The 69,902-nt window shown below is 39.6% G+C and overlaps 2 protein-coding genes across 2 annotated transcripts; one reads left to right on the plus strand and one right to left on the minus strand.

The window, feature by feature from the left end:
- Window positions 1-23,229: 23,229 nt before the first annotated feature.
- LOC147636407 (pumilio homolog 3-like) lies at window positions 23,230-29,765 on the plus strand. Its single transcript, XM_086801849.1, has 11 exons — window positions 23,230-23,412; window positions 23,767-23,931; window positions 24,164-25,080; window positions 25,184-26,844; window positions 26,933-27,074; window positions 27,549-27,656; window positions 27,803-28,015; window positions 28,095-28,205; window positions 28,343-28,537; window positions 28,964-29,138; window positions 29,232-29,765. The coding sequence occupies exons 3-11, from the start codon at window positions 24,370-24,372 to the stop codon at window positions 29,258-29,260; spliced, it is 3,345 nt and encodes a 1,114-aa protein (XP_086657975.1). The 5' UTR covers window positions 23,230-23,412; window positions 23,767-23,931; window positions 24,164-24,369; the 3' UTR covers window positions 29,261-29,765.
- Window positions 29,766-35,960: 6,195 nt separating this feature from the next.
- Window positions 35,961-37,666, minus strand: LOC147636408 (GDP-mannose 4,6 dehydratase 1-like). The gene is made up of 2 exons (XM_086801850.1): window positions 37,176-37,666; window positions 35,961-36,948 (listed from the first exon to the last, which is right to left on the minus strand). The coding sequence occupies exons 1-2, from the start codon at window positions 37,566-37,568 to the stop codon at window positions 36,289-36,291; spliced, it is 1,053 nt and encodes a 350-aa protein (XP_086657976.1). The 5' UTR covers window positions 37,569-37,666; the 3' UTR covers window positions 35,961-36,288.
- Between the last annotated feature and the right edge of the window lie 32,236 nt (window positions 37,667-69,902).

A 69,902-nucleotide genomic window follows, 5' to 3' on the forward strand; every position in this document is an offset into this window, starting at 1 on the left:
GCATTATTAATTTTATTGGAAAATATGGGTAAAATTGATTTTTGTAAATCCCATGAATCTTTTACTCAAAAAGAAGAATATTGAATATATTTCACTTGAGAAATTTGATAAAGAATATGAAAATATCCATCGAGAAAAAGTACCTTTAACTAGGCTAAGCAATTGGTAGAAACTTAGAAAAGTCCCATCGGGTGTCGAAAGTAGAAAACGGTACTAAATGTGAATGCGATGTGAGTGCGGTGTGATAAGATGTGAATGGATGTGGATGAGATGTGATATGATGTAAATGGATGTGGATGTGAATGTGATGAGATGTGGATGAGATGTGATGTGATGTAAATGGATGTGGATGTGATGTGATGTAAATGGATGTGGATGTGGATGTGGATGTGAATGTGATAAGATGTGTATGTGATGTGATAAGATGTGAATGTGATGCGAGGAGATGTGAGTGGATGTGATGAGATGTGGATGAGATGTGATGCGATGTAAATGGATGTGGATGTGGATGTGGATGTGAATATGATGAGATGTGAATGAGTTGTGATGATATGTGAATGGTGTGATGTGATGTAAATGGATGAGAATGAGATGTGAAGTGATAGATGTGCATGTGAATGAATGGATGGATGTGGAAAGATGTGCATGTGAATGAATGGATGGATGTGGATAGATGTGAATGTGAATGAATGGATGGATGTGGATGAATGAGATGAGATGTGAATGGATGTGATGAGATATGGATAGATGTGGATGTGATGTAATGTGGATGGAATGAATGAGATATGATGTGGATAGATGTGGACGTGATGTAATGTGGATGGAATGAATGAGATGTGATGCGGATAGATGTGGACGTGATGTAATGTGGATGGAATGAATGGGTGTGATGAGATATGAATGAATGTGATGAGATGTGAGTTGATGTGATGAGATGTGAATGGGTGTGATGAGATATGAACGGATGTGATGAGATGTGATGTGAATCGGGGTGGATGTGAATGGATGAGATGTGATGTGAATGGATGAGATGTGATGTGAATGGATGTGATGTGGATCGGGGTAGATGTGAATGGATGAGATGTGATGTGATGTGGATATGGGTAGATGTGAATGGATGAGATGTGATGAGGATGGATGTGATGTGATGTGATGAGGACCTAAATAGATATAATTGGATGTGATGAGATGTGATGTGATGTGGATAGATGTGATGAGATGTAATACGATATGATTGGATGAGAATAGATGAAGGATGATGGGAATAGATATGACTGGATGTGGAATAATCAAAGTGAATTGATTTGGAAGAATGTGGAATAACGAGAAATGATGTGGAACAATGTGGAAAGATGAGAGTTCGTTTTAGAAACTGTATTTATGACCTGTTTTTAAATAATTGTTTTATGTCAAGAATGTTGGGGAAGCATTTTGACCATATTGTGAATGAGATCGTGGATACCTAAGTGATAAAGTTGCAACAGGTGACGGAGAGTCAATGGAGGATGTCTCACGTAGCAAGGTCGTCAGCCAAGGTCTTGACCAGCGTTGGTTGGATTTAAATGGTGAGCTTCTGGTACGATGGATGAGGGACCAAGGAAGCGGCCTATGAGTGAAGCGCTAGGTGATGTGCGCGAGCGCGAGGAAGGAGCCCAGAGGGTGACCATACGGTGCTCGAGCTCTGGGTCACCGAAGATACCCACACGTGCGTCAAGAAAGAAAATGGAACAAGGTGTTAGAGTTGTTTTCTGAACTCAGGCATGGATCTGGTTGATTGTCCTTGTTGCTGGTCCTCAACGAACGAGTCCATGGCTCTTTTATATGGATCTGTTGGTTGATCTTGCTGATCTTCAACGGAGCGTCCATCTGGCTTTTCTTATGTGATTACATTGCCGGCGGGTACTATGAGCTAGGAACTATTGAAAAGGCCCCTGAGTGAACAGGTGGTGAGCGTTCGGGTTGCCAATGATGCCATAGGTACACCGATAAGGAATGATTGGAAATTAGAATTCAAGCTGGATATTTTGGAGGATTATGTGATCAGTGATACTATGGTTTCATTAAAAGATTGTTTTAAAGACAGCTGAATATGTGAAATAGGCAATTTCATATTGGGTGTGTAAGTGGTGTGACTATCTTGAAGTTTGCTTGAAGCGTCGGCTAGGGGGCCTGGGAACTCTTTTCCCTGGTACCTGGGACAAAACATAACCAAATTTCTAAATGGATCCTATCACTACAGTGGTTGGGCGGTTGGCTAACCTATGGGATTGGATGGGGTTAGGCTGGACTAATGGATCCCTAAAATGAGACTCAATTCTGTTATGTTACGACGATAGATAAAGTAAATCCCGGATAGTCTTTGTTCTATGGAAAAGAATCAACGGATGTGCCTCTTGATGATGAGGAAAAAAGAATTGGTCTCTATGATCCAAGTGCAAGTCTCTTCCTTGATCTGACCATGTGACGTACGGGTTCGGTCGGATCAGTTTGGTTAGTTAAGGCTCTTGACTACGTTAGAATAAAAATATCTTGGAGGAATCGTCTATGTCTGCTAGTAGGCGAGGGAAGTTTTTCCGAGTTCAGTTTTGAAAGAGCCGAGGGATTAGTCTTTTGTCCAGATATCCGTGGTGGGCAAGGCCCCGAGTGTCAAGAGGACTTCCTACCATATTCTAGGATTGGACATCCTATGCAAAAAGAATAATTTTCATCATATTCATGAGAAATAATTTTTTTGTAATTATGCATAATTAATTGATTATGAGAAAAGAGTAAATTTTGGTGAATTTATTTTTATACAAAAAGAGGAATTCCCATGATATTTGAGATCCAAGTAATTAAATGGTAAAAGAGAATTTTTGGCATAATTCAAATTATGAGTATTTATCAAAAGTGAAATTTTGAGCATTATTAATTTTATTAGAAAATATGGATAGAATTGATTTTTGTAAATCCCATGAATCTTTTAATCAAAAAGAAGAATATTGAATATATTTCACTTGAGAAATTTGGAGAAAGAATATGAAAATATCCATCGAGAAAAAGTACCTTTAACTAGACTAAGCAATTGGCAGAAACTTAGAAAAGTCCCATCGGTATCGAAAGTAGAAAACGGTAAATGTGAATGTGATGTGATAAGATGTGAGTGGATGTGATGAGATGTGAGTGGATGTGATGAGATGTGATGTGATGTAAATGGATGTGGATGTGAATGTGATGAGATGTGATGTCATGTAAATGGATGTGGATGTAAATATGATGAGATGTGGATGAGATGTGATGTGAGATGTAAATGGATGTGGATGTGGATGTGGATGTGATAAGATGTGTATGTGATGTGATAAGATGTGAATGTGATTTGAGGAGATGTGAATGGATATAATGAGATGTGGATGAGATGTGATACGATGTAAATGGATGTGGATGTGGATGTGGATGTGATGAGATGTGATGATATGTGAATGGTGTGATGTGATGTAAATGGATGAGAATGAGATGTGAAGTGATAGATGTGCATGTGAATGAAAGGATGGATGTGGATAGATGTGAATGTGAATGAATGGATGGATAAATGTGGATAGATGTGCATGTGAATGAATGGATGGATGTGGATAGATGTGAATGAGAATGAATGGATGGATGTGGATGAATGAGATGAGATGTGAATGGATGTGATGAGATATGGATAGATGTGGATATGATGTAATGTGGATGGAATGAATGAGATGAGATGTGAATGGATGTGATGAGATATAAATAGATGTGGATGTGATGTCACGTGGATGGAATGAATGAGATGTGATGTGGATAGATGTGGACGTGATGTAATGTGATGTGATGTGGATAGATGTGGACGCGATGTAATGTGGATGGAATGAATGGGTGTGATGAGATATGAATGAATGTGATGAGATATGAGTGGATGTGATGAGATGTGAATGGATGTGATGAGATATGAATGAATGTGATGAGATGTGATGTGAATCAGGGTGGATGTGATGCGATGTGATGTGAATCGGGGTGGATGTGATGAGATGTGATGTGAATGGATGTGATGTGATGTGATGTGGATATGGATAGATGTGAGTGGGTGTGATGAGATATGAATGGATGTGATGAGATGTGATGTGAATCGGGGTGGATGTGAATGGATGAGATGTGATGTTCACGAATGGATGTGATATGATGTGATGTGGATCGGGGTAGATGTGAATGGATGAGATGTGATGTGAATGGATTGATGTGATGTGATGTGGATATGGATAGATGTGAATGGATGAGATGTGATGAGGATGGATGTGATGTGATGTGATGAGGATATCGGAATAGATATAATTGGATGTGATGAGATGTGATGTGGATGAATGTGATGTGATGTGATGTGGATCGATGTGATGAGATGTAATATGATATGATTGGATGAGAATGGATGAAGGATGATGGGAATAGATATGACTGGATATGGAATAAGCAAAGTGAATTGATTTGGAAGAATGTGGAATAATGAGAACTGTTGTGGAACTGTTGTGGAACAATGTGGAAAGATGAGAGTTCGTTAGAAACTGTATTTATGACCTGGCTTTAAATGATTTTTTTATTTCAAGAATGCTAGGGAAGATGAGAGTTCGTTAGAACTGTATTTATGACCTGGCTTTAAATGATTTTTTAATTTCAAGAATGCTAGGGAAGCATTTTGACCATCTTGTGACTGAGATCGTGGAGACCTAAGTAATAAAGTTGCAACAGCGCATGTGACGGAGAGTCAATAGAGGATGTCTCGCATAGCAAAGTATCGGCCGAGGTCTTGACCAGCCTCGATTCAATTTAAATGGTGAGCTTCCAGTACGGTGGATGAGGGACCAAGGAAGCGGCTTATGAGTGATACCCACGCGTGCATCGAGGAAGAAAATGAAACAAGGTGTTAGAGTTGTTTTCTGAACTCGGGCATGGATCTGGTTGATTGTCCTTGCTGGTCCTCAAAACGGATGAGTCTATGGCTCTTTTATATGGATCTGTTGGTTGATCTTGCTGATCTCCAATGGAGAGTCCATCTGGATATTCTTATGTGATTATATTATCAGGTACTATGAGCTAGGAACTATTGAAAAGGCCCCTGAGTGAACAGGTGGTGAGCGTTCTGGTTGCCAATGATGCCATAGGTACACCGATAAGGAATGATTGGAAATTCGAATTCAAGCTGGATATTTTGGAGGATTATGATCAATGATACTATGGTTTCATTAAAAGATTGTTTTAAAGATAGCTAAATCTGTGAAACATGCAATTTCATATTGGGTGTGTAAGTAGTGTGACTATCTTGAAGTTTACTTGAAGCGCCGACTAGGGGGCCTGGGAACTCTTTTCCTTGGTACCCGGGACAAAAACATAACCAAATTTCTAAATGGATCCTATCACTACAGTGGTTGGGCGGTTGGCTAACCCATGGGATTGGATGGGGTTAGGCTGGACTGATGGATCCCTAAAATGAGACTCAATTCTGTTATGTTACGATAGATGAAGTAAATCCCGGATAGTCTTTGTTCTATGGAAAAGAATCAACGGCTATGCCTCTTGATGAGGGAAAAAGCATTGGTCTCTATGATCTAAGTGCAAATCTCTTCCTTGATCTGACCATGTGACTTACGGGTTCGGTCGAATCAATTTGGTTAGTTATTAAGGCTCTTGACTACGTTAGAATAAAAATATCCTGGAGGAATCGCCTATGTCTGTTGGGCGAAGGAAGTTTTTTCAGGTTCGGTTTTGGAAGAACCGAGGGATTAGTCTCTTGTCCGGATAGTTGTGGGGCGAGGCCCCGAGTGAGAGGTTCTGCCCTGCGCAAGAAGTGCTACTTCCGCTGCTAGCACCCCGGAATTCGTTGCGCCGAGGGGGCAGGGATCTTCCATCCCACATTGAAAACTACTATGTACCACAATCATATGTGTACACATGCATTCTTCTAGATTTCTGCCCAATAAGGGGATTTAACTATGTATAGCAAGTAATGTGAAGAGTTGGATCTAGCCATGATCCAATTTTCTGCCAAAGAAGAAGGAGTTGGAGAAGACCAAGAACTAAAGGCCTCTCATGAGGTCAACTTTGTTTGCTGATGATTGGGTTCTGTAAAGAACCAAGGACCTTAACCCTCATTGTCGACTACCCCATAGTGTGGGCTCTCACAAATGCCTTTGTTTATACTAGGAAAAAACAAACTATCTTCAAACCCATAGTATGGTACTTGGGATAACTGACCACTAGGTAACATGATATTTATTCAGGGGGGATTTGTTGGTAGACATATTGTTCACCACCACCAAATATCTCTAGTCACTCATGTATGTAAGGGTCATGTGGTCTAAGGTTAATTTGATCATTTTAATTCATCATTGTAAAAGCAGCGTAGTTACCAGGGAATCTCTACTTCAGCACTAGTGACCACGTAGATGCCAATCAACCCACCATAAATTAAGGAATCGTAGAATCGTGGGAGAGAATCAAGGACGTAGAATCTTGGAGAGAGAATCATGGAGTGTAGAGATATTCTAGGAGAGAATGTAGGAGTGGTTTAAGGAGATGCCTTTGGCACTTTATGCTTTGTACTGGCCTATATAATGGGCACCCATGTAATGAGAAACATATACTTCATTTGTCCTCTATGATGCTATCATTATGTTAATGACTATTACTTAGTTAAATCACTTGTGCTTAAATTCTAATTACCCTTAATTATGCTTATTATCTTGATGTGTTTGAGCCTCTCCATGATTTCCAATAAATTATAGTGCCTATGATAAGGAACTTTTGGCCATAGTACATGCTCTTCACATGTGGAAACACTAACTTATGGATTCATAATTCTTGATAAAGATAGAAAAGTATTAGACACCTTCTTTGTTAGCCCCCTTTATCTATGACCATCTATTAAATGGGCCTCATTCATTTAAGCTTTCATCCTATTCATGATTTTTCAAATTCTTGGATGCACTTATGCATAACTACTTGCCTTTTAATAGTTACTCTTGTGCTCATGGTTTTCTATTCTTTAAAAAAGGTCTATGCATTACTGCACCCTATAGAGAACTTGTTTTACAAGAAATGCATGCACCACCTTATATAGGACATCATGGTATACTCTCTACTTTGACTACTTTTTGTAAAGATAACTTATATTGTCCTAACATGAAAAAGGATTTAGCAAATTTTATTTCCGCTTACATTGTTGGTCAGTGTTAATAAGTGTCATAATGGAAAATCATAAATGCCCTTGCCAATTACTAATAGTCCATGGGTAGAAATTTCAATGGATTTCATTATAGGATTGCGTACTTCTTTGTCACATAATGATATAATCTGGACCATAGTAAATAGATTTAGCAAACAAGCATATTTTGTTCCATGTAAGAAAACATTGACTGCTCCACTTACTCCTAAGTTGTTTATTAAAATTATTTTCACTCATCATGGTTTTCCTAGACTCATTGTTTCTGATAGAGAATCCCACTTTTGCAATCATTTTTGCATAACTTTATTCTCTAATTTAGGCACTAAAATGGACTTCAGTTTTGCTTTCCATCCTGACAACAATAGACCAAGGCTACTATTAGCACTATCATGGATATTCTGCGATCTCCCCCACTTGCTTGATGGCTCATGGTTTCAAGCAATTAGATATCTTTTTGCATTACTTGTAAAAATCAAAAATAGTTTTTACACTCCACTTTGGGCCTTGCTCTCAAAAATAGAGAAGTCTAAGCTTTTATGCATGAACCTTGGTATAACTTTAAATAAATTGGTTCATGAACCTTGGTATAACTTTAAATAAATTGGTCCATGAATCTACTAAGGGTAAATAAACCATTTGACCCTGCCATTTAGCTACAAAATAATGACAGCCATAAATCTAAAATAATATCGGCCATAAATCTGCTATAAAAATATAATGTCGCCACCAAAAAGTGTGCACACATGTGCAACAAGTTATCGAGTCACCCACACTAGCCCTACCACCACGAGACCACCACTAATCTGCTACCAAGCATATGCCAAATATTATATCCAATGATGACTATCTACCCAACATGGTGCAACCAATACCTTGCGATAAGTCACCAACCATGCGATAAATAATCAAAAATAAATATCCATGATAAATGAAATACATCACAAAAATACCATTTCAATCATTTCAATAATTTTCATTTTCATAACAGGATATCAATGCTCCACTCTCATATTGTATTATCTAGGCACCGGCTAGCTCATTTTTGTACGATCCCCCCACCCACCATTATGAGGATGGTTGAGCAGTAGCTCCATTCCTATATTCACACAAGAAGGTGGCCTATAAGGCCAGATGGTTTAAATATGGCTTAGATTAGATTTAACATATTGCCAAATAGGTTAATGCTACACTAGACCATTATCTTATAACGGTCCACACATGGAGTAGGTAGACTTTACTCTTGGATAGCCTATCCTAAGATTACGAGGCTTGACTAGGGCCATAGATAAGCCTAGACGTGAGAAAAAACTTCCTAGTGGCATCGATTATTACAACCGTGGACCTACACAGTTATGTTAGGGCCGCCTCGCGTGTATACATGCCTATATAGATACATGGCCACATAGTTCATCTGTCATCACTATGAGTTTACTCCCTAGCTTCTACTAGCATACAGTCTTCATCTTAGAAGTTCTAGATCAACCACATTGAAGCTCCCTTCACAAGTGGACATGAGTGTGGGGATTTGCCATCTATTGTATCACTTTAGTAATACATTATTCTTATCTATCTCAGTTATTATGCAATTTGAGTTTTAAAGTTTTGTGGTGTGAAAGATCCTACTTCTTTTACCATCTATTGTATCATTTCAGTAATACATTATTCTTCCCTATCTTTGTTATTGTGCAATTTAAGTTTTAAAATTTTGTGATGTACAAGATCCTACTTCTTGTATGTATTCTCTTATATATATTGCGTGTTGTATTCTCTTGTATGTATTCTCTTATAATATTGCGTGTTGTATTCTCTTACATTAGAGCTCCAACTTGATATAAAACTTCTTTTCTATTTGTTGTCTAGTAGTCCCTTAGAGAAATAGCATCTTCCCCATAAGATCTCGCCCACCACCATTTTGTGTGCTGATGGAGTGCTTAACAGCGCCAATTATCCTCTTTAAGGCTATTCTTTCCTCTTATAAGCTTCAAGACATTGTTATTGTGTTGACGTGTACCCACCCCCAATAAGGGATGCACACGGCAACCTTGTATCACTTGCTCTGCCTTACTGACCTTATCCAAGCCTGTACCACTTGCTTTGCTACCATCCTTGTCCAAGCTTGGAGACGAAGGGATTCGGATGCTCTCTATACCATCATCACAAGCATGAAAGATAGTGTGCTAACCATGGTTAACCATGTCTCCACAGCTATAGAAGTATGGATCTTCTTACAGAGTCAATACGAGACCCCAAATCCCTTAAGGAATCAGAATAAAAAAAATTAGCTTCAACAAGAGAAGCTGAATGAATGTGAAATAGTGTGGAGTTGTTTCTTACTAGAATCAAAGATCTCCATGACTAGATGGCTGCAATCAACATGATGTGCTCTCCCTAGATCTCGCTCGTCACCTAAGTATGTCACTTCTTTTGTAGCCATATTTGGTAGTGATGTGTGTGAACACACTAGGACCAACTAGGGCACTTTTTCCCTCTTTAGGAGATTTTTTCCCCCATGCTAGTATACACCCATCTTGAGGTATACTTATCTTTTTTGTACAGCACACATTCATTATCTATCTATTATCTCATCATTCTCCCTTGATCTTCTCCACGGTGTGTGTGTGTGTGTGTGTGTACATTCCTACAACCCTATTTACAACATTTGGTATCTGAGCATACACTCCTCACCCTTGTGCTGTTGTCTACCCCTCACGTGAGACATGTCTTATTGAATTAGATCAAGGAGCCCTTTTGGGATAAGAAAGAGGACCACTTATTGTGCAGTACTTTATACTAAGTACTTTGTCAGATTTTTGTTCCGGGTGCATTTTGGGGACCATTCACATAGTTTTCAGTTTTCTGTAGACATCTAGGGACTAGATTTGCACTAATCTTCATTGGATTATGGAGTAGTTTCATCAAATCTACTGCAAACAGGTGTGTAGATACATGAAAAAGCATTTACGGGATTCACTTCAACGACATCGATCTTTGAATCTTACGAGTAAAAATTCTACTCACTATAATCTGCATTTCTTTCATACACCTTGTAGGTCTCCATTGTCATTCAACAACCTTATTAGCAGCCACCTGGGTTGCATCAAAGAGCACTCAGCACTTGTAGGTTGTGTGATTACTTGCTTGGGTATTATTAAAAGTGGCAGACAGTGATGTATTTGGATGTTACTCACTGAGGATAAGCTTGACAGGACCAACTACCCATTATGGTCATATATGATGCGACTTGTATTGGTAGCCAAAGGGCTATTAAATGTTGTGGTTGTTGAAATAGATTGCGATCACAACTCCAAGCTTGGGTATTATTAAAAGTGGCAGACAGTGATGTATTTGGATGTTACTCACTGAGGATAAGCTTGACAGGACCAACTACCCATTATGGTCATATATGATGCGACTTGTATTGGTAGCCAAAGGGCTATTAAATGTTGTGGTTGTTGAAATAGATTGCGATCACAACTCCAAGCTATACCTGCCAGCTTAGCAGGGTTAGGCGGTTTCACCAGTGTGATGAATAAGTGGGACGCGTATCCTAGTTGGTACCCACACATTTTAGATGTACATGCGTGTGTGAATTTCGTGCCATAGTACATAAGATACACTTAGGGTTTTTTGTCAAAGTCACTATTGAAGAGATAAGAAAATATATGAGGAGAGAGAATTGCTCAACATCTTGTGTGTTGTGGGTGTGTGAGAGTGTGTGAGAGGCTAGTACCCATATCTCTTCACTATGGTATCAGAGCCCACTACGGGCCAGCGGTGTGTGAATTCTTCAATAGGTCAATGCTCAAAGCAAGTGAGCAGAAGCAAGAGTACAAGTATGCAGCCCAATGACACACTTGAAGAAGAAAATAGGTTGCAGGAGGATAAGTCATTCAGGCTTTCGTGGAGAAAAAACAGCTACATAGCCCTGCACTTTTTTGCAATAATTTTTTATAGAAATATTGTAACGAGGAACGGATTGAAGATTTGAAAAGATGACACCAAGCTCTATGACTTTGGTGGTGAAGAAGTCATTCTCTAAACCTATGTGCAGAATAGCAAAAAATGCAGATTATAGAGATTGAGTTTTTTGACCTAGCTATAGGCATAAACCTTACATGTACAAGGTATTTGGAATGTCTGGAAGCAATGGTGAAGGGATGCTCATTTTTGACATGCTGATGATCCTTCAAATGCTTGGAAATTAATGAATCTTGGAAAAAAATGCAGATTTGAATGCTTCTTGCAGGTTGCTCCTTATGTCAAAGTACATCAAGCTTATGCAGGATATGCTTGTATGGTAGTTTGAGTAGGCATTACTCCCTAGATACCTGCATGTGAGTCCTTCTTGGAAATTCTAATTGGATTTTGTCTGTGTTCGACATTAGATAGGCCGGATTCTTAAAAAAAAACCCAGATCTACATGCTTTATGCCTAAAAAAGGCAGTGTTGGTACATGATGTTGGAAGAGTGGATGCACAGGAAACTTGTGTAGTGATTTCTGAGATCAATTGGCACTTGTAATACACTGATTTGATTAGCCTTTTTGTATCATCATTTTGAGGTTAAACTCTGTCCATTTGTTGTCTTTAGTTGTTAAGCATAGAGCCATGGCGAATGAGTCATCATAGTCAGTGTCAAATATCACGAGTGAAAACCTTGAAGTATAACTATCCTACCTGGAAATTCCATATAAAAAATTACCTCATTGGTAAGGATTTATGGGACATAACCACAGGTGTAGAAGCACATCCATTAGCCAGGCAATGCCAACAATCTTGCAGTACGCAAATGGAATAAGAAGATGCAATAGGCACTTCATTACATATCTATCATCATTGAGGATAGCATCCTTGAGCATATACAATACAAGGAAACAACAAAGGATACATGGGATGAGATTGGGAAGCTCTTTAAGACGAGCACTAAGGCTCGTAAGCTATAGTTGAAGCAAGAGTTGCATGATGTGTCATGCAAGAGTTGAAGCTTACGATCACTAAGGATTGTAATTGCAGTTGAAGCAAGAGTTGCATGATGTGTCGTGCAAGGGTTCAAGCATACAGGATTATGTCTTGAAGATAAGAGCTGTCGTGGATCAACTAGGTAGCATTCGTGTTGCAGTGGATGATGATGATTTGGTTGTCGTATGCTTACATGGTCTTGAAAAGGAGTATCGGTCTCTTGTCACAAGCATCTCTGTTAGGGAGAACATACCAACATTCAATGATCTTATTCCGCTATTGATTAGTGAAGAGATACGATTGGTCGAAGAAGGTGTGATTGCGACTACCAGTGGAGCTTTAACTTCAAACAAAGAGCATGCCTTAGCGATTGGTGGCGGTCATGGTAGAGGTAGAGGTAACATGCGAGGTCTTGGTTGAGGCCAAGGCCAAGGTAGACAGCATAACCATGACCAATAAAGTCAACAATTTTAGCAGCAAAATTAGCCCCAAAATCAACCATATCATGGTGCATATGCTAGAGGTAGGGGGAGCAATTGAGGTTGTGGTGGCCAACAACACCAAGCACAAAAGCCAGGTGCATATGCTAGAGGTAGGGGGAGCAATCGAGGCTGTGGTGGCCAACAACACCAAGCACAAAAGCCAGGTTCATGTAACTACAGTGGTATCGAAGGGCACTATGCATATGAATGTCAAAAGAAGCAAGCTGATATATGGTCAGGCAAGCTATTGCAACGTAATTATGCATCTAGTGATCAAGCAGGGGATCTTCTAGTTATGGATCATGAATGCGGTGCATGCATGTGAGGATGATCGGTATGTAGACTATGGAGCTTCTAATCACATGACACTATCTCTCATAATACAACATACTCTCTCACTGTGCAATTGAGTCTTGCTCTTACTAATCCTCTTACTAATCTCTCTCCCTAATGCATGCTAGTGAGTGTGTGTGAGTGAAGTGAGGTGAGAGGAGGGACGAGTACCCATAGTGCAACGCGACAGTGTGACAACGCTTAAACAGGAGGCGCGGTGAAATTGCTTCTCAAGGAGTTGTAGAGCTTGGAGACCTCAAGGGTTATGAGTTCGGCCATTAGAAAGATCCTCACGATAGTTGCGGTTCACCAAGTAATCTCTTTTTGGATGTGTTTCAAGGAGGGTTAGGGTGAGCCATAACATTTTTGGTGGTGCTACCGGGGAGCCATCCCTTAGCTTTTACCATCGTTGTTTCTCTAATCTATGCATTATCCATTGCCCATTATCTTGATTAATGGTTCCCATGAAAAAGATGTGGATTTGATGGTGATTTTTGTGTGATTTGGTGTAGAATAGCTCTCTTTTTTGTTTTTTGAAAAAATGCCTTTTGCTTAATTTTTAGCTTAATTTGTTGTTTTTGTTGTTGTTATTGTGGTTTTTCATATTCTTAGGGCTTGCATATAGTTTGTATTAGGCTTAGTTTGTATCCATTGGATCAAACAATGCAATAGAATGCAATTTTTAGTGAATGTTAGCTCTCTTTTAGTGTGAAATATAGAACTAAAATCATTAATTTTAGCTTTGTTTGTTGTTGAAATTGTTTGCATTAGAGTGTTAGAAAGCATTAGGAGTAGCTTAATCTTTCAAAAAAAAATCTTAAAATCATCAAAAAATCCTTGAATTTGACTAATTTCTCTTAATGGACTGGTTTTTGTCATTAAGGGTGATTAATCTTGTTCAAGAGGCAAAAATTTTAGAAAATGTGGTAATTGGAGTCTAAATTGATCATATGAGTAGTCAAAATTGGTGTTTTTGAGTGTTTTGAGAGCATCTAGATGCATCAAAACACCTAATTATATCAAAATTTTCATTAATTAAAGAAATTTGACTCTCCTTGCTTAATTTTACCTTAAAAGAGGAGACCAATTAAGAGTCTAATTAATCTCCTATTTTAGATTAATTTACACATTTGTTGATGCACAAAGATTAGTATTCCCTTTCTCTATCCAATGATGTGCTCAATTGTGTGAATTAATTAGAGATTAGTTGTTAATTAGAGTCCTTGATTAGTGTAAAAGAGGAAAAGATTAGTGAAAGGATTACTCTTGGATTAATTCTTAATCACTTTTTTTACATAACTCACTAAGGCTAATGAGTAGAGTAGATGCTCATGAGTTATCAAATTGTCCATTTTGGGGGTCATTTATGAAGGGTGTAAGTGGTGTCATAAAAAGGTTGACTTTTTTGATTCCCAATTATCTTTTTGGGAAAATGCCCATATCTCCTTAATTTTAAATTCAAAAAATATCTCCCCCAAAAAGAAAAATTGTATTCCCCACTAAACTCCCAAATTTCTTTTTTTTGAAAAATGGTTCACGTCGTGAACCATTTCTACAACTTCACGGCCTAAGGGTTCACGCCCTAGGAGCCCGCACAAAAAAAAAACCAATTTAACTTTTTCATAAAGTCTAGTTCACGACGTGAACTGTTAAGGATTCATGGCGTGAGACCCTTCGTTCACGCGACCAAAAAATAATAAATTTAACTTTTTCATAAAGTCTGGAGTTCACGGCGTGAGACCCTTTTGTTCACATGCAGCAAAAAATAATATTCGAATTTAACTTTTTTGTGAAGTCCAGTTCACAGTATGAACTGTTAAGGGTTCATGGCGTGAGACCCTTCGTTCACATCGCAAAAAGAAAGAAAAATGAATTTAACTTTTTTCGTAAAGTCCACTTCACGATGTGAACCGTTAATTGTTCACGGCATGAGACCCTTCGTTCACGTGACTAAAAAAAGAATCAATCAAAATTTATAAAATTCGTCGATTCCGCTTCACGGTGTGAACTGCACCGTGCCCCACCAGGCTTTGGTCCCTTACCTAATATCTCCACAACTCCTATAGGTACCAACCCTTTCCTAAATGCCCACACCTTGGACATACTAACTAGTCTAGGAAGGGGGGTAGCCCAAGGACTTAGTGAATCTCTCCCAACAAGAGCACTCACATATGACCTCAGTGGACTCATACAGAAATACAGTCGTACATATTTCTAAAACCATGGGCAAATATGATGGAACAACAGATCCTATTCGATTCATTCAAATATTTGAACAGAGATGTGAAGCCTTTGAAAATCCCAACTGTCCCACCAAGGTACATGCTTTGAACTTCAGAACCTTGAAAACGGCCTTTATCCACGGTTTTTCAAGACAAGGTGATTGGTGAAGTGCAGCAAAAGAGCTCTATTCAATTGAGCGTCAACCAAATGAATCCATTAGAGATTTTATCCTTCAAATAAAACTCTTGGATTCACGATGTGAGTCATGGGAAAAATTAAATGACATTCGATCAATCTTGTAAAGAAACAGTACGTTTAGATGACAACATGCTGGAAGATGATCATGCTACGAGGTGTTCCTTATCTAAACCAAGTGAAGCAATGGCAAAAGAAAGATCGATCTCGGAATTGACATTCCCCAAATTCTATGCAGCCTTGCTTAAAACCTTTCAATCAACATCTCTAAGACAGGATGAGATCCTTCAAAACCAAACATCCTTAATGCCTCTACAAGTGAGGAACGAAATGCCTTATATTGAGTGCAATCACTACGACCATCCCAATCCCCATTGTGCATACAAGGCACCTGTTTTTCTATACTGCATATATTGTAAAACCTTTGTCCATGATACTAAAAAGTGCCCCACTTCATCCACAATTGACTCAAAACCTCCATCTCCCATGCACCAACAAACAGAAATAGTCCAAAGGGTAGAAACTGCTCAAGAAGCAGTTAATCAAACACTTCAATGTCTCTATTATCGTGGACCTCACAAGGCGACAGACTGCACATTTTGGAATACTTCTATGCCCATAATCACTGACACCTTGCAACCCATGTGTGAACGATGTGGCATTGATCACATGTTCCAAGATTGCCCAAGACGAGTTGCTTCAATGCAACTTGTCTCACAAAATACTACCATCTTAAGTATGCAAAACGAGCAATTGTCCACGGTACCCTTGAATGTGCTTACATTATTACAAGCCAAGGCACAAGAAATAGTAAAAAAGAACGCAAAAGACAATACCTCAACAGAAAATAAAACCTTCTAAATCCAAGAAAAACAAGGGACTACAAACTATCAAAACCAAGGTTGAATTAAAAGACAGGGAAAAGAAGCCTGTAGAGGACATAAACCCAAAAGAGCCAAAAGCTATACATGATGTAGAAGCATCCACCTCAAAGACAACCACACAAACCTCAAAACCCATATGTGTAACACATGGTACAAAAGCCCAAAAGAAAATTCAATCTCGTCACATGGGCAAACATAATGAAAAATTGACAATCCAAAGAAAGCCAGAAAATGAAACAAGTTCTAGTACGTCACTAAGTGAGGATGAAACAAGTTGTGCCTCTTCACTCAGTGCACCACATAGACCAATCAAGAAACGAGAACCCACCCAACCACCCCAAATTGATAATAATGATCACATGCTATATGCGGAACGCAAAAAGCAAGCTCAGGAGAGCATGCGTAGCTTGGTTAAGTGTCTTACAAGATCACCGGTTGTGATTGAGCCTCATAATGCCAATCCTAAAAAAGCAACCAAAATACAAAGCCTAGAGGAGTACCGCTTCCCCTTTCAAGAGGAAGACATACTCTCTACAGAAGAGCCATTTGAGACAGATTGCACAAATTATACGCTTGAGAAAGCACGTGAGGAATTCGATAATTCCCTTACAAAATTAAAGCAGTCTCTCAAAACCTCATTTGGAGCAAGGCTCTTCTCTCATGGTGAAGCCAGCATCACATCAGCACTTGCACCTTTAAGGGCTCAAGATAAGTTATACCAAGACATAAAGAACTCCATAGAACAGGACTGTGAGGATTCGCAAGTTTCCAAACAGACCTCATTAAGAATTGTCAAAGGGTCAAGTGTGCCAACATACACATTCGGTACTCTTGAAAAAACTAAGAGCCAAAATGAGGATGAAATTAAATGGAAATATGAAACAGAAATGGGATCTGAAGTTGAAACAAAAACTGAAACATCCATGGTTCCTTTGGAAGATTCTATCATGGTATGGTTGGATTTCCCTATAGACAATGATGTTAAGTGCAAAAACGCATTGATTAGCCCTCGAGCTAGTCATAACATTATGACAATAGACACTTGGGTGTCATTGTTGGGATAACCTAAACTCATCCCTACAGACAATAGTCTTGCAAGAGGAGCCAATGGACAAAACATTGAAGTTCCAAGTTACTTTAGCTACATTACTCAAACAATTGGTGGAGATATGATTTACATTCCATGTTACCCTAGATTCCCTTGAGTATGATGTCATCCTTGGTGGAACTTGGATCGGTAAATCGTTGTATTCAATAGATGAATCCATGCAAACAGTCACCTTGAACGCTCCTGCATGTACAATTGCTTTTATGGGAGAGAGAGACCTTGGAGGAGCTTGAGCTTCCAACATATCTTACTGAAAAGACCCCTACGATTCTGGTTGGATTGGAAATTTCAAATAAAATCACCACGGCTCAAGCAGAGCTTTATCCAACACAAGAACATAATCTCATGACCCTCGAGTTATGGGATTTGTTAGGTCAACCAACACTCACAACACATCCTAAAAGCATTATTCCCTTTAGACCAGACTTGAACATGCCATGTTTGGGGTACTTCGAACATACAATGTATATTGAAACTAACCCCTTACTTGCAAGTTTTTTGTGTTTATGTGTTAGAAGAAATTTGATCTTGGGTCATAAATGGACTATTGCTGCCCAAGCACCATTGTGCTTTGCTCTAGCGATAGAGTCATCTCATGATGATCAACGACAAAAAGTTGACAATACCATACTGCAAGGAAGAGGATCCAACTTTAATGGATTTCTATGATGCTGAAGGTAAAAAGTTACAAGCCTGGTCCACAAAAGCCCCTCTACACAATGACCTACCATCTGCCGTCAACAACCGACTCCGTTATAGCATCTACTCCTTCAACCCCATCCTCACCTACAAAGCTCAATGCCAAAACCTCGCAATCAACAGCCATTCCTAAAGAAGTTCCCCCCATGCAACCATCTCTAACAAGGAACTCAAAGGAAAAGGCCCGGAGCTTATGTCTCTTCATCGACAACCTTACCCAAGGAGACAACCTCATGCTCGAAGGCCTCATCATTGACAACCACTCCACACGAGACTCTACCCTCGTCATCATCAACAATGCCCATGAGTCTCAAACCTGTAGCCTCCGTGCCAACCAAAGTCAAGGAGGGCCACAAACCTTCCACATCAACCCAAAAGAAAACTCCACCAAGACAACCACAATCAAGGTATCTTAATAGTATCAAGAGGTGGGTGGAAAAGCAGCTACTTATAGCTCAAGGCAATTATTAAGGTGCCAATAAAATTTGGGTGCCTCGACAGTCTATACCTCTTCCTCAACACAGTACTCAAAGGCCAAGAAATAAGAAAAGTACTCTACAACACCGTCCACAAAAACCTATATGAGCTCCTCAAAGAACTCCACCAAGTCAACAAGTGTGGGTACCAAAAACATTATTGCAAGCACAAGGGTACTACCAGAGTAATACCAAAGCTTAGATTCCCAAGCGCATCACAAATTCCCCTAAGCTTACACAAAGAAGGAAGCCTCAACACTAAGCACATCAGCCACCAGTTTATAATGTTCATCAAAGATGGGTGCCTGTGCATGTGATTCAACAACAAGGATACTATGATGGTAATCCCATCATATGGTTGCCAAAATTGAACGACGTGAAGAAAGCCTCCCCACACCGACTTCAACCCCAATAGCTTCATCTAAAGTTCAATAAGAATGGAGGCCCAAGCAACAATAAGAAAATCGCTCAACCACTCTCGTGCATTCAGCACCTACACAAGAGCTTGTGTGTTCAAGCAAACAACCAGAACCAACGGTCTTACCTGCTGCCTCGACAAAATTTGAGCCAAAAATTCAAAAATCAATTCCCACGACTGCAACAATCAATGGAGACTTATGAGCACATCAAAGACAAACTCACAATGCTCTTTTCACCCCTCTGGATGTGAAAAATAAGTGCACAAGAACCGGTTGCTCGCAAGTCCCCTAAAATCAATTAAAATAAAAAACCATCAAGGTCAAAACCTACGACTTCATGGAATTCCATCTCATGGAATTACCCTTCACGGAATTTCATCTCACGAATTATATATTTAGTAAGCTTTGCACCAAAGCCTCACTATCAACAACTTCCAGGTATATCTTTGGATGGGGGGGCCATGGTGGGTGAAAGCCTGGTCAATGGTACAACCCATCGCCTAGAATTTTCCTTCAAATTACACACCTCTCCAAACGACGAACCCATCTTCACAAATCAATGATTTTCAATCCGTAGTGAAGATATCTATATTAGCCTAGCAAGTCGACGTAATTCTTTCAATTCTCACCAACAAGTGACTACTTTAACACAAAGCAATTCAATAAGAGTCTATATGACTCAATTCTTGTACTTAATATATATCTGCTTCATAAGAGCACTTAAATATACATAAAAATAGAAAAATCACATGGGTAGAAGAAAGCAGGAAGAACAGGTCCTAACTCAATTCTTGTACTTAATATATATCTGCTTCATAAGAGCACTTAAATATACAAAAAAATAGAAAAATCACATGGGTAGAAGAAAGCAGGAAGAACAGGTCCTACTCAACAACATTTGACAAGAATCCTACCACACAAAGGGACAACATCAAAGGCCAATTTCTTCAAATGATGAATGTCGCTTAAATAAATCAAATGAGGAACTGAGAATCACCATCTTGTTCTGATGATTAAGTCTACGTTCCTCCGGATCCTTCCTTCTCTTCTCTCCCATAATTAACATCTCTTAGTATCCCCACTAATACAAATCACATGTAACCTTGCTTATGATTGCCTAAACAAAGTGAGCAAAAAGCAAAAAAAAAAAAACATGCTCACACAAATATGCAATCATTCGTAAAAAATCCCACCCCCCACTCCATTAGGAATTCCCAATAAGCCACTAACATTTTCATTCACTAACTAGCTTTTCTTAATCCTTCCGGAAGGACAAAGACCATTGAGCGTCAATCAACATCAAAGCCATCGACAAAGCTTGTCCATTCTCCCCACACAAAGGTCTTCAACACGATCACGAGGACCATCAGGAAGGGGGGGATGTTAACCCAATTCTAGGGTTAACAAGATCTACCACCATCAGGGAGTCACAATAGATACACCAATAGATACACCAAAAGGTCATACATTCAAGATATGAAGCAATAGTGTCCAAAGCTACAATTTGGACGGGCGCCCATAATGGTGTGACGGAGTAATTATGGCAAGCCTCAATTTATGGGCACTCTATTTTGAGCATAAGAGAGTGTCATGCAAGAAAAAGCACCTTTTTGTAATTTTGGAGACTATGGCCTAATTTGGACTAAAGTATCTCGTAAATATTCATGTGTGGGGAGAGGCGACACACATGAGGGGAGATGATTGCACCCAATCTTGGAGTGGTGCTTTGTGAGCTAAGTATTTTTATTTGTTTCACTCAATTATTGAATATGTTTAGCATATGGTATTTGATGAGTTATTTGATTTAATCAATTCTTTCAAAGTTTCTTTAAAACTCTATTTTTCTAGAAAATTAAATCCGTGCCACTCTTGATGTTAAAGGACTAAAGATTCATTACTCGCAAATGAGATCGTGTGATTTGCTAAAGAGCCAGCTAAACTAAAAACATATGAATGTAGTCTACAAAAGAACATTTTTTTATGAAGATCACAAATGATCTCTCCCAAGAAAGGTTACTCTACACAAAACGTAGCTTGCCAGGATAGGGTCATAAGGACACGCACTACATGAAAGATCAATAGAACAAAGTAACCTTTTTTTTTCTATAGAATAGGACAGGGAAGGGACGAGAAGGATAAATAGGAGGTAAGGAAGAGAATATAGATGCTATTTTTATATTGCCACCAAGATGACTCAAATGTTGCAAGTAAATGACTTGAGAAGATCTCGAATGCATTTGGACTCACATTCTCTCTTTACAACTACATTGAGATGTGAATTGAAGAAACTCTTAAGCTTCACAAAATGAAGGCCCAATTTGTCTCTCATTGCGTATCTCAGCGCGGCGGTTAGACCTCTCGAGTCCTATTAGGAGGTTGTACGTTTGATGTTGAGAATGACATCAAAAAAGAATCAAGGAGGGATTTTATGGCCATTGTGTAGATGTGACAAAATAATAATAATAATAAAAGAATGAAAACCAAATCAACAACTTGATCACACACTTGCTGGCTTTTCATGAGCTATAAAGTATTCTTTTGTGAAAGCATAAGAGCTGTGATTGGAAGTATGCAACATGTTTGTGAGCTTTTGTCACTTCCTCAATTAATCTTGGAACAATCTCTTTGTTCATGGGCTTTAAGAAAAAGGGCAAAGCTGTGTATAAGTACGTGTGTTTAAGTACGATATGTGTACACTACACCATACTTATCCAACTAAAGGAAAATGTGTGATGATGGATCTTTCATGAGTTTCTAGGGTAGATGAATTGTGAACTCTCAAAGCTTTATTTATAAGTTTATGCTTGATGCAGATTGAGGTGGATGGGGAGTTGATGGTGGTGTGGGTGCATGTCGAACTTTGCTTTTATGCTGATCGTTTATCTTGCCACATTCCCAGCTAGATAAGTTTGGGTGAAGGGACACGAATGGGCTATAGTCTTGGTGGTAGTGCTTTTAAAAAATGGCATTCTAATGTATTTATATCGGCCAGAATTAAGAAAAACCGGCTGCGATATTAAGCAACCCTTATTTTAAGAAATGAATTTCATATATTATAGTTATAAAACCATCATATAGTAGAGATTTTTGGAAACAAAAACCGGATGGATTTAAGCGTTGTCCTTATTTTGATTGGTTGAAAAAAAATGTTTTTTTGGAGCACTGCTTGGTGGTACAAGGCTTGGTGCACTGAGAGCACTCTCTGGAGTCTACGAGTAGTTTGGACTCTCGAGGCATACTTTTTTTTTTGGACCAATACAAATATGTACTATATATTTAAAAAAAACCAGTTACATCTCAAATAACAAGTTTACCCTCAACCCCATTCAGAAAGCAAATGATACTGGGTTGGATACTATTGGTTTGATGCATAAATGTGTACATGTGTGTGGGTCTAAGCTTCTGCAAGTTGCAATCTTGATACTACTTGGAGATGAGGGCCTAACCCCTATGTTGATATGTGCAGAAGGTGCAGACCAGTAAAGTTTGGTCCAAGGACCAAAAGAATATACATATGTGGCCTTCATTGAAAATCCAGTTGGTGCAAGACCTGTGCTGTGGTCAGAGTATGGAAAAACAGGGAGTTTGAAGATCAGTCACGTAAAGGCTGTACTACTAAGGTTCTGACGGAAGCATGCATTCAGCTAGGATTTCAAGGAAAATTCATCTTTTGTATTTGAAGATGAGAGATGGGATATGAACTGTGATATCGAGGCGTACTAATTTCTAAGTGTGTGAGGCTAAAAGTTGAAGTTAAGAAAAGGGAGACATTTGGACAAAGATACTGTGCTTTTGGACGTTGGCATAAGGGTAGACGAGGAGCCGGTGCACAAGACCAAAAAAAAAAAAAAAACATTTTGTCCGGCCTAGTAAAAGCGCCGAAAAGAAAAAACGAACGTGACGTGGAGTTTATCCACATTTCGACTTCAATATACTTTAGACATTAGTACTCAAAAGTCTTTTAAGTACTTTCTAAGCTCATGATTTACATCCGGCCGTCAAGACTGACGGCCGTTTTGACGGCAGGTTGACCCGACAAACCCTAAAACCGGGGAGGGCCGATCTGGACCGTCGAACGAAGGAGATCGACGGCTGACAGAGCCTCGGGGCCGCCATAGACAGAAAAGCTTCGAGCTTTGAGGGTTCACGACACTGGGGTTTTGTTTTTGTTTTTTTGGCTTTTTTCACTTTACTCTCTCTCTCTCTCTCTCTCTGTGTGTGTGTGTGTGTCTGTGTGAGAGGGCTTTGCAGACTCAGAGCTCAATTCTTCACATTTTCTTGCCACTCTCTCTCCACCACATTTTCTTGCCCGTCCGCTTCGCACAAATTTGCCACCTTTTATCGGGAAAAATCTCGAATTCAAATTGTCTCTGGAGCTTCGGATCCCTTGCGTTTTATGGCGTCTTCGCATTTCAAGAGGTTCAATTTCTTAGCACAGTCGGACTAATCAGGGCCATTGAAGAAAAAAATTATGGATTAACTACGCCCATTTCAATAAAAATTTCTTGCTTTCTGTTAGCTTTTTTTCCCTGTGTAAGAAGCTCGCTTTTTTTTTTTCGGGCATGTTTTTCTACATCCAGTCTGCCGTACAGTTCTGCACCTGGAAAAATCCGTCGGTTTACCTCTTTACCATGGCCATTGCCCTTCTTTGGACGTTTTAATGAAACTGGGGTTATTATCCCTTGGGCATTTTACTGTCTTTTGGGCTAATCAAGCTTGGTTTACTGTCTTTTGGGCTAATCAAACTGGGTTTGCTGTCTTTTGGTCTCTCAGGATCACTTCATCGTACGTAATAGACTGTATCCTTTCCAGTAGACAAGTTCAATGTCATACGGCAACAATTCACATAGAACCTAAAAAATAGGAGCTTGATCCATGCCCTGATCTGCCTGACGTGAGACGGATTACCCCGGAGATTTGCTGTTCTGCGGAATTAAGGTACCAAGCATGATTACATTTAGCTTAATTAAGCAACTCCGGGCGGTCCCTCCCTTTTTTTTGGAGGCTGTAATGTATTTATTTTAGTGATAGGCAACATCTTGCCCACTGACTGCAGCCAGCGGGGCCTGAACACAGGCACCCACCTAAAGATTCAAACCCCATACGAACTAGGCTACGCGTCTGGTGGTATGTCCTTTGCTTTAACATAACCACTTTTCTTTTTATGCAGATCATCAGCATCATGGCCGTTTATGTATATTTGATAGTGAGGTACTAAGCACACACCCCGCATGGACTATTGGGTTCACTTATCAGAGCTAAGCTCAGTAGAGGGCACATGATCAATGATGTTAAATCTGCAGTGAAGGATTGAATGATATCAGTATCAGCTGCAGTCAAGATAGGGGAAAACTACATGATTCCCGGTCTCTCGGAATGGCAACAGAGAACCTGATGCGAATAATGGTTACAAGTGGGATGAGGGGAGGTATTGCTATGAGTGACAATATCAGATCTTCAGGTGGAAGTGGGATAAGCTCTCCTTTAGCACAGGAAGGTGTGGCCCAAGAACTTGGAATGCTCTTGAGAAATCACTCCCGCCTAGATAGCATGCTTAACCGGAAAGACATGGTTCCACATAGAAGTGGAAGTGCCCCACCAAGTGTTGAAGGATCTCTTGCTTCCATGGGTGCCTTTTTGCCCTCTGGTGCAAATTCTGGAAGTCGGATCACTAGCTCTGGATCCGGGGAAGTCGTTGATATCATTGATTCAGAGCAAGAGCTTCGGTCTGATCCTGCATATTTAGCCTACTATTATTCTCACATCAACTTGAATCCACGGCTGCCTTCACCTATCATCTCGAGAGAGAATTATTTTCTTGCTCAACACCTCGCTAGTGGCGGCTTTTCTGACAAGAGAAAGCTCAGGTCCTTTGATGACAGCAACAGGAGATCTTTATTCTTAGCACAGCCAGTGCTTCCGACTCACAATGAGGAGACTGAATCTTCGGAGGATGAAAAATCTCCAATGGCGAATCTGTTGAGACAAGTATCTGATAACTGGGTGGAAAGGGGAGCTGATGGGTTATCAGGGGTTTCAATGCATGGTTTGGGTGCCCGGCCAAAAAGCTTAGTGGACCTTATTCAGGTAATGCTTGACTACATGGTAATGCTCTTTATTGATGTTAAAAGGATCTTCATTTTGAAAAAAAAAAAGAGCTCTGAAAATGTTGCAACCGCTTTGTTCACAGCAAGATTTTCCAAGAACCCCTTCTCCAGTGTATAATCAATTGCGATCATCAAGTCGTTTGACAAATGAGGAGGGTGTGGATGGTTCGTCAGGACTAGATTCTCATCTGCGAGACTCTGCCATGTCTGCTGCAGCTGTCGCAGAGTTAAATGCGGCTCTATTGGGATCACGTTCTGCAGCGCCCAGTATACCTTTAACTTCACGCTCAGCCACATCAACTCCTACATTAAATTCTCTCCTGCAAACACATAAACCTATGGGAGTCCACGGTATCGGGAAGAACAGCTCTACGGGAGCTTCATCTGGGCCTTTGGGTCCAATAGCAAGGATCCCTACCCCTGATCCTTCAAGTATGGGTGAAGCATTCGTAGATGACATGTCACGATTGAGAGGCGCATCAAGTTTAGAGGCGACTCAGTCGAGGAGTGCTTCACTGGCTGCTGGTTCTAGTGCAGCAGAAGCTGCTGAGCTGGCAGCTGCTTTGCAAGGGTTAAGCTTGTCCAGCAGGCAAGGAGTTGCTTCTGCTGAGCATCAGGACTCAGCAGGTCTCTCCTTGGATTCTCAGCAGTTGCAGCAAGAGACACAGGAGCAATCTCATTCTGTGAGGTTGCAACAGGCTCAGCGGCATAGCCAAAGATCCCAGAGCTCTCAAGTTCAGAGTCAGTTGGCACAATCCCAGGCTTTTTCCCATGCCCTTCAGCAACAGCAGCAGTTCTCTGGTTTAGAACAGAGCTACATGGCCCAGGGTAAATATGGTCTCCTGTCTCAGCCTCAGAATGCTCCGATGCAACCTGGAGCTGCAAATAATATGTATGCTGCTGCAGCAGCAGCTGCAGCCATGTCCTACATGGCTGCTGGGAACCCTTACTATCCAAATTTGCAAGCAGCTAATATGTATGCTCCTCAATATGGAATAGGTGGGTATCCCATGAACCCTGCTCTTATACCTGGAATGATGGCAAATTATACTTCCCCAGTAGCTTATGAAAGTGCTGCTGCAGCAGCAGCCGCCGCGGCTGCTGCAGCAGTAGCTACAGGGATAGGTGCACGGTCACCTGCATCAAGTGGGATCGGAGTAGACATGCAGCAACTGTATAAATACCCGAGTCAAGCAGGGACGACCTTGCAATCTCGGCTACCTGACCCTTTGTTTCTTCATTATTTGCAGCAGCGCTCTGTCGATGACGCTCGTGGTACTGTGAATACAAATGATCACTCATTACTTCGAGGATACATAACTGGGATGGACATGGATCCTCTTGAACTGCAAAAAAGCCAATTAAGTTCCGTGCTTGGGTACCCTACAGACCATAAGTCACAGTTCACAAGAAGTGGCTCACTTGGTGTACCGATGGGAAGCAAGAGCAGTTCTGTCAGCCCTGTGTACTATGGTAGTCCACCTGGTGTAGGGTTTGCCATGCCATATGCCAACTCTCCACTTTCAAGTCCTGTGCTTCCTGGTTCTCCAGTTGTTCCTGGAGCCCTGTCTTTGAGACATGGCAGTAGAGCCTCTGCTGGAGGTTCTTATGTTGGCTGGCAGGGTCAAAGGCCCAGTGATATCAGTGAGGATTTGAAAGGATCATCTTTGTTGGAGGAGTTAAAAAACAGTAAAACCCGAAGGTTTGAACTTGCCGATATTGCAGGTCATGTAGTGGAGTTCAGGTACACCTACATAGCAATTGGTTGTTATGGAGTTCGTTTGTTTTTAATATGGAAACTAACCTTGTCTTTTGGTGGTGTGGCTTCTCAGTTCTGATCAACATGGCAGCCGATTTATTCAGCAAAAGCTGGAGACGGCATCCGCGGAGGAGAAAGCACTGGTGTTTCAAGAAGTCTTGCCTCGAGCATTCACACTCATGACAGATGTGTTTGGAAATTATGTCATTCAAAAGGTACTTGATTTACATGTTTCCACCATACGAGTAGTGGCAATAGATGGGCTTGTTAGTTGCTGAAGAAATATCTTAATCAAGGTAAGCATTATGGGTTGATGATTAACCACAAACATGATGATTTATCGTTGGTTTCCAACATGCATACAATTTTACCGATTCTTTTGCAAATTCGACCCACTAAGCCCAAGGGTGTGACAGCACAAAAAATTGAGCATATCTAAGAATGTTTTAAGCATGGAAGGCCAAGAGAAGAGAAAGTGTCAGGTGTATAAAGTGAGGTGAGGAAACAGATCAAATTTGCTATTATGAAAGATTATAGTCGTGAAGTAGGATGAGGAAGTAGAGACAGTATAGTGCTTATATCATTGAGTGCTGTGAGAGACAGTCCAGTGCTTATATCATTGAGTTCTGTGATTACAGATTCTTATTTGGTAACTAGTGTTTTGACACTATTAATGATTGGATTTGCAGTTTTTTGAACATGGGAGCCCTGAGCAGAGGTTGGAAGTTGCAAACCAATTGATTGGCCGTGTTTTGAATTTGAGCCTTCAAATGTATGGCTGTCGTGTGATACAAAAGGTATTGTGCTTGTCGTGCCTGTGTGTAACTTATGGTCTGGTATTTGATGTTTTAGCAGTTAGTTCTGCAGGGTTGCTGGCATGTTTCTGCCTTGTTTTTGCTACTCTGTTTTTTTAAATGTTTTTAATGCCATGCTTTTTTTTCAGGCATTAGAAGTTGTTGGTGTTGACCAACAAATATGCATAGTTTCAGAGCTGGATGGTCATGTTATGCGCTGTGTGCGTGACCAGAATGGCAATCATGTTATTCAGAAATGTATCGAGTGTGTTCCTGCCGAGCATATACAGTTCATAATTTCTGCCTTTTATGGTCAAGTGGTTATGCTTTCGACTCATCCTTATGGCTGTCGAGTCATCCAGGTAGATTTTATATGCTTATGTGACCTCTTTAAACCTTGTACAGGCTTGTTTACTTGTTGTCATTGCCTTGTTTTGGCAGCGGGTTCTCGAACATTGTACTGATGAGCAGAAACAGGATGGTATAATGGAGGATATTCTACGTTCTACTTGTAATTTAGCACAAGATCAGTATGGCAATTATGTCGTGCAGGTTTGTATCATCTGCTCTGCAGAAAAAGCTGTCTATATGAGCACTGTATACTTGTGGTAGGACAGCACGAGCTTGCGACAGAAGTTGTGTTGGATATGTAGTGGTCTTTAATTGCCACTGATGTTTTTTGATGACAGCATGTCCTGGAACACGGAAAATCTCATGAGAAGGGTGAAATAATGACAAAGCTAGCTGGCCAGATTGTACAGATGAGTCAACACAAATTTGCTTCTAATGTAGTTGAGAAGTGCTTAGAGTTCGGAGGTCCTACTGAACGCCAAATTTTGATTAGCGAGATGCTTGGTCAAACAGATGAGAACGAGCCACTGCAGGTAGCGTTTTCCTTACGTATTATTACACTTTGCCACATTGTCGCAGGAAAATTTTTCTTCATAATTTTATGGTTTTAAGTATGAAAATTCACATGAATGTTTTCCTGTTGGGGATGTTCGGGGGCTTGGATGGGCAAGATTTTCCCTCAAGCAGTCATGATGGGTCCCTGTGCTTGGTCCAAGCCTTCTAGAATCTTGCCCAGCCAAGCCTTATGGGCAGTCATGATGGGTCCTCAACATGGGCCTATCCAAGCCTGATGGGCTGTCATGATCCGCGTGTGCTCAGAGGGGCGAGGGCTTGGACAGGCAAGATTGCCTGTCCAAGCCTTACTGGTGGCAGTCGTGATGGGTCCTCCCCTCGGGCGTCCCTCTTTATGCTTAAGGTTTATTTTTAAAGTTAAACGTGGCTCCTAATCACCATTGCAGGCCATGATGAAAGATCAATATGCTAATTACGTTGTCCAGAAAGTTCTGGAAACATGTGATGACCAGCAGCGTGAGCTCTTACTCTCTCGCATCCGGGTCCATCTTCATGCATTGAAAAAATATACCTATGGAAAGCATATTGTTGCTCGTGTGGAAAAGCTGTTAGCTGCTGGAGGTAAATATAGTTTCTCTGGGTTTTCAGTTATGAGTAAATTTTTTGCATATGTTTTCTTTTTGATAAACTCTTATGAAATGATGCCATGGGCAGAACGCCGGGGCGCCCAAATGTCAGCATGATTCAAACAGCACAAGAGTCCATTACTTGACCTTCGACCATTCATCTTCAACTAATTTGTGCATAATACACATCATCTGAATGGTGTCATTTACAAGCTGCTCGATTTTCACCATGAAGTAGACTCTCAAGTCTCTGTAACACCAAGTAAAGATAGAATAAAAGAATTGCCAGTGTAGAGTGCTTCTGCAGGTTGTATCGGAATGTATCTTTCATAGCAAGGCAGGTTCAGTATAAAAATGCAGGAGGCTAATTGAAGGTACCCAGTCACAGCAGAATCTGGGAACCCTCACTTCTTGTGTGTGATTTTTAGCCTTTTCAGTGTGTATCTCAGGTATTTTATTATGTTTGATGTCTCTGTTTGTACAAATAGTGGGAATTGGTCATCAATTGTACAGACATTGCCTGCATGGCAACATGGGCCTTCTTGAATTGCGCTTCACATGTCCGATAAGGACTCACGCTGTACATAATGGTTCATGAATCGTAAAGCTGCGGTGTTGCTTATCTGTGTTTATGTGGAGTGACAGGGACCATATTAACTTTGTTTTTCTCGTGTTTTGGAATTGACTACACCTCCATGGAAAGAAAAAGAACAAAGCAGCCTCTACTTATGGCCTCAAGACTAATAGATGTAGGTGCAACAAGCGTCCCATAATGAGAATTCCCTATGTTTTTTGGCCTGCCTTCGTAAAAGAAAAGCCAAACACGAGTTTATTCTCCTCTAGTAACTTCTATCATTCTTCTGTTGCTTCTCCCTTGTTCCCCCCCCCCCCCCCCCCCCCTTGACACCAGGTCTCACTCAATTTATTGATATTGCACACTGGAAGTGGTGCAATCGAAGACATGAGATCGACTTAACATTATTATAGGGGTTTAGCTTCGAATGAGATCAGTTGGCATTTTGCAGGGGTTTGAATGTGAAACTACAAAGAAAAGAACAGAGGTGCAAGGCTTTCATTTCAAAACACACTTCTTTAGAGAACTTTTTTTCATCGTTCTTTTGTTCTTAATCGCCCGAGCTAACACATGGGCAGGCCTATAGTACCCAAAAATTAAAACCACTGAGTTATCACAAACTCCTATAATTAAAACTATTGAGTTATTACAAACTACTAGAATATATAACAGCTAGACGTCTTGTAAAAACCATTTCCAGGTGCAGATTTGGTGATGCCACTTTAATCTAGTAGCAAACAATAAGAATGCCAATTCATGATTGAGTGCTTTCATGGGTTCTCATAATTCTTAGGAATTGACTTCGAATTGTTGGAGCGCATTAGAGCAAGCAACCTGAATTGAAATTAAGAGTGAAAGAGTTGAGAAATACAAATAACAAATAGCCATGTTAAAAAATTGTGATATCTTTCTCTCTACATGTATACATAACGGACATTCATATATGAGCACCTACATAGCTAGAATATATATGTTCACCTTAAAAGTCATCATTTAAGTTTTCAATATCTTGCAAGCATGCACTTTGTCAAACCTCTAAGCACCTTGATATTGAATGTATGGCAACATGCAGGCATGTAAGTCATTAGTGTATGTATGTCATAGTGCCTATGCATGTGTAAGCCGTTAAACTATTGTGATACATATTATATATATATATATATATATGTACATGTATAAACTATAGTTGGAGAGCTAGCACACTCTCCCCCAAAAAGAATCAAGACCAAGAAATGTATATATATATATATACATACATATATATACATACATATTTTCATATGGTTGGAGAGTTGGTGCACACACTCCAAAAAATTTGAAGGCCAAGAAATTTTATTTATTGAGAACATTGTTTCTTGCAAACCTTTTGAGTTTGGAAAGCTTGAATTTGAAAAGCTTATATATCTTTCTACAACACACTTGACCGCTTGAATGCATTTTGTCAAATTTCCAAGCAATTTGATACTCCTAGCCTCCATGCCTTGATCCAAAACCTCTGCATCAGCTAACCCAAGGCTTTGGCTAAGCCATGCGCTATAGCACCAAGGTGGGTCAAGTCATGAAGGGCAACACCATGCCCACGTGCAACGTTCCCTCAGGGGCATAGGCCCCTTCACCGGTCCACGAACTCTTTTTCCTGCTTGTCGTCAACATAACAGCAATAAAAGCCAGAAGTTGAACACTCTGTACAAATCAGGCTCAGACTCTCACCAATTTATCATGCCGCGTGCTCAGTTCCAAAAAGGGTAGAATTCTTACTCTTACAGAATCAGTCTTTTGGTGGATAAGCACACCAATCTTCCATGTGCATGAAAACTCGCTTTTGATACATTTTCTTCATTGATGTCCTTCCATATGTCATCATCTGCATACATATTGGAAGGCCAGGTGAACGCTGCAGCATGTTTCGTGTCCAATCTCACCGCAGACTCAAAGGCTTGCCTCCAAGCTCTAAATTGCCCCACTTGTGGCAAGCATGCATGACACAAGGTTTGGTTGAAGATGCATCTCCTCTAGCATCCCTGCTGCCTCATTCAGTTAGTTTGCACAACTGAGAAGATTGATCATGCAGCTGTGTGCTTGTCAGTGGGACTAATGCCATGCTCTGTTATCATAGCCTCAAAGTACTCCCTGCTCACAAGACCGACATGACTGCATGCAGTGAGAACAACAAGGTATGTAGGGAAATCTATTCCTTGCCCTTTCATTCTCTCAAACAAACAGAAAACAAGTTCACTTTGTCCTTTCCGGGTGTACCTCAAAGTGTTCCATCTTACAAGGTTCCCTAGGGGCATTGCATCAAATACGAGCTGGGTATTAGCCATACTACCGCATTGACCATACGTGGCAATAAGCACTGTAGCGAAGGTTCCCTCCGAATCCTCATGCTCAACAACTCCCTGAGATTGAGCATGAGTATTTTTCCCAAATTTTAGGGCTGTTGTTCTGCCATTTGCTTTCAAAAAATGCTCCGAAAGGTCACGCTATTTGATAGTATGCCTTGCTCCTGCATTTGTTCATAAGATATAAAAGTCTTCCAACTCTTACCATGCTCAACGAAGCCCAAGTTCACAGCACTCCAGGCAATGATGTCCAGAGACACCCCCTCCATTTGCATCTGCTGTAAACATTTCAGCACCTCCACACTAAGCCCATGTTCGGTATGGTGTACATATCCACCAAAATGCTGCCAGCACAAGGATTTTTCGTGTCCCTCTTTGGCAATGTCTGAATATATTTCCTGGCCTTTGGATGTGGCTCCTATGCTGGCACAAGCTTTCAAGCTGCAAACCCGTGTGACAACATCAGAAGGTACACCCTTGGCTTCCATCCTCTGCAAACATTTGAGTGCTTCCTCGCCAAGCCCCTGCTTAGAATAACCTACAATTGAAGCTTAGGATGAAACATAATCTCGAGTTTGAAGATTGTGGAACACTTCCTGTGCTTCTGCAAGTAAACCACATTAACCATACATATCCACCAAAATGGTGCCAACAAAAGAATCTCTTTCAAGTTCTTCTTTGGTGATCTCAGCATGAGTTTGTTGGCCTATTTCTAGGCATTTCAACGTAGGACAAGATCTCAAATACCTACTGGGATGTACACCATCCTCTTGCATATTCCAAAACAAGTTAACAGCATGCTGGAGTTCTCCACAATCAGTATACCTTTGAATGAGAGAAACCCAAGAATACTCGTTCCGAATGAGCAGCTTACAGAAAAACCTGCTCAGCATCACCCTTGCGCACTCAATAAACACTTGGACAAGATAATTACCTAAGGATCTCTGGCCCTCCAACTCACTACAATATATCTGCAAATGAATGTGTTTGGCATGCACAGGGTCTTTCCTTTTTCTGCACTTCTGCAAGATGCAAATGTTTCAAGGACACCATAGCTTCCTCTACACTCAGTCCCAACTGCTCATCTCTTTGCAACTATGCTATATGTATGCATTTGTATTGCAGACATGAAGATGGCCGTCCACGTGTGCCCATGATCCAGCGAAGCAAGGTATCCAAAGTTTGGCCATGCTTGGCCACAATATAATTGGGATTCATCGATGACTGTCTTTAACCTGACCTCGGTTGTGCTAGCCGTAATGGACATGCTTGCCCATCCTCAATGGTTATGTATTTAGCCTAACCAGGGTTATGCTAATAGTTCTCCAAGTATCCATACTTCGATGGTTATGTATTTAGCCCAACCAGGGTTATGCTTTTAGTTCTTTAAGTATGGCCATGCTTGCCCAACCTTGGGATCTATACATGGCTATGCCTTTAACTTTACCTGTGTTAAACAGTGTACAGAATTTTACCTTGGGTTACTAAGTCTTTTGCTTAACCTGAGTTGACAGTGTCCTCCACCCATGGTTAACTTGGGTCGTGTAGACAGTCTATAAGAACTAATTTTTCAAGTCCCTTTGATTCGGCATTGAAACTTAGAAAATGGCTTGTGGTAGTGGTCTACCTCCATTATCATGCTGCTCGGACTACTCTGTAGGCCTCCATTCAAAACTTGTGAGACACTCATTTACGCAACCAATGCAAATAAAACTGCTCTTTGTGAAAACTGTTGCACAGCGATTACCTTTTACGCCACACACACAGGTGACATGAGTGAGAACATTGGAACTGCTAGGAAAAAACCTCAGTACAGTGTAGTTGCACCTTCAGAATCTTCAAATTTTGAGTTTTAAAGTATATTTGCATACATGCAGCCTCCGTTTCCCTTCATGTGAGATGAAGACTCCATAGCAGCAGCAGGCGATGAGACTTTGCAGAGAGGTGCACCCTGAAGAGCTTGAAACCTTCAACCCTACACCACCACAGAAAACGATAGAGTTGAATCCTACGATCACCTTTAGATCCTCGGATCAGAAGTAAGTAAACCCTAGAACCAGATAGTGAACATGGTTTACAGAGTAAACCACAAAAACACAGAGATATGGCTATGGCCGAAGTTAAGATCCTCGATAACTTGGAAAGCTAAGACTCAGAACTAGTCCGAAAATCAGAAACCCTATAGTTTGATGCACAGAGGTATGGTTAGGAGGAGCATCTCCTTAACATTCTGTCAAGGATGAGGAGGCAGATAGGGTGACCATCGACAACCATAACTCTGAGACCCGCAGGGAAGGGGCCGTTAGGGAGTATCTCTGACTTTGAATTCTCATGGTTGCAGGTCATCAAGCTTCTGGAATCAGAATGTGGTGAGGACTGCGCTGTGGCCATGGCCAATTTTTTATTCTTCTATCTGCTGCTGACCTTGCAAGCTAGCTCCCATGGCCAAAATCAGAACGCATACAAGGAGGGCGTTGACAGGTTTGAAGTAGGCCCATAGTCCGATCACGCCTTCTTTCATTGCATTAATCCCATATAACATTTTGCTTCAACTGCCTCCCAAGCAGGTCTAATGCAGCCTAAGGATGATTTAGATGATAAGATATTATTGACTGTGAAAATATGTAAGCCAATAAAAAATACTTTTCAGGAAAGAAAGTTGCTTATAGTAGAGAGTTTGTAATGGTAAAACTTCTGAACTTTTGAAGGCATTACCCTAGTAGTTGAAGCCCACAATGTCAACGTGGGCTTGTTACAAACCTCTCTCCCTTTCTCTATTATGTGTGCCATGTAGGTGGACAAAGGTGGTCACCACAACAGTGCACAACCTGCTTCTCAAGTCTCGTTAATTTTAGATCAGGGCCATTGGAACCAAAGTCATGACTCATTCAAGTAGCTAAACATGGTGTTCACTAGCCTATGGTCAGGTAACTGATTGGTGGAGCTTGTCTAGTACCACCTTCAAGAGGCTAAACTGTACCTTTTGGGACACGGTACCATGATGATGTGCAGATGCTGATATCCCGACCCATCTTTACCGATGGAGGAGGAGGAGGAGGAGGAGGAGCGGCAAGGGCGGGGGGAGAGTGGGGTGGTTGTTGGAAAGCAAGATCAATGGGCATATTCACGTGGTTGGGAACTACACACGTGTCATGAGAAGAAGCTGGAGTTAAGCTGCAGTTCCATCTTAGCTATTTCCTTCCCTCACCCATTCACACAGCATTATTCAAGAAGTGGGTCTGTGACAACGTTGAGATGTGGTTTCAAGCTTCGCCCAATTTTCTTAAACCAACAGGAACTTCTTGACGATTATCTACATAAAACACAGAAAACCAGTAAATTTTAAAAGCTTTTGAGACAAATACAAAATTCCAGTAATATTTTTAAGCTTTTAAAACAAAAAAAACTAACATTATTGGTCAACTATATATCACATAACCTTAGTGCATGTACGTAAAAACTCGGACCTTTATGCACCTAGCAGGATTCTACTTCCAAGAAATGAGGGTAAATTCAACTTTTCGGTTACTCTTATTAAACTGTTGGTCTTGCAAGGCAAGATCTATACATTTGTGCTTGAAAATGGGAGGCCATGGCCCATTAGGTTTACATATTTACTGGTTTTGCATAGTGGGATCACTTTGCCTTTGAAGACAAAAATAGTCCAAGCCACGTCTGATTTAGTTAATGCATGCACAGGATCCAATTTACCTTTACTTTTTCAAATGGTTTCATCTCCTCCAACTATTCAAACCACATCCACTAAGCTTTTTTTTTCTTTTTTTTTGTTGCAAAGACGGCTACCTGCATTAGTCAGCTTGTTTTCCACTGTGAATGGCACAATCATTCTGTAACCATAGTCCGCAAGTGACTATCACAATCCATACAAAAATGCAGTGTAGAGCACTAAATTGCATATTTACTAGGGTGTAAAAAAATAAGTAGTATAATTTCAGCGAAAGCATGTACTGGACAGGAGCCAGTGCTGCTTCTTTCTTTGCAAGGATAGAATAACATAAAGTAAATGTTTCACTTGCTAGTTTTGAAATTAATAGCAAGAGAAGGGACATCCATTGATAAGAAACATAGACTAGAAATGCCAGATGCTGTGTTTGCTGGCAACAGACGCATTCCTCAACATCAAACTCCCTCAGGAAATCCATCATGGTTGCATTAGACAAGCTCAAAACCCTTCGGCACCTTCTAGCTATACTGACTTGGAACACCCATCATGGTTGCTGATGGGAATCAATGTAGCCATGTTCAACCAGTACTTTCTCTCTCTTTGCCTTCTCCAGATCAGAGTCCACCATCATGGCTACTAGCTGCTTGAAGCTCACTTTGGGTGCCCAACCAAGCACTTCCTTGGCTTTGGTTGCAGAACCCCTCAAGTTATCCACTTCTGCAGGGCGGAAATACCTTGGATCAATCTGCACATGATCTCTCCAGTTTAAACCCACATACCCAAATGCCGCCTCTAAAAACTCTTCTACAGTGTGAGAGTCCTCTGTTGCAACCACATAATCATCTGGCGTCTGTTGTTGTAGCATAAGCCACATTGCCTCCACATAGTCCCCAGCAAACCCCCAATCTCGAGAAGCTTTCAGGTTTCCAAGAAAAAGCTTGTGTTGAAGCCCAATCTTGATTCGCCCAACAGCACGGGTGATCTTTCTTGTGACAAAATTCTCTCCTCTGCGGGGAGACTCATGGTTGAAGAGGATGCCATTGCAAGCAAAGAGCCCATAAGCTTCTCTATAATTAACGGTGTACCAATGGGCTGCAACTTTGGAGACTGCGTAGGGGCTCCTAGGATGAAATTTGGTGTTTTCATCTTGGGGAGGGGGAGAAGCACCATACATTTCTGAGGATCCGGCTTGGTAGTAGCGTACCTAAAAATGGCAAGGGAGAAAAAGGGGGGCAGATGTTAGCCCAGAGTTGAAAGGCTGCTCTGTGAGGAGAAGGGAGATATTGTAGGACTTATCACATTAAAACATGACTAATCACATGCATTTGGGCACATGATGATCCTAATTACATCAGATAGTAAGCGGTAGTATAAATGGGTATATACAAACATTGAATCTACACAAATCCATAGCCTTGACATGGTACATACCTGTCTGCCTGTACCTTCAATGTGGGTGCGAACAGCTTCGAGGAGGCGGAGGGCGCCTGTGGCGACGACGTTTGCAGTATAGTCTGGGTTCTCGAAGGAGACACCCACATGGGATTGGGCGCCTAGATTGTAGACTTCGTCTGGGCAGATGGTGTCCACCCACTTGCGGAGGGCGGATGCATCACTGAGATCGCCATAGTGGAGCTTCATGCGGGCTCCCGCGTTGTGGGGATCGATGTAGATGTGCTCCAGCCTCTGCGTGTTGAAGTTGGAGGACCTTCTGATGATCCCATGGACCTCATAGCCCTTGCTCAGCAGAAACTCCGTCAGATAAGATCCGTCCTGGCCTGTGATTCCCGTGATCAGAGCTTTCTTGGGAGATCTCTCTTCCATCTTGTCTTCAACACGGAAGCAGGAAAGGCAGAGATCCAATAACGAAACAAGGGGCGTAAAAGAATCCCAAGGTAAGAAGAAACTCTAGTGTAAGCTTGGGTTGGGGGATAATGTGAACAATCCAATTATATCAAATATGTTCCTTTAGATCATTGCTTTCTAACTCCTGCTCAATAACACTTGCTTTTGGACATCACATTTTTTTTCTTGCACTGGATCTCAAAAATGTAGTGTGTGGTGAACTCCTTGTTAAAACCGACACGATGTTTACAATCATAATGATAATATACACTTCTTGCCACACATAGGGTGGGTTGCCAAAAGTTGACATGGAATGTCACAATTTTGCATGTTGAGCAGAGAACGCTATAAAATTTGCATATAGAAAGTTGAAATTTATATGTTTTTTGCAACATTGCACGCCCAAACTTTTAAGAGAAGTCCAAAAGACAATGTGAAAGGCCTACATAACAAAGAGAGGCGACAGAAACAAGGGAGATTTTGGACGATTGTCATGTTCTCTTTCGGGCATTTTGATTATCAAATACTCCAGAATATTTCACTCTTAGATAAAAAGTAGAATTGATGCTTAATCATCAATTGGTGAACAAGGCAAAAGCCTCACACTAATAAACAAACGTGCACTCCTTTCAAATCTTTTTTTTTATAACACAAGCTATAATATGCTTGCCTTCTTTACCAGAAGCTAAATGTGCACAAAATTCAAATGCATTCACCTAACTGTTAAAATCTAAAGTTAATGGCAAAATTATATGATATTGATCAAAGGTCAAGGGTCATTGGTGAGAATGTAAATGGATGAAGGTGTAGGCTTATTTACGAGGCACATGATCGATGCTAGTAAGAGGCACATGGTTTGAATGGGGTAAGATACTTTGTACTTGTCACATGAATCATTGGCATGCCAAAATTGTGAATCATTTAAATTCTCTCTTGGAGCTATTTATGTTGTATTTGAAGCTCACTTTAGGATGAGATTTGTAATCAAGATTAAGCTTATGATTTGAGATTATTCTTAATTTTTATTTATCGTTGTATTTTCTTTCAATCATGGATTTTGTACTTTACTTTGATCCTCCCTAGCCTTGGATCTCCCACTTAATTAGAGCCTCCACGGAGGTTTAACTTAGGTTTAGGTTTAATCAGGTCATCATTAACTAAGATCAAACCAGTTTTTGTGATATTAAACACTAGAATATTGGAGAGAAAGGATGGGGCTTCTATTTCTTTGTGTGATTTTGTGATAGTAATAACAATCCACTCTTCTTCTCTCTACTGAGTGCATTTATAATATCTATCGTCTTGTATGGATCTTAGAAGAATAGAGGAGCTCTAACAAGATGGTAACATTAAAGCATTTAACTCTTAGGTAGTTTAAATTTCAAGTTTTGTACTATGAAGATCCTCCTTCTTGTGAGTGTTGGTGCATTTTCAATGCATTGAATAAAGGAATAGCTTAGCAATTGTGATTAGGAGTAGAATCCACTTCAAAAACATAAGCTATGAGCTCCATTAGGTGTGGATTAGAGTAATTTTTACTCATGCATTTCATATTTTTCCATATATTGTTAGAATTGGTAGCTTAAAAGCATGCGAAATCAACTACAAAAAATGCTTAATCACTTATAGCTTAGAAGCATGCAAAATCAACTAAAATCAAACAAAAAACACTTCTTCACTTTTATAAGCAATCATCGATAAGTAGGATTAGGAACCTTAATCATCTACCACCATTAAGTCTAAGAAACCTTGAAAATCTAAAACACTAGGCTAAACACCTGTCAGGTAAGAGACATGAGTCCATAGTCATGCACAAAAAAGATGTGAGCATGAGCTATAATACACACGAGCGTGAGCTCAGATGTGGGCATGAGTTAACAGATGTAAGTCAACTAGAACGTGAGCGTGAGTCAAAGGGTAGGTGAACCTAATATTGTACTAACTAATTAAACGTGCCTTAAAGACTTGTAAGGACACACCTACCCATGTCCTAGCAAGATTTTCTTATTGTACAATCTATACCAGCATCACTTTCTAACAAAAAAAATTATCCTTTGTAATTATTGGAGCATTAAGTATGCTTATTGTGCTCTCAATAATTACTCACCAACCCTGACTAAGAGGCACATGGCCCCAAACACTACTTAGATTTGTGCCCAAGCATGCCTATTTCATAAAGAAAAAATTTGCTGGACCTATTTCATTAAAAAAAAATCCATGAGCTCAACTAGACGTGAGATGTGAGGCATGAGACATGAGTCCACAAAAAGCATGAGACCTGAGTCACCATACATGAGATGTGAGTCCACCAAGCATGAGACATAAGATGTGAGTCCCCTAGATGTGAGACATGAGACATAAGCCGTAAGTCTACCTCATCAGATCAGTGTGAGGTATTTCATAAAAATTCTTAAGTCTAGCTCACTAGACTAGTGTGAGAGCCACTTCATAAAAATTCCTAAGTCTAGCTCACCAGACCAGTAAGAGAGCCATTTCATAAAAATCCCTATGAGACATGAGCCGTGAGCCACATGAGACATGAGATGTGAGTCTAGCTCTCACTAGACATGAGATGTCAGATGTAAAACATGAGTCATTTTATATAAAATCCATGATGTAAGCCAACTAGCTGTGAGACATGAGGTCATGGGTAAAACACACATGTCTAAATACATTCAGATCAAAAAGCACTAGAGACCATTTTACCAAAGTGAAACCCTCGATTTGGACTAATTATTCAAAACGACAAATACATTCAACTACACTGTATCAAATCTTACCTCTTTAAACTCACCCAGCCTTTGGTCCTAGCAAATCCATAGCTCAAATAAAGTCCTTCCCTATTAAGAAGGCAAGACTCCTTCATTCAAATCTATAGAGTGCTTTCATGTAAAGAAGCAAAGACTCGTTTAGATCTACTTCAAGGGAGAAGCTTTGGGATGTGATGAGCTAATTACTTATAGACATGAGTGGAGTAATAGTAAAACCCTTAGAAACAAGAGCTATCATGATCCTCTAAGCTCCAGGTTCACCAATTCGCTCAGTAAAAAATACCATAAAGTTTGTGAAAAGGATACTAAACCACCCTATCTTTGGATAAAGCTCCAGTAAAAGAGTGAGAGTAGGACCAGGAACCTCAAGGTTCACTCCCTCATGAAGTGCGTACAAACCATGTCAGATGACATAATGTTTTAAATCTTTGGTGTTGATCATGGGTTAGGTTTGTCCCAAGCTCAAGTAGCCCAAATAACCACAATTTTGGCAATCAGTACATGTCTCTTTTGCTATATCATTAGGGAGGAGAATTCCACAAAACACTCAATAAGAACACACGGTCCAAGAAAGAGTCCCACCTTCTCAAGGATTCTATTATAGAAACTTCTTCATTACAAAACCAAGTTTTAGTTCCTCTTCATTCGGATGAGGTTCGTACGAGAGGAACATCAGACATGGGGAATGGTAAGGAGCCAATGACAGGGACTACCTCAACCCCAAGGGTTCCATAAGAGAAATCACATGATGTGTCCTCAGCTGTCACACAAGCCTATAATCTCAAAGTAGGGCCGATGCTATTGGAAACTGCATAGTGAGCAAGAAACACCAAACCCTGAGACACAGCACGGTTTTGTGCAACCTTTCCCTTACGTTCTACCACCACCACATGATTACATAAAAGATATGCTTAGGATGTCATTTTAAATGGGAAGGGGGGGGTTTCCATAAAAGAATAGCACCTAGAGACTCATATTATGGCAAAACAAAGCCAATCGCCATCTCAAGGATGATGACCAAATTTGATGGAATTGGAGATCCCAGTCAGTACTACCTGGAGAAGTTTAATTAAGTTTGTGTGGCCATGGAAAGGATTTCCATGATCCCATTTGGACTTTTTGTTGTTGATTTGGGTATTGGCGAGTCCTTAGCTACTACCATCTCTACTGACAGTTAGAGTGCTATGGCAGCTACGAGGAATCCAGTTTTTCATGCTCGCACAAAGCACATTGAGGTGCACTATCATTATGTCAGGGAGAGATGCTCTGAAAGGAAAAGCAATTTGGCTTATGTGCCAACACATGAAAACTTGGTAGATTTGTTCTCACGAAGGCTCTCCCAACCACTGAGAGAAGTTTGAAGCTTTTCACAAAGTTTTAAACTTACTTCCCTTTGGGGACTAATCTGGGCTCCCCATCACACAGTCCAAAGAGCTTGGCACATCTCTGTACTTTTAGTGCCAGCTCACCCCTTGTTCACATCATCACTCCCATGGGAGATTTGTAGCCATATTTGGTAGTGATGTGTGTGAACACACTAGGACTAACCGAGGCACTTTTTCCCTCTTTAGGAGGTTTTTTTCCCATGCTAGTATACACCCATATTGGGGTATACTTATCTTCATGTACAACACACATTTATTATCTATCTATCATCTCATTGTGTGCACCTTGAGCTTCTCCGCTGTGTGTGATGTGTGTGTGAACACACTAGGACCAGCCGGGGCACTTTTTCCCTCTTTAGGAGGTTTTTTCCCCCATGCTGGTATACACCCATCTTGGGGTATACTTATCTTCTTTGTACAGCACACATTTATTATCTATCATCTCATGTGCTCCCTTGAGCTTCTAGATTATGTGTATGTGTGTGCATTCCTACAACCCTATTTCCAATAGAATGGAAGTTGTTCTTGTCCAACTTCTCACTGACAATCTGATTGAGTCCTTAGACATTTTTGCATGTAACAATCAAAAACTTGCAAACATACGATTTCTGTATGTAACTTGTAACACAACAGTTTCTTTTGTGATGACTACTGCAGCAGCGGTACTTCAGCACAACTTGTATGTCACTAGATCTTACCAGAGTACTACATGTACATACACCTAATATTACCACTACATATGCAAACACTGTCTGCACTCCCAAAATGCATTGTTGCACTGCAATAAGCAGATTTTGATCAAAGATAGTTCTCCACCCGAACTTCATGAAACTACCGAAAATACCTTACAGTGATAAACGAAGACCGAAACATGTACGAAACACGATTCTGTTCATAAAATAATAGTTCAAAGTACTATGTACTACAAAGACACCTCCAAGCTTGCAAAGACAACTCCTCAATCGGTGATGTGTAGCTCCCGGAGCTACCGAGGGGGTGTTGTACCTAAACCAAGAAAGGAAAGAGATAATGATGCTCTTACTCGTGTACCTCTTCCTTGCTTGCTTGTACTTGCCTCTTGCTTACCTCCTTAGCTCTCACACAAACTGGGGCTCTAATACCATAAAGAGAATGCGGGGGAGAGAGAGACAGCTTGAGTTCCTTGTTGCAAGCAAACACACACACACACACAAGAGAGTGCAAGACACAAGAGAGAGATGGATGGCTGAATTTTCTTCTATCTTCTTCTCTTCTCTACAACTATATAACTAAAAGATAAGAGTACATACATAAAGGGAAAGTACTCTCCTACTATGATAACATACAATGGTCGATCTATAGTGTGAACCGGATTATATGAGCTGGCACTATAACTATGCCATAACTCTAGTACTCTAAAGTGTGTTAGTGTACACTCAATGCCTGCCTCTTAGCATGTATCTCACTTTAATGTATAATGCACATTTATTAGGCCTCCATTATGAGGAGTAGCCGTGGTGCATATGTCTTTAGTGGGAACCCCGGCTTAGATGCCGATGGAGTCATTATTGTGACAATTGATGATGGTTAGGAGATGGTCAGGGGTACGAGCGTTAGCTGGGGTCCAAGGCGACGGTATGAGGAATATTCTCTAGAATATTTTCTCAAATACCAAGTCCATCATTAGTGGGTGGTGGTGGATGGGCCGCGTTCTTGATACGCGGGCGGTGACCGTGTCTATGCAATGTAATCGCCCTCGTTGTATACTCGTCCACGACACTGCCTACAGTACTATATATGGACATGGTTGCCGTGGGTGGTGGTTGATGGGCCGCATTCTTGATACACGGGCAGTGATCGTATCTATGTAGTGTAACTGCCCTCGTTGTATACTCGTCAACCACACTGCCTATAGTACTATATATGGACATGGTTACCATGAGCTAAGGCATCCAATGCTTTTGAGTATCCACCCCCTTCTACACTTCATACATCCTCCATCCAGAGTCTGTCTAGATCGCCATCTAAGCTCTACTTGAGAGCGCATGGGTGGACAACACCATCACTTGTACCTCTTTGGTATAATCAAAATTCTTAATTCTCTCCATTGTGTATCTGTTGCATTGTCTATTATGCTTTGTCTTACTATCTCTCTTTCCGCTGTGCCATATTTTTATAAGTGGCTGTCACACAGCCTGTCATACACTGGCAGTATACCAACCATGCTAGTGGCATAAGTGCAGAAGCTATCACATAGGCAGGTCAACAAAGACCACCGTAGCACTAGTTGAGCTGGATATCTCAACATATACATATGCGTGCGTGTGCACTATCATATAGAGAGGTATATAGTGCTAGGCCATGGTGTATGGAAAAAGGTTAACACCTCCTCTAATATACACATCCTAGATTATTAATAATGGGGCTAGCATAGATCTTTCTCATTACCCAACAAGGAAACTGAGAGTGAATAATTTGCTTTTGAAGGACCCTCTCTTTGTGGATTATATAAAAGAAGCAATTAGAAAACTTAAAAGGAGAAGGGGTTGATGGTGCCTGGAGGTAGTTTGCCAACAAAATGCAAGGGATTATTAGAGATGTGGGTAAATTGAGGGCTAAGGAAAGGAGAGGGGAAAGAAGAAAGTGGGCTACCTTGTTGTTGGAGGAGCTTCTTGTGAAGAGACAAACTATAGGCTTGGACGCTATAGATACAACATTGTACTTTAAGTGCCATGCTAGTACTAAGGAGGAGGAGGATAGATGTTCCAGAGAACAGGAGAATTGGGCTAAATGGAATCTTTTCAATAACAAAAGAAAACTAGATAATAGACTATTTAAACTCCCAAGAAGAAAGAGTGATAGTGAGATTATGGGAAGCATTCTAGATGAAGATGGGACCCCCTTGAATGATATGAATACTCTTGCTATGAAGTGGGTTAAATTCATGGGTTCTACTCTTAGTTTGAAGGAAGATTGTTCCTTGAGGAGATTCCAAGCTAAAGATAGGTTGTTGGGTTTACTGAGACAAAATGTGGATCCAAATAAAGTGATATGGTTAGAAAGAGATATTGATGTGGATGAATGTTGGCGTGCCTTACTAAAACTGGGGAGAGAGAAAGCCCGTGGTGGCTGGGATGGCTTATCCACAAAGTTCTTCATAGCCTTTTGGCCTTCCTTGGAAGAGGTTGTGTGTGGTATTTGTAAGAGAGCCTTCAATACAGGGCTTTTGGATAAGGATTTTAAAGAAGGGCTACTAAAGCTCATCCCAAAACAAATTGCCTGTGCAACAAGTTTGGCCATTGGAGGCCCATTACTTTGTTAACAATGATTTACAAAATCTTGGCTAAAGTGATTGCTCTTAGAATTACTCTGGTGCTGCAAGATGTTGTTTCCAAAAAACAACATGGTTTTATCAAAGGAAGGTCAATATATGATAATATTTTTGTTGCATTGTTGGGAAGAGATGTGGCTATTAAAACTCAGCAAAAATGCATCATGTTGCAATTGGATTTAGAGAAAGCATATGACAGGATTCATTGGTCATTTATAGCAAGAGTGATGGAAAAATTGGGTTTTGGGACAAAAATGGCAACATGCATTTACACTCTTTCTTGGGGAGGCTATTCTAAGGTGTTGTTAAATGGAAGAGTGGTAGGTGGGTCTGAGAGTAACAGATCAGTCAGACAAGGCTGTCCTTTATCACCCCTGTTGTTTGTTATTGCCTCTCATCCTCTAATAATTTCTCTAGAACTAGCATGCATTGAAGGGAATACTACTGGACTAAAGCTCAAGTCTAGTGAACAACTAGTTATACAATGCTTTGCTGATGACTCTTTACTGTTTTTAAAGGTTGAGAACAATAATGTGATATTGTCTTTAGAGATAGTGCAGGAGTTTGCCAATGCTTCTGGCTCTAAATGCAACATTCTGAAATCCAGAATTATCAGCTTGACTAAGGATAATGACTTTGATATGCAAAGGTGGGGCTGTGATGTGGTGCAAAAGGGTCAGATTGTTAGACTACTTAGTATCCCATTTAGAGTTGGGGTTACTAATAAACAACTGGTAGTATGGGCAATAAATAGGTTCTTGGAGAAATTGAAAAAATGGGAGGGCATCAGAGTCCCCTTCCATAGCAGGGTTGATATCTACAATACAGTTGTTGAATGCTTACTTTATGTTTCTGTGCCCTGTGTAGGATATTGGGAAGTGTCATTGGAAGAAAATTATAAGACCTATTAGAGACTTCCTATGGAGAAATGGTAATGGAAAAAAAAAAGTCTCTGCTTGGCTTGCATGGGACAAACTGACAGTGCCTAAAAGAGAAGGGGGCATTGGTATTATTTATATGCCTTTCATTGCATTGCAAGAAATGCTCTGATGCTTCCTAGATGTTTATCTCAGAACACCATTTGGGCACTAATGACGAGAGAACTAGTTGACCTCTCAGATGTAATGGCTAAAGGTAAATGGGTGGATCTAAATTGGAAGGATAAACTCTTTTCTTTTGCTCCTCTTAAGGTTAAGTTTGCAAAATGTTATGCAAATATTGGAAGGACTGTTTGGGTCTCATGATCTGGGATGGAGGTGGGTGAGTGACAAGTAACTCTATGTTCAATTTGGGTCTCTGGTGAACTCATAAATTTAAACCCCCTTTGGCCTTACTTGACACTTGTGCTGCAAAGAGTCTCAACAATAAAGGCCTTAAGTATTTGGATGACTGTTGGGATAGGGATATGGTAGGGTGGAAGGATGTGGATCATTTAAATTTGGAATATCATTTATCTAGAAGGGAAAGGGATTTGATAGCCCAAGTACTGGATCTATTTCAAAGGGAGCTATGTTCTACTGCTAGTGATTTTTCAATCTAGATCAAAGATTGGACATGGCTTAATGGTGTCAAGCTAAAGGATGGCAAAACTAGAGAATGATACTCACTAATGAGAAATGGGGATGCTAATGTGCTGTATTGTAATAAAATTTGGAAAGTCAATTGGAGACCTAATTGGAAAAAGAGATGGAATCTTCTTTGGGATTGCCAAATTCCTAAGAAATTTCAAGTTTTTCTGTGGAAGGTATGCATGTGGGCATTACCTATTGGTTTCAAACTTCAAAGGAGAAATATATCTAGTGGCATCTGTCCCAGGTGTGCAGGTCACCACTTGAAGATGGTAAACATGTGTTTTTGGGACTGCCCCCAGCAATCAGGGGTACTTGGTACAAATTGTCTAAATCGATAGAGAAGAGCTTGGGTTTGTAGACATGCGGGGGAATGGATCTTAGGTAAATGGTCATTTAGTGATGAACACATTGGTCTGGTTTTTAATATCAGAGCCTGCATTTTGTTAGAAATTTGGTCTAGCAGGAATGCCATTGTGTTTATGAAGGTTATATGTACTAGTTTGCAAGATTCAGACTTGATGCATAAGTGTGTGTATATGTGCTGGTCCATGTGCAATATGAATAAGATAAGATGCACTGAGCTGGATATGTTGATACAAAATTTGCAAAGGAATATCATCTGATTCCTGCCTAGAGTTTGGTGAGCTTCAAACGTACTAGGAATAAACTCCTAATACTTATTTTGTATGTTGCAGGTGAGATGTTGGGAAGGGAAGAAAAGATCCCCAAAATTTAGACCAAAAACTCTAAGGTGGTACTGTAAAGAAAAGCAGGTTGATCATACTTTTGTTGCTTTCATAGAAAACCTTGTGGGAACCAGACCCACTGTTAAGATATGGTCTTGCTTGTTGTGCTGAGCCCTACCTCTTGCTCACCTTACTCTCCACCTCAAAAGAGCTTCTCGCTCTCCCACTCTACAGAGCCTCTTCAAGCTGCTCAAAGGTCTTGGCCACAGGTCAAAAAACATCTTACTTGCTTGCACCCCTTCAAGAAAATATGAAAATAATTACCCAAAAAAAGCCAAACAAAACCCATAACTTACACAAGAGTTTTGGCCTCATATGATCTTTTCATGTGTTGATGTAGCCAAGATGTTTATTGATGATGATTGTTTTGATGAAGATGCATCCTTACAAACTTGTCCTAGCAAAGAAACCATTGTTAAGCCACTGGTCTAGGTATTTGAGGGTTGATGGAATACCCATGGGAGGCCACCCAAGATCTTGTCTCTCACCCAAATCCTTGGTCAAAGAATAATGAATAAGGAATATGCTAATCTTAGGGAAATGAGAGGAGAGAGGAAGAGAGTAACAAGAGGGAAAGGAAAATCATCTAAAAGGAAAAGGAAATGCAACACATCAACATCACACTCACCTCCACACCACACTCACCTCTTACTCACAAGACTAAGCTTAAGCAAGTGATAAGGATGTGGCAATGAGATAAAGGCAAACCCACACAAGCTCTCAACTACAAGCCTCTCGTGCATGGGGAGTGCTTAAGAGTGACCAAGCCTCTTGCACATGTGGAGTGTTCAAGAGTGAGCAAGCCACACCCAACACTTAACACCCTAAACTACACTCCTAAGAGAATAAGGAGGAGATGAACTTACTCAACTCACTAATCTAAGAAGGAACAAAAGTATGGACTCCACAACTTGAGCTAGAGGGGAATGGGATCTCCCTCACCCATGCTCTCTATACATAGGGCCATCCCATATACACACTGCTTGATGAGCATAGGTGAGTCCTCCAAAATATACATAACAAGCTCAATGTTACCCCATATATTCTATGGAAAATAATATTGGAGAATATGTGCACCAAAGTGATATACATATACATGTGCGTGTGCACCATCATGTAGAAAGGGTATGTGGTGCTAGGCCATGGTGTACAAAAAGGGGATTGCCATAAATTAACCCACCAAACAAGTTAACTTCACTTGAGGAAATCACTTTAAAGCGAGAGGAGAGTTTTCATTCTATTCCAGAAGGCAAACTACCTACATAGAGGCCAGGAAGCTCTAGGGTGAGAGGAAAGTTGAGAGGAGAGTTTTCATTCTATTCCACAAGGCAAACTACCTGCACAGAGGTCAAGCTTCCCTCCACATCAAACCATGTTAGGGAGGACCATTTAGCTTCCATTGGTATGAGAATTGCTAGGTGAGAAATTGCACATTTACAAAGAACCAGATTGGTAACCCCTATGTACCAATCAATTTACACCACACATGACCAGCTGTGGACGCGGTCATAAACACACCACACGATATCCATCTACCATACTATCACTCTGTCAGCACCCATGTGCTATCCTCCAGCTGTATACGAGCTTGACATTTCAACACTCCCCCTCAAGCTCGACATGTCCATCTCTAGGACTCCCAATCTAGACGGAAATACTCGAACTTATCCTTACCAAGTGCTTTGGTAAAGATATCTGCAACCTGCTCATCTGCCTGTACATATGTCAAATCAACTTGTCCAGCTAGCACTTTCTCTCTGATGAAATGATAGTGGACCTCAATATGTTTGGTCCTGGCATGATAAACTGGGTTGCTAGCAAGCTGAATACTACTCATGTTGTCACAATGAATGATAACTCTCATATCACTCTGTAACCTGACATCATCTAGCAACTTCTTCAACCACATAGCCTCACATGTAGCTATGGCTGCTCCACGGTACTCGGCCTCTGTGGTAGATAAAGCAACTGTAGGTTGCTTTTTACTGCTCCAACTCATGGTTCCACTACCAAGGCTGAAAACATTGCCACTGGTAGATCTCCTGTCATATGCACTACCGGCCCAATCTGCATCTGTATATCCATAGACATGCATGTCTTTTCCTGCCTCATAGAAAAGACCATAATGCATGGTAGTTTTGACGTATCTCAGAATACGTCTCACAGCATCCAAGTGAGGTTTACGAGGACTCTGCATAAACTGACTTACCAAACCAACTGCATAGCTGAGATCTGGCCTCGTAATGGTCATGTAGATAAGGCTACCAACCATTTTTCTGTACATGGTGATATCATTAAGCTCATCACCCAAATCAGCCCTAAGCTTCATGTTTTGCTCTAATGGCGTCAACATTGGTTTGCATGCTGTCATACCATACTTTGCCAGCATGTCAAGTGCATATTGCCTTTGCACCAGCCATATACCCTTGTTTGTTCTTATCACCTCAATGCCAAGAAAGAATCTTAAATCACCAAGGTCTTTCATATCAAACTCTCTGCATAAAGAGGCCTTAACCTCATCAATGCCTTTCCCACAATCACCTGTGATAATCAAATCATCAACATAAATGACTATCATCACGATACCATCATGTGTCTTCTTCACATAAAGTGAAGAGTCTGCATTTCCAACCACAAATCCAATACTGACAAGATATTTGCTGATCTTGTCACTCCAAGCACGAGGTGCTTGCTTCAAACCATATATTGCTTTCTTTAACCTGCAAACAAAAGTAGGATATTCTGGATGTACATATCCTTCTGGCTGTTCCATGTACACCTCTTCTTGTAGTTCACCATTCAAGAAAGCATTTTTTACATCCATTTGATGTAAAACCCAGCCTTTTTGTGCTGCTAGTGCAATGATAGACCTCACAGTAGCCATCTTAGCCACTGGGCTGAAAGTTTCATCATAATCAAGACCATAAGTTTGTGCATATCCTTTAGCGACCAGCCTTGCTTTATGTCTCTCTAGGCTGCCATCTAACTTGCACTTTACCTTATACACCCATTTGCAACCAATTGCATTCTTTCCTTGCAGTAACTCAACCAATTCCCATATATCATTTTTGTCCAAAGCATCCATCTCTTCATCCATGGCTTTCTCCCATACATGCTCTCCAATAGCCTCTGTATAGCATGTAGGTTCCACATGCTACACCATAGATGTCATGTATGCATAGTGCATAGCAAAATCTCGATATGTCAATCTTTCAACTGGATATCTGACTCTCTGGGATCTCCGCAATGCATGCAGGTCACTCTGTACACCTGTAACTCTAGCATGTAGTGGCACATATCTGTCCTGCCTAGCACCAGGTGTGCGTAAAACGGGTATGCCAAGCTCCTCATCCAAACTCTCTGAACTAGATGACTCATAACCTGTGATTCCAATTCCTTCGACCTTCTTCTTTCCTTTATCCATAGCACTACTCCCAGTGCTCACACTCTCATGCCTCAAACGTCCTGACCATGGACGTACAATGCTACTCTCAGCTTCTGCTGTGCTGGCCCAGATATAGTAGTAGAACTAGAACTTGCTTGTGGCAAGTTCACAGGCACATCTGCCTCAAGTGACTCAATGACTCCCTCATCTTTTGCTTTGTACCAACTAGCAAGCTCATCAAACACCACATCTCGTGAGATGACCACTTGTCTAGTTTGAGGGTTATAACATTTGTATGCCTTTCGATCCTGTGCATATCCAACAAATACACATTTCTCTACCTTAGGATCCAACTTCCTTCTTCTTTCGTCAAGCACATGTACATAAGCTATGCATCCAAAAACTTTGAGATGTCCAATGTCTGGCCTGTAACCTGTAAGCCGCATCTCTGGCGTGCTTCCATGAATGGCTGCTGTAGGTGTTTTGTTCAGAATATACACTGCAGTAGCACATGCTTCTGCCCAATAGTAATCTGGCATGCTCTTTTCATTGAGCATTGCCCTTGCCACTTCACATATGACTCTATTCTTTCTCTCAGCCACACCATTCTGCTGAGGTGTATACCTGCAAGTCAACTGTCTTCTTATTCCATGCTTCCTCAAGAAATGCTCAAAAGCTTTTGAGGTGTATTCACCACCTCCATCTGTTCTCAAACATTTAATCCAACAGCCATATTGCTTTTTTGCAAGAGCTTTGAAATCCATGAACTTTTCCAACACTTCACTCTTCTCTCTCAGAAAGTATATCCATGTCATCCTGCTGAAATCATTTATGAATGTCACATAGTATAAACTGCCTTTGATAGATGAGTTTTGTGCGGACCCCATACATCACTGTGTACTATCTCAAGTGGCATGTTACTCATATTTTCTTCTCTAGGAAACCTCAACCTTGCTTGCTTTCCAAACTGAGAGGCTTCACAAACATGCATATGTCCATCATATTTGAATCTAGGCAATCCACTGACAATGCCTCTTGTTTGCATGTTCTTTAATCTCTGTATATTGACATGTCCAATCCTTTTGTGCCACATATCAATGTCTTGCACAATCCCATTGCTTTTAGAAAACATGGCTGAGCTCAATTCTGGTATGCCTGCATCTAGTTTGAATAACCTTCCTTCCTTTTTACCTTTGGCAATCAATCTGCAGCCATGCTTAAAGTCTTCCACAAAACAGCCATTCTCATTGAATCTTACTTGTAGTCCCTGCTCAACTATTTGGCCTACTGATGCCAAATTATTTGTAATGGATGGTACATATAGCACTTCTGACATATTCTTCACATTTCCATCATGCATACTCAAAGGCACACTGCCAACATGTGTTATAAGATGCTGAGTATCATCTCCTATGACCACATAACCATTTGTACCCAATGGTTGCATCTTCTCAAACCACTCACCATGACATGTCATGTGGTTTGAGGCACCTGAATCCATATACCATGACTCATCTCCAGCATTTTGAGAATCCATTGTCCCCATAATGTGCTTCATTGCAAAAAGATGATTTGAACTCCCATCATTGTTACTAGTAGATGCATAATTTCCATGTTGTGGTCTTCTATTCCTGACATCATTCTGCTTTTTGTAACAATCTTTTGCCATATGTCCAAGTTTGCCACAATAGTGACATTCAATCCCATTCAAATTTTGTTGAGGACCTTGCCATCGTCCTCTACCACACGAGCACCTGTTCCAACTCTCCCCCTATGGGATTGAAATCCACGACCTCCACGTGGTCCAAATGATGACTGTGAATTCTGAAAATTCTGATTTGATTGTGGTTGAGTAGACCTGTCATTCTAACCACGTCCTCCACGGCCTCGAGGGGCAAATCTCCCCCTGCCTTGAGAGCCTCTAGATGAGTAAAAAGCCTGATTGCTTGCATGCTCATCATTACTGGATGCACCACCTGTAATATTCATACCACCAAGTCCAAGCTTTAATTCTTCCACAATGAGCAATGACACAAGCTCATTAAAGTCTGGCATTCCTCCCAACCTTACTGAGATGGAAGTATCAAAAGATTTGTACTCCCGGCCTAAACCACGCAATGTGAGAGCAACCAAATCATCATCATCCATTGGGGCATGAATTGATGATAGTGAATCTGCATAACCCTTGATTTCGTGAACATACTCATGTATACTCCTATTCCTTCGTGTTACACTGTGAATCTGTTGCTTTAGTTATATCTTCCTTGCACCAGTGTCTGTCTTATACATTCGACACAATATATCCCATGCTTCTTTCGGTGTATCTGCATCTTGGATGTTAATAAGCAAGGCATCTGTTACACATATTGAAAAGTAATGCAACACTTTCGAAGACCGCTCTACCCATTGCTTGTGAGCCACAAACTGAGCATTATTTGGTTGAGGAGGTAGGAATGGCTCCGGGTCTTCATCCGACACGAGACTCCATAAACCTTTGCCTTTCAAAAAACTCTTCATTCGAAACTTCCACACTTGAAAGTTAGTTCTGTCAAGCTTCTCTCCAACAATTTGTATCGGACCATCTCCCATGTTTGCTTACAGATTGTACTCGAAACAATGTACTAAATGTACCCTGTAATGTCACACTTGCAAATGCTATCCAAGACTTCAATCCTTTGTAAAATGCTTCAAATATGTTTTTTGCATACACATTTACCTCCAAACACACTCCAATGCATGTATCTCAACCATCCAAGGCATTACACTTCAAAAAAGTTTAGTTGAAATTTTCTGGTTTTTTCTCGCCAGAGAACCAAGTAAAAAACCAGTCAAAGAATGATCCTTAATCCTTCAAAAAGTTGTTGAAATCCAAGTTTTATGTATGCTTTAGCTTCCCAATACTTTGCTCCAAGTGCTCCTAAGAGGAAATGACCAAATTCTTCAAGTTGAGTGAGCTACAATAAAAAATGTGACTCTGGTTTGCTTATTTCTACATATGTCAGTGACCAACAGTCACTAAAAAGCTCATAGATTCTTCAAATCTCATCCAAATTCAAAACTTTTTGAATCAAAAGTTTAGCAACTCATAGCTCCTTTCTTGTACCAAAGGAATTAGTCCAATTTGATATAGACAAGGATTAATGCCTTGATTAGTAATGCTCTGTTTCTGGACAGAACTTCTGCAAACCTGCAAATCTCTGATAAATAACTTCAATGAGCTCCAAATACATCACATGAGTTGCCCCAAATGTAATACAACTCTCAATCACACTTTTGCTAAGCACTGCAAGCTTTAAAGCACCAAGTTTGATGTCCAAATGAGTGAATTAGACCAAAAACTTTTCAAACTATCCAAGAACCTGCTCCAGAATGCGCCGCCTGCTCCAGAGGGCTCTAGGGATGGGGCATTTGCACATTCACTTCACCAGCACCTTAGAAACGACCTAAGCTAACATGTGCTTGAAGGGTTTGACTCAATTTTTCCTCTAGCATTCGCAATCGATCCTCCACGGGGGGTACGTTCTCTGTTTTGCAGAAGTTCACAAAACCAGAGTTTTTCCTTCACACATCACTTGAAATGCATCAATTTTTGCATGAATGATTTGCTCCTGAGTTGCTAGTACATGTGCCCTTCCAAATACATGAGACCTTCACTTCTTTGCTTGCACTTCCCCAAATACATGTGCCAAAATACATTCATTCACAAGCTTTCCATGAAAGCTTCAAAACAAAAATTTTCTGCTTGCTTTATGCACTTCAATCTTCACTGAACATGCTCTTTGGCACCTGCAATCCACTCAAGGGAGTTTTTCTACTCTTACCAGTTAGGCCAAGCTTCAGATCTGTAACCAAGGTGAGCTCCACAGCTTTCTTTTGCTCCACAGCTTCAATGGAAATCTTCACAGCTTCTTCTTCTTCTTCCCTCTTCTCCCACTCACTCTCACAACACAACTAATGAGCTCTAGGCTCTGATACCATGATAAAAAACAGAAGAAGGAGGGAGCACACACAAGAGAAGAAAACCCTAATCCATATTCATCAATCATAAAGAAGGAGAGAAGCCATAGTCATCATCTCTCTCACACACACAAAAGAGAACACAACATAGTGTTATGTCCACACTACAAAGTAAACCTAATGTAATGTCCACACCACACATGACCAGCTGGACGTGGTCATAAACACACCACACGATATCCATCTACCATACTGTCACTCTATCAGCACCCATGTGCTATCCTCTAGCTGTATACGAGCTTGACATTTCAATAGCAGCAGCTTATAAAGCTTCTATAAATATCTTGGGAAATCAAGATGTTGCCATTACCCTCATAGTATCCTTGTGCTTAAAGTATGCACTTAGGTACCAACACTTTGGACCTTTGTGATGATAACTGTTCACACATTTGAAGACACACATAAAGACTGGCTCATTGAGCATGACCGCCTGAGCGCCCATGACTCATAAGTGGCCAATGATTTATACAATGATTGATCTCATAATACATCCATGAAGTACATCATTAGGGATTCATTCAAGCTTGTTGTCACATGCTTGGAGCGGGAATTTTCTTTAGACCATTATGAAGATAATTAGTGAGAGCAAGATTCTATTGCATAATGGGAGATTCCCTTGCATTATGAGAGGAATTGACTTGTATACAAGATTGTAATTGTTTACACACGTTTAAAGAGTGCTCGACTATGGGTGTGGCAGTGCTCATGAGGGGCCTATTATTGATACAATGCTTGGATCTCATAATACATCCATAGAGTACGTAATTAGGGAGTTCATTCTAGCTTGCTACCACATGCTCTTGGAGAGAGAATTACTATAATTATTTTGTTGAACCATTATGGTGTGCCTGTCCAAGTTGTAAATATATAGATAACTTTACTTTATAGCTTGATCATGTGTTTGATTGTGTATCTTTTCTCTATGTAGAACATTAGTGGAGCATCTAGTAATCCAAAATGTATTTCATATCATCATGAGCACTCGTCCATGTTGTAGATATGAACATCATTACTTTATCTTTATAGATACATACTTTTGGTGTGTGCATCTTTGCTCTTTGATGTACAATATTAATGGTAACATTTGCTAATCCCAAAATGGGTCACCCCTTCCTGATGTCAATTGCATTCGTGTGGTCATGTAGAAGATTTTGTTATGGGGGGAATAGAGAAGCTATATTGTTGTTGTTTCTTGAGATACTGAGTGAATTTCTTAACGATCATTGTTCCTTTAGGAGGGATGGGAAGTCTAGTTAGTAAATGCAAAAGTTAGTGGGAATACCTAAATGGGGTGGGGTCTACTGCTAGTGATTGCATTTTTCTTATATTTTTGTGAGCTTTTCTTTATTTTTGTTTACTTTTTGCTCACTTTCTTTTTTAGCAATCACAATTAGGGTTACAAGGTTTTATTTTAAGGTTAGTGGGATTTTGAGGCGTGTTAGCAATAGCAGGGAAGAGATGGGGGGTCTAGGAGAATATAGACACAATCATCACAATGGTTGAGTCTTAGTTCCACATATGATACATTGAAGCAACATTGTGAGACAACTTCTTGGATGTTTGTTATCAAACAAACTTCAGGAGAGCTTATCCCTAAATTCTTCTTTTCGTGTGTTGTTTATATTTTTTAAGTGCAATAAGGTGCTCTTTGACATGTAGGTCCATTAAATGAAGTGCATGAAAGTGAGTCAGTAAGACTCTTACTATAGATGTTGTTGAGGTTAAGACTATTGAGAGGCATGAAAAGAATTAAGTCGACTTGCAAGGACAATGAAAAAATTTTTCACCTTCTTGAGAGAGGAATGTGGGGTTTATTACGTGAAGAGTTTTGATGGGGTCATTGTTTGTTGCAGGTGAGGTTTGAGTTATCAAATAGAGTAGAAATAAGTGGTAACAACAATGAAGACAACATGTTGTACCTTTTCAAAGAAAATCCATGCAATAGGTCATATCATGGACTAAGTTTTCACCCACCATTCCCCCCAATCCAAAGATGCACTTAAAAGGATGAGGCTATGGTGCCAACAAATTTTACATTTATTTTTGGCTGGTGGTGGTAAGTAGTTGCATTTGTCTACTTGTCGTGAAGAGTCTGTTAATAATAGTGGATGATACATGATCTTAGTTATTGATGAGGATTTGGCATGCTCATGTTTATGGGAGGTTCTTCAATTGTTAATAGTAGTGGATGATTCGGGAGCTTAGTTTATTGATGAGGATTTGGTATGCTCATATTTATAGGAGATTCTTATGGCATTTTTCTCTTTTTTAAGATAGATAGTTCTTTTGACTTCCTTGGGGTGATTTTTAACCTCCTCGTGGGGTAACAAGTTCTTATGTTCACTCTCTTTTTGTGAGACTAAGTTCTATTGTCTATTGTGAAGCTTCTGCAACCTATGGTGTTGACTCCCAAAATTGATTTATGAACATTATAAGTCGTGCCATTATGCATTCGAATGAATCTGTTGTGGGCTATGTTGTGGAAGTGGTAAAAAAAGATGTTAAAAGCTTTGAATTGTAGCTCTTCAATTGTTGAAAAGCGAGTCATTTCAAACTACACAACTAAATCACCAAAACACCTAATAACTCTAACTTGGTTTTAAGCATGTCGTTATTTTCATTTCTCACCTTTTTTGTAAAGCTTTTGTAGAGAAATGAAAAGTTTAAGCTTCTCTATTTCTAGATTTTTCAACACATTTCAATCCCATCTTCTTTAATATCTCTAAAATGGTTCTCTCAAAGTGAAGACAATGTGACAAGTTCTTTTTTGAAGAAAAAATCTTGAAATGTTCAAATGAATGTGATTTTGAATCCCAAGAGGTAGAAATATCACAAATTTCACAAAACAAAAGGTTCATGTCAATTAAACTAATATGTCAAAGTTACTACTATGCCAAAAACTATTTAAGAAAGTTAGGGTCTATCAAAATCATGCAAGAATGAGAAAGATTCAAAGAGAGCATCAAAATATATTTTTGAGATCCTCTATCAAAAGTCGTAATTTGAAAACTATACAAAAGGAGAACTACACAGTAGACTATCTTTGATGTTTGACAAAGATTAACAAGACAATACATGTTTCATATGTGTTATAGTGCATTGGAGTAATAGCAAGGCTTTTTTATAAAACAAGAAAAACTTATAAGAGCCAAAAAAATGATTTATTTCAAATGACAAAAAATCATAGTAGTGATGGTGGCAAGGTTTTTTTATAGAACAATAAAAACTCATTGAAGAGCCAAAAACGAAATATTTTGGTGCCAAAAATCATTATAGTGTGTATGATTAGAATGGAAATGTACGTGCAATATAAATTCGTTAGTATAGAAAAACATGTTATGATGCATTAACAAGAGGTATGATTTGGAGATGGTTAGAGGGAGAAAGGAGAAGAAATCATGTGGGAATCAATGTTAAATAGATAAGCTAAACCTCCAAGCTGTTTAAATGCTTGGTCATGGGTTTATTTTGAAAACTATGGTAGTCTACGTCAAAGAAACTGAGAAAATCTCAATGGAAAAAATAAATTATTTATCTTAAGGGATATGAGCTGCTTGTCACTATAGCACCTTTTCATAGTAATACATAAGATATTTTGTTATTAAAAACATGCTATCTTTGGCATGGAGTGTACCTTATTGTGATATGGATTGTTTTAAAAAATTATAAATTAGTAGTAAATATTTTGATGCATTATTTATCAATTTTGGATGTTTTCATTAAAAAATGCATGTTTATTTGGATTTTTAAGTTAAAAATTTTTTTAGAAAAGTGATAAGATTGTAGTTAACTGAAAAGATATTAAAGTCAATTAATATTTCCCTTTAGAAGTGGGTGGAGAAGCTTTTTTCTCCTCACTCTTAAGCAGAGTAGAGAGAATAAGAGCACTCAAGATTCCTTTTTGCAATTTTGAGCTTTTGTGGAGTAGTTTTATTGGCCCATATACACCCTTTTCTAGTTTTTTGTTGAAAAATAGATAGATTTATCTTTTATTTCTCTCAATGTTTGTAAAAAACATTTATCTTTCATTTAAAAAAATAAGAAATATCTTAGTAGAGTCTTTTATTGTCCACTCCAACCTAAAGAAGAAAATAAGTATTTCTAATGTCATTTGATTTTTGTGACTTTTTTTTACAGCCGAACTTTTATTTTAAACTTTTTTTAATTTAAATATAAATTTTAGCAAAAAAACTTTAGGTAGTTAGTTGTTCAGTAATCTACATATGAAATTTTGATGCTCAAGCATTTTAAATTACACACACACACACACACACACACACACACACACACACACACACACACACACAAATGTAAGATGTTAAGGTAGATTCTAGAATATAACCTTGTGAGTGAACATGGTTCAATAGAAAATTAAAGTTCAAGCTTTAAGTCACGCAAAGATCATGACAATGTTGTTTGATTTCTAAGACCAGTTTGTTTTTCTTAAGAGCACTCCATAGAACACAAGCAATGCATCAAATTTGAAATGTTTTTTACTAAGGTTTTATCTTTGTACTCTAATTCCTTTAAAAAAAAGAAAATACAGGTTTTATCTTTGTACTCTAATTCCTTAAAAAATAAGAAGATATTTTTAGACTAGTTAGTATTCTGGAGTTTGGCGAGGTAATTTGTTGGTATTGTAAATTCTAATGAAGAGACTTCTTAGCATGTTGAATAGCATTGTTGTATTGCAGAATACACCACTCTGGTTCCACTTATGGATTGTTCGAGGTGCATCTGTGCTCAAAACAAAAAGCTTTTGTAGAATAATACCCTTGTTTTTGTAGACTTTTAAAAATTTATACCATTTAGTCACGTTTCTTCACTTTGTGTTGTGTTTTGGAATCAACCTGGTGGTTCCTTTGTATTCTGGAATACACTCACGCTTTACATTTCTTCTTTTGTATTCTAGAATACTAGTTAGTAGTTATCCATGACATTTTTGCTCACACAAGATATGGATAGAGAAGAAGCTCATGAGAGGATTTGATGTGCTCATATTTGGAGGTTCTTTTGGCATTCTACTCCTTTTTAAGATGGTTCTTCTAACTTCATTGGGGTGATTTTTATTCTCATCACACGGGGAACAAGTCCTTATGTTCACTCTCCTTTTTATGAGAGTAAGTTCTTGTGTCTATTGTGAAGCTTCTGTAACCTATGTTGTTGACTCCCAAAGTTGATTTTTGAACATTATAAATCATACCATTATGCATTCAAATGACTCTATTGTGGACTATGTTGTAAACAAAGATGTTGAAAGCTTTGAATGGTAGCTCTTTAAGTGTTGAATTGATTGGGTTCGCCTCTTGTTGCTCTTGCCCTTGGACTACGAGAAAGTCCTTATGGCTTTTGCATTTTTGAAGAGGACCTCCTTGCTTTTATTTTGGCCTCCACACCATTTAAGGCTTCGGTGTATGTTCAAGTCAAGATCTTACCTTAGTCTTTGCTGAAACAAGTGTCGTTTCGTACGTTGCCATATAATTGCAAATGTAACTTCCCTTATGGGTGCACTAGGCTCATGTCATTGCATCCTCACTCCATTTTGTCACACTAGAATGCTGCTTCCATGGCTATGGGGAATAAGGAAGAGCTTTCTTTGCCTAGATAGAAGTAACAAGAGAAGAGCATTCGGAGTGACTTTCTCTCACAAGATGTGGATAGAGAAGTTCATGAAAGGGAGAAGCCTACACTCAAACATATTCAAGCAAGAAAACCATTGAGCATGTAAGAATCCAATAACCCATTCCAGTAAGAAAGAGGGTGGAAGAGGGAGATCTCACAAGTATTATATTGCAAGGGAATCAAGCCACTAGTTCTCAGCTTAAATAATTATATAACTAAAGTTTGTGACTTCCCTCTTTGGTATTAAGCCCAAAGTAAGGCCGTTTTATAAATTCTAACACCATCTTACAAAAAATGGGCTTTTGTTCACACGGGTAAGATGGAAAAAAGTGCCTTAGTGTGGGGGTGAGACCATGTTAACATGCAAAGTGGGTAACATTCCTAATGGTGACTGCATCCTTACATCACCAACCTTGGGTGGTGAAGATGCTACTAGTTTTGGAAGGGTGTGGATGGTCAAAGATGTATGTAAGATTCCTCCTCAGCCTGAATAATGAATAAGCTTTACTTCAATCCCCTATAATCATTCCCTGTTTCTGAATACAAGAAAATATTATTTTTCCTTGTTTTTGCTTAGTGAGATACAAATTTATAGAGAGTGGTAATTCAATATTGAGATATTTTTGGATATATAAATTCTACAAATATCAAAAATATGTTTCTCTGAAACAGAAAATCAAAATAAATTTTCCAAGGTGAATTAGGAATCAATTAAAAATGATTTAAAAGACCTTAGCCTAAGGGTCAAGATTTTTTGAAATTTTTGGATTATGGTCCAATTAAGGTTCCTATGGACCAATAAGATTAATCCAAGTGTTCGGATGAGATAAATCCAATGAATAAAAGAAAATACCCAAAAATGAGTAAATGCCCACATAAGATGAAGAGTTGATTGAGTACAAGATTGATTAGTTAAAAATTATGAAATATTACTAAAAAAATGAGATATTTTGGAGTAATCATACAATTTTGACACCTTGGTAAGGAAAGGGAGAGCCTTCAAGGAGGCACCTATTTCACACATGTGAATGAGTTTTAAACTAAAAAATATTAAGATATTTTTATCTCTCCTCTCTCCTGGATCAAACCAAATAAAAAGGGAGCTAAATTGGTCCAAATCTTGTCCAAATTCAGCCAAACTGAAGCTGGAAAATTCTAGAACATAGTTGGACTCAGTTAGTGACCCTCTTTCTTTTGTATTCTCATCTGTGAAACTAGAACATGCTAGTATTACCTTACAATAAGTATATTTTCTATTATCCCCTATAAATCCTCTACATTTTGGAGAGATTGGAGCTTCTCTCTCTCTTCAACCTTCCTTGGAGCTTTCCTCAATATACTAACCAATTGATTGGTTGGGGGCCTCTCCTAAGAATAGAGAATCAAGCAAAACAAGAGGTAAGGTGTGAGTTTATGGTTTTTTTCTTAATCTTCTAAATGTTTTTCACTTCTCAACCCCTCTCAAGCTTGAGAAGTATTCAATTGAATGGTTTTTCAATGCAAATGAAGCTCTCTAATGAATTTTAATGATTAATCACATAAAGTTCACATTTATGCTTAATTTAAGATTTTTTTATGTATATCTCTCTCTCCCCCAAAGAATGGTCATTACTATGACCAATTCTCAATTCAAATGATGCTTCTCATGGAGCAATTCCTAATTCTAAAATCAAAGTCTATGCTAGTCAAAAAGCTAGAGGCCAAAGAGATGGCTTTTTTATGCTTTAATGTTACATAAATTATGGTAAACTTAGGAATTAAGTCCATAAATTGGACATTGGTCCAAATGATAGTTACTCTATCATAATCCTATTACTAAGTCTTATTCTTTTAGAAAATATTAAAAATTATCAATAATAGCAGCGGAGCTATGGTAAAATTTTTAAAAATTAACATATAAATCATTTTTATGCATAATGTGAAAAGAGGACTTCCTACCATATTCTAGGATTAGTCATCCTACGTTAAATGAATATTTCTCGTCATATCCATGGAAAACTAATTTTTAATATTTATGTATAAATAGTTAATTAGAGAAAAAGAGAAATTTTTAGTAATTTCATTTTTATGATAAAAGAGGAATTCCCATGATAATGGAGATCCATGTATTCCAATGGAGAAAGAGAAAAGTTAGAATATTAAAATAATGGATATTTTATTTAAAAATTAAAGAAGAATTTTAGATAAATTATTTTATGCATGAATAAATTTAAATGATAAAAGAGGAATTCCCATCATATTTGGAATTCAATCATTTAAATGAAAAAAGTGGAATTCTTGTCATATTAGGATTAATGGATATTTTTATTTAATTTTTAAGAGAAATTTTAGTTAAAATTATTTTATGCATGTATAAATTTAAATGATGAAAGAGGAATTTCCATCATATTTGGAATTCAATCATTTAAATGGAAAAAGAGGAATTCTTGGTATATTTGGAATATTGAATATTTTTATTAAAGAAAAGAGAAATTTTAGATAAATTTAATTGATGATAAAAGAGAAATTCCCATGACATTTAGATTTCAAGAAATTAAATGTAAAAAGAGGAATTCCCATGATAATCAAGATCCAAGAAATTAAATGGAAAAAAGAGAAATTTTTAGTATAATTCAATTTATGAATATTTATCAAAAGTGGAAATATGGGTAGAATTGATTTTTGTAAATCCCATGAATTCTTTTATTTAAAAGAGGAATATTGAATATAATTCATTTGAGAAATTGAGAAAGAATATGGAAATAGTCGTTGAGAAAAAGAACCTTTATCTAAGCCAAACAATTGGCAGAAATTTAGAAAAAGTCCCATTATCGGCATTGGTGGAAGTAGGAAAAGCTACTAAATGGGAATAAGATGTGAATGGGGATGCGATAGGATGTGAATGGATGTGATAAGATGTAAATGGGATGCGATAGGATGTGAATGGATGTGATGAGATGTAAATGGGATGCGATAGGATGTGAATGGATGTGATGAGATGTAAATGGGATGTGATAGGATGTGAATAGATGTGATAAGATGTAAATGGGATGCGATAGGATGTGAATGGATGTGATAAGTTGTGAATGGGATGTGATAGGATGTGGTGTGATGAAAATGAATGTGGATGAGATGTGAAGTAAATGGATGTGGATGTGAGTGATGAGATGAGAATGAGATGAGAGGATATGTAAAAGGGTGAGATGGGAAGTAAATGGATGTGGATGTGAGTGATGAGATAAGAATGAGATGAGAGGATATGTAAAAGGGTAAGATGGGAAGTAAATGGAGGTGGATGTGTACGTGAAAGAATGTGATGTGAATATATGTGGATGTGAAGTGATAGATGTGAATGTATGGATAAATGTGGATAGTCGTGCATGTGAATGATTGGATGGGTGTGGATGAATGAGATGGAATGTGTATGAATGAGATATGATGTGGATGTGATGTAAAGTGGATGGAGTGAATGAGATATGATGTGGATAGATGTGGACGTGATGTAAGGTGGATAGAATGTATGTGATGGAATGGGGATACAATGAATGTGATGAATGTGAATGGATGTGATGTGATGTGGATCGGGACAAGTGTGAATGGATGAGATGTGATGTGAAATGGATGTGATGTGATGTGATTGAGGATAGATGTGAATGAATGAGATGTGAGGTGAAATGGATGTGATGTGATGTGGATCAGGGTAGATATGAATGGATGAGATGTGAATGAATGTGATGTGATGAGATGTGGATATGGGTAGATGCGAGTGGATGAGATGCGATGAGTATAAATGTGGAAAGATGTGATGAGATGGAAAATGATGTGTCTCAAAATTTACCTAAGGAAGAGATTTTGTCCTCCTGGCTTTTTGGAAACCAAGATGAACGAGTTCTTAGAGTTAACCCATTCACATCACACCGAGCGTTCGCTCTCCTCCTCAAATACTCGCCACCGCTAGATGAAGAACAGCTAATGGCCAGGTTCATTCGGGGACTGAACGAACCTTTGAATATCCTAGTGAAGAATGCCAAGCCAGTTTCCATGGCCGAAGCAATGTGAATGGTGAAGGATTTTGCCAAGGCCTTTGATGTCAAGGTCCCACCAAAGCCAGCACCATCATCTTTCAAAAGATTTCTAGCTCCAGAAGGTGATTCCAACCTTCCACCGCCTAAGAGACAATAAGGTCAAGCTCAGAATATACAAAGTTCCAGAATGGAAGAAAGGTCCCTTTCTCGGAACTCAATCCCCTGGAATTCAACTTCAGAAGTTCCAGCCTTGAACAAGGAAGTGAAATGCTATAACTGTCAAGGATTTGGACATCGTAGTATGGATTGCCTAACTTCTTTTGGATCAAGGTTTTTGGGGCGAGGAAATCAGGGACCAAGCTTCCAAACACCAGCTCCTTCCTTCCAGAGTAATCAGGTTCCTTTCCGCCAAAATTAGGGAAATCCCAGAGGTGGTAGACCCTCTAACCAACCTGCAGTTTCAATCCAAAGTAATGCAAGACCTCCGCTTGACATGGCAATGATAGAGGGTTTGCTAGGGATCACACAAGGACTGAACCCAATGGCTAACATCTTCGAGCCATTGAGATCGATGTCGCAAATGCCCCTCCCAATACCATTGGCCATGCCTATAACAAGCATGTCATCGAGTTTTACACCCCCTGTCACTTTGATCCCACCGAGCTTTGGTCCCTTATTACCTAACATTTCCATAAATCCTATAGGTACCAACCCTTTCCTGGATGCCCACACCTTGAACATACTGACTAGTTTAGGAATGGGGGTAGCCCAAGGACTCCATGAGTCTCTCCCAACAAGAGCACTCACATACGGCCTTAGTGACATACGAAAGTATGGCCGTACAAATTTTCAAAATTATGGGCAAATACAACGGAACAACAAACCCTGTTCAATTCATTCAAATGTTTAAACAGAGCTGTGAAGCCTTTGGAAATCCCAACTGTCCCACCAAGGTACATGCATTGAACCTATGCTTAGAGGGAAAAGCTAGTCGATGGTTCATCACATTGATGCCGACGATCAAGACCAACGTCAAAACCTTGAAATCAGCCTTTATACATGGCTTTTCCAGACAAGGTGATTGGTGGAGTACAACAACAAAACTCTATTCAATTGAGCATCAACCAAATGAATCAATTAGAGACTTTATCATTCAGATAAAACTCTAATTGCTTTCACGGGAGAACGAGACCACAGAGGAGCTGGAACTTCCAACATATCTTACTGAAAAGATCCCTAGGATTCTGGTTGGATTGGCAATTTCAAATAAAGTCACCACAGCTCAAACTTAGCTTTATCCAACAAGAGAACACAATCTCATGACCCTCGAGCTATGGGATTTGTTAGGTCAACCAACACTCAAACTTAGCTTTATCCAACAAGAGAACACAATCTCATGACCCTCGAGCTATGGGATTTGTTAGGTCAACCAACACTCATGGCATATCCTCCGAATTACACTTCACGGAATTCCATCTCACGGAATTCTAGTTTACGGCCTGCAATTTCACAGAATTCCATCTCACAAAATTACACTTCACGGAATTCAAACACCATTTCACGGGATTAACAAAAAACCTACAATCTCACGGGATTAGGCCATTTCACGGAATATCCCTTCATGGCTAAAAAACCTACAATATCACGAGTTTAGGTCTCACACAAATTAACAATTTCATGGCTTAAGAACCTGCACTTTCACGATTTAAGCCACATCACGGATTAAGCCATCTCACGCATTAACACTTTCCCAACGATCTTCAATAGCTGGTATATATTTGTTAAGCTTATTGCTTACTATTCTTTTGGCTAAATTAATGTAGCCAGCTGCTCCATGAGTACATATCCATACTCATGTAGCACTGGAGACCATCTACACTAGAGCCTCACCATCGATAACTTCCAGGTACATCTTTGGATGGGGGGGCATGGTGGGCGAAAGCTTGGTCAATGGTACAACCCATTGCCTGGAATTTTCCTTCAAATTACAAACCTCTCCAAACAATGCTACTATCTTTACAAATCAATGATATTCAATCCTTAGTGAAGATATTTATATTAGCCTCACAAGTCGACATAATTCTTTCAATCCTCACCAACAAGTGGCTACTTCAACACAGAGTAGTTCGATAAGAGTCTATATGACTCAATTCTTGTACTCCATGTATATTTGCTTCATAAGAGCATTTATATATACATTTAAAAAAAAGCACATGGGTAGAAGAAAGCAGGAATAGGTCCTACTCGACAATATTTGACATGAATCCTGCCACACAAAGGGACATCATTGAAGGCCAATTTCTTCAAATGATGAATGTCGCTTCAATGAATCCTGCCACACAAAGGGACATCATTGAAGGCCAATTTCTTCAAATGATGAATGTCGCTTCAATGAATCAAATGAGAAATTGAGAATCACCATCTCATTCTGATGATTAAATCTGCATTCCTCTGGATCCTTTCCTCTCTTCTCTTCCATTAATAACATCTCTTAGCATCCCCACAAAAACAAATCACATGTAAGATTGCTTATGATTGCTAAAAACACAGTGAGCAAAAAGCCCCAAAAAAATTTACTCACACAAATATGTAATCATTCGCAAAAAACCCCATCCCCCACCTTGTCAATAAAACACTAACCTTTTCATTCACTAACTAGATTTTCTTATTCCTTCTGGAGGGACAAAGACCATTGAACATCACTTAACATCAAAGCCATCAACAAAGCTTGTCCATTCTCCCCACACAAAGGTCTTCAACACGATCCATGACGAGGATGCGATCACCATCAAGAAGGGGGGGATGTTAACCCAATTCTAGGGTTAACAAGATCTACCACCATTATCTTACATCAAGGAGTCATGATAGATACACCGAAGGGTCATACATTCAAGATATGAAGCAATAGTGTCCAAAGCTATAACTTGGACGGGCGCCCGTAATGGTGTGACAGAGCATTTATGGCCAGTCCCGCTTCAAGAGCGTGTGGTAGCAAGATAGAATGAAGTCCTAAGTGATGTACTTTATGGATATATTATGAGACTAGTCATTGTAATAGCATTATTCTTCTTATGAGCCTAAAGTGCCTAGTCGGCCATAGTTTAAGTGTGTGAACACTTATGGCCATGTATATAAGTGAATATCTCTTATAATACAATATACTCTCCCATTGTGCAATTGAGTCTTGCTCTTGCTAATCTCTCTCCCTAATGCATGCTAGTGAGTGTGTGTGAGTGAAGTGAGGTGAGAGGAGGGACGAGTACCCGTAGTGCGACGGTGTGACAACGCTCGCGATAGACGCGGTGGAATTGCTTTTCAAGGAGGTGTAGAGCTTGGAGACCTCAAGGGTTACGAGATCGGCCATTGGAAAGATCCTCACAACAATTGCGGTTCACCAAGTAATCTCTTTTTGGATGTGTTTCAAGGAGGGTTAGGGTGAGCCATAACATCCACTACGTGCTTAACCTCTACCACTCTATTCCCTTCCAAGCCATGAAACTTGGTGGAGGAGGGATGATAATGGCTCGGTCTTCTAGTATTTTATGTATGATATCATTATCGCTCTAGCACTATGCATGTGGTATGTAGATGGCTATGCCACTTTCCAACAATGTTGGTAATGTTGGAAACTAGTCCCTCATGTAAAGGCTTTCAGTATCCCATATGTGTAACACTAGCATATAATGTATATATATATATATATATATATATATATAAATTGCTATGGCCTCCCCTATCCCTCCAACACCCTTTATGGGTGAGTGGATGCCGAGATGGAGGTGTAGGGAGGCCATCTGTCTTGTTGCTGGCGGGTCTTGTTGCATGAGTCTTCAATGTTTCTTCTCACGGGATCAGAGCCCCATTGCCACCTCATCTTGTTGTCTCTTGCATTCTATGCCTCTTCATCGTCTGCTCCTCGCCTTGTGAACACGCATGTACTTTGACCTATGAGCCAATCTATTGCCAACCAAGCCATGCCAAAAAAGTGTGCCTCTAAGCCCAAGTTTTTGAAGCCTCTAAGCCAAGTCACTAAGTTGAGCCTGAGCCTTTGTTTGGTCTCTATCACACTGGAGCTGAGTTTGATGCAAGGGAGGATGTTAGCAATGTGGTTATCCTTGGCTCCAAGTAAAGGCTTGCATTATGGTCTCCCCTATCCCTCATGTAAAGGCTTGCATTATGGCCTCCCCTATCCCTCCAACACCCTTTATGGGTGAGTGGATGCCAAGATGGAGGTGTGGGGGGCCATCCGCCTTGTTGATGACAGGTCCTATTCCTTGTGTGAGATCCCTTTGCCCCCTCCGTGCACCAGACTCCCGGTAGCTGGCAGCGGAAGCAGCCCCCTCATGCGCGGGGCAGGGTTTCTCACTCGGGGCCTCGCCCACAAATTTTCGAGCACACGAGACTAGGCTGGTGGTCACTCCGAAAACCGAAACCGAAAAAATTTCCCATGCTCAGAAAGCCGGGACGATTCCACCTTTTTGAATTTTTCTTAACGAGATCAAAATCTAAACTATCCTCCACCTGAATAAACCAGATAGAAGGAAACTATCACTGATATAATTTGATCATCTGAGCAATTCAACGCTTTTTTCCTAATCAAGATTAGGCACAGCCGTTGATCCACTCACTTGAGAAATTTATCAGGGAATTGACTAGCTACTCGAATCCTAGCGTAATCCTAAGATTTTTCAGTTTGATTATTAAAACTCCACTCATTCCAGCCTAACTCCATCCGGCCCATGTAGCCACCACCCTACCACTGGAATAGTAGAACCAGACAAGTACTCACCCACCCATAATTGAATGCCTTTCTTAACTTTTGCTTTAGAAAACAGGTACGCACACACTCCTCTTTATACTTTAATTTTTATAAAACAATCCATTGACAAACAATTACAGGTTACATATGTCATAACTCGAAATTTCCATTGAGTTCTTGTTTCTCACAAAACAGTATCACTCTGGACTCTGCGTTGAGACCAGCGGGTCAACAACGAGATCCAGTAATAGATTACAATAAACATAGGTTCTTTTATGCATAAAAATCATTTATGATGAAAATCACACTTTTAATATAAAAAAACTATTCTTTTATGCATACTTTTATACATAAAAATCAATTATGATAAAAGTAATACTTTTATAATAAAAAAATAACCTTTTATGCATGAAAATCAATTATGATAAAAGTAACACTTTTATAATAAAAAAATAATCTTTTATGCATACTTTTATGCATGAAAATCAATTATGATAAAAGTAACACTTTTATAATTAAAAAAAATCTTTTATGCATACTTTTATGCATAGAATTCAATAATGATAAAAGTAACACTTTTATAATAAAAAAATATTCTTTTATGCATAAAAATCCATTTTGATGAAAGTAAAACTTTCATAATAAAAGAAAATTATTCCTTTGTGCATAAAAATCTATTTTGATGAAAGTAACACTTTCATAATAAAAGAAAATTATTCCTTTAAGCATAAAAAAAATAATAA

This window comes from Cibotium barometz, chromosome 8 (assembly GCF_041138505.1).
Source record: "Cibotium barometz isolate CiBa-2024 chromosome 8, ASM4113850v1, whole genome shotgun sequence".
In the NCBI taxonomy this organism is placed as follows: domain Eukaryota; kingdom Viridiplantae; phylum Streptophyta; class Polypodiopsida; order Cyatheales; family Cibotiaceae; genus Cibotium; species Cibotium barometz.

Excerpts from the sequence above, each read along its gene's own strand:
- LOC147636407 (XM_086801849.1), top strand. The coding sequence starts at position 24,370 with ATGGCAACAGAGAACCTGATGCGAATAATGGTTACAAGTGGGATGAGG. Across the intron at positions 25,081-25,183 it reads GCTTAGTGGACCTTATTCAG|CAAGATTTTCCAAGAACCCC; the intron begins GTAATGCTTGAC and ends CTTTGTTCACAG. Across the intron at positions 27,075-27,548 it reads GAAATTATGTCATTCAAAAG|TTTTTTGAACATGGGAGCCC; the intron begins GTACTTGATTTA and ends TTGGATTTGCAG.
- LOC147636408 (XM_086801850.1), bottom strand. The coding sequence starts at position 37,568 with ATGGAAGAGAGATCTCCCAAGAAAGCTCTGATCACGGGAATCACAGGC. Across the intron at positions 36,949-37,175 it reads TTGAAGGTACAGGCAGACAG|GTACGCTACTACCAAGCCGG; the intron begins GTATGTACCATG and ends TGCCATTTTTAG.